The sequence below is a fragment of the Centroberyx affinis genome, unplaced genomic scaffold (genome assembly GCF_046629955.1).
Source record: "Centroberyx affinis isolate AG114_WGS23_722 - 3 ecotype Tasmania unplaced genomic scaffold, CSIRO-AGI_Caff_v1 ptg003258l_1, whole genome shotgun sequence".
Lineage (NCBI taxonomy): Eukaryota > Metazoa > Chordata > Actinopteri > Beryciformes > Berycidae > Centroberyx > Centroberyx affinis.
Genome location: NW_027281281.1, coordinates 13,761 through 77,064, shown reverse-complemented (window position 1 = coordinate 77,064; position 63,304 = coordinate 13,761). Strand labels below are relative to the sequence as shown.

Here is a 63,304-nt window from a genome sequence, read left to right as displayed (position 1 = left end):
TCTACCTTGGAGTCCGGCCCTCAGCATTTTTTATGGTCTGTTTTCCAGAGAAAGGCTTTTCTGAGGACACACACTCTTTAACGTGAATCAAGCAGACACACAAAACAAGCAGAAATCGTCTAGCAGTTGTTGAAGTTATCAATGTTCCCTCCCTCCATCGACCCCAAGGCCTTCTGGATCCTCTTGGATACACTTGAAGACTTTCGGGCCGTGTTGTGTTCACAGCGGGAAAGTTAGGGTTATTGTTCATTAACAGTTCGGCACTTCAATAAGTGGCTACAGGCAGACGGGGAGAAAAGTAAAACAAGTATTGACAAGATTTGAGGCGGCAGATATCTCAGGTCTCCAGACTGCTGTTATCGATCCGCTGCAGATGTTTTGCTGCCATGGAGGTAAAGCTGGAGTGATGATGGGGGAGAAGAGGACAGGGAAGAGGAGAAACAGGAGCGGGGGTAGTCGGGGAGAAAGAGCTACATTTGTAAGTGATGTGTCGAGACATCTTATTATAAGAATCAACAAGGTTTTAATATGTTAATAATAAATATGGTACTGTATGTAATAATATAAAGAATGTGTTATTAATCACACTGCCTAGTTTAAAAAAGGTTAAATGAAATAGCATTCCATACATTTTTCAGTATAGGTGGCATGACCATAAGATTGACAGACATGGGCACAGAAAGGGGGAGGGGAGGTGAGAGTGTGTAACCATAATTTTGCAGTATCCACCAAAAGATTTTATGAATGAGCACAAACCATCCATCCACAAAAAGTCAACTTTTCAGAAATTTCGAAAAAAAAAAAATCAGATTGATTATTTATTGTGGAAATAGTTTCAAGTAGGGATGGGACGATATGCTTATCTCGCGATACGGTCCGATACGCGATATGGGGGTTCACGATTCAATACAACCATAATACAAGGTAAAAAATACAAGTTCAATAATAACAAAGTCTGCAGAATTATTATTTATTTCTGAGCCACAAATCTTTCTAGTGATGGAATTGGGAACTTGAGAAATTGTGATGGGCAAGCCATCTAATTTGTGATTACTACAGCAGAATAAAATGGAGCCAATATCATGATTCATTTTTCTGCACCACAATAAGCATTGTCACATTTTTGTACTGCGATATATTGAATTTCGATATATCGTCCCATCCCTAGTGTCAAGGCTTTTCAGTGGTTTTCATGCACCCTTTGGTCTTGAAACTTGCTCTACTGATAAAAGACAATGTAAACCTCCAGTTCAACAATATCAATATATCACCAAAATTAGAGTTTTTTCTGCAACAGCATTGATAGGGTGTAGATACATATACATCATGGGTCTGTTAAGCTACTGTGAAGGCAAAATGGTTTTGTTTTTACAGAATGTGCCGATTTGGCAGCTTCATCTTTTATGTTCATAAAATAGCTGCAGCTTGCTGTCACATTTGTGTACACACACACACACACACACACACACACACACACACACACACACACACAGTAGGAGAGAGGAGATCTTTAATTTATGGTGGTATTCTGTTGTCACATCACCACTCATTTGTGGAAATACACACACACACACACACACACACACACACACACACACAGAGGCATGCACACAGTACGTGACTGGAGTAGACTTGACAGCTGTCATGTAAAATGAGTTCATGGATGCCCAGCTTCATAGTAAAGGGTGACACACACACACACACACACACACACACACACACACACACACACACACACACACACACACACATATACACATATACATATATATACACACACACACAGGCATCTTGAATAATCCAAACATACTTTAGAGCTCCGTCTTATGTGAACAAGTTGGGATGACAGCCTGGTCTATCTTTAGGAAAAGGTCTCTCTGGCATGTCAGTCCCAAACGTAGTCCTTTATTGCTATAATAATGATAAATTATGACAAAAGTCCTGAAAGTAATGCTCCGGTTTATGTCCGCTACAAACAAAAGAAAATACCCTACCAGCTTGTTTTTCCCCCACACAGCCCCAGTTCTCTGGCTGTTTCTTTATTCAGAGGGCTACTTTCATGTAATAGCGGGGCTGAGGGACTTTTCTTAAGCAGTGTGATGATGGAAGTCTAAATGAATCGGCACTCGCAGCTTTGATATGAGAAAAATTGCTTCCCCAGAGTCGCCTTGTTGGGTTTTTAAAAGTATAAAGGGATTGTCTAGACTGTAGCTAGGTGTCAATTCAAAAGGCATTTCACTTGGAAATGAAGTCAGTCAAGTCAAAGACCACACCATAATGTTTGATAATGAATTATTTTATATGCTTTCCATATATTTTTTTTTATCTAGGGACCGTTTTTGCTGAGCATGCATGCTTTTTCAACAGCTCCCTGCTTCCCGTTCATATATTTACATACATTCATACCCGGGAGCTGTCCAGTACAATCACAGTTTTCGAAAACAGGCTGCTGAGCACATTCAGGGGAACACTTTGGAGGTGAAGTGCCTTGCTGGCGAGCACATTGATGGTCTAAGTTGAATACTACAGTAGTGCTGTATTCACAAAGGCCGTGAACACAATTCAGCCATGTATCTTAGGTAAAATAAGGTAAAGGTGTAAGGATCCTGTTTTGGTCAATGGGTAGAGCATGGCCCCAACACTGCCAGTGCTATGGGTTTCCCACTGGGGCCCCCCATACTAGAAATGTATGCACTGCTTTTATCCAAGTGCCTCCAAGTACAAATACTTGTAAAACCTTGTAGCTCCGATTCTGGTGAGTTTTCACTTCAATTGAAGGATTACATCTATCCTCTATGGGTTGAGAAAATTCTCCCACCTCTTGGGTTTATGAAACCCTTTCAAAACCCCATTGGATAATGTCAACAATGCATTGTCATCGAGGTAAAAGCAAGGCTGTTTTTCTGAGTCCCTGAAGAGTTTTTCACCGACAGCAATACTCTTTTGTGCCTAAATGCACTGATTAAGAAGGCTAATCTGAAGTACACCTCCGCCTCTTTCTCTCTGTGTCTCTATGCTTTCTCCCTCCAACAGAAAGGCGACTCCAAGCCCCTGGCGAAGCCCTCCCACTGTACCGTCTACGTAGCCAAGAGCTACCCTCCATGGCAGCACAGCGCCTTGTCCCTGCTCGGCAAGCACTACAAGGTGAGAAACATGCACACTCAGTGTTTCCTCTGTAATTTTATGCAGCTGTGGTGCTTGGTTGGCGGGATAATTCATTCATAGCTTTGCTCCGTATCTGTCGCTGTTTGGGTCTAAGGTAAAGTTCCAAATTGAGGTTGTAGTGCTAAAAATGTTGTTTAATCATAATAAAATCATTGCTTACACTTATTTTAGTTTCAGATGATAGAATGCATTTCAAATTCACATTTTCTCTAGCAGTGGTGCACCACTGCTGTAGTAGAACACAGAGGAAACACCAACAGTGCAAGTACACACACACATTCTTAATGGGGATCCATTATATAGCATAATGGTGTACTGAAATAATTACTAATTTCCATTCCATTCCATCCATTCAGCTTGTATCTGAAATGATCAGGAATATTTGTTTACAGGAGTAGGGATGGGACGAAATTCAGTATATTGTCACAAAAGAGAGCTCTCCATCAAAATGATATTATTTGCACTTTATAGTGACATTTTTTAATTGTTTACGTTCTAGCAAGTCAATGCCATTGCTAGAAACATTTGTGGCTCAACATGTCTGACTTTGTTGTCATTATTACATCGTATCGTGGTTGTGTCGAATCATGAACCCCATATTGTGTGTGGAATCATATCGTGAGATTAGCATATTGTCCCGTCCCTATACAGGAGTTTTATTTCAAATCCCATGGTTTTCCAATATGTGCATGTCTCTCTGTTCCTGTCTTGCTCCATGTCTGCCAGTCCTCATCTGTTTTCGTTGTGTCTGTCCAGAGCAACAACGGGGTTCTTCCTGACAACAAGATGATAGCGAGCGAGCTGGGAGCCCTGCCTGAGCTGAAGAAATACATGAAGAGAGTCATGCCCTTTGTAGCCATGATCAAGGTAAGGCTGGAGGAGGAAGGGGTGACTGTGTAGTTGTTGTGTCTGTCTGTCTGTCTATCTGTGTGAAAGCATAATATGGACAGAGCCTATCCTCCCTTCTCAACACATGGTTGCTCATTACAACTTCTGTGGACAATGGCTCCATTTATGTTCCTCATTTCAGTGAAATGTTTGAGATTTGATTATAAAGATTGGATTTTATGACACATTTTATGATGGCAATGTACACACATTTTGGCCTGAAAGTGCCTACTATGCACCTCCCCCCTCCCCAGCTGGCTGTATTTCAATAAATCTGTGCCCGCTTTACTTATTCCCACTCTTCAAATTGTTCATATGCACATTTTGGCTGGTTTGCATCCAGACTGTGTAGAGTCATCATCACATTGCGAGCCCAATCACTTCCAAATCTAGTTTTCTCGATCCAATAGGAGCATGAGCAATATCAAGTTTTTGTGTGTTCAGACTAGGCCTGTTTTTTTCTGATTTTTTTTCTGATATAGATATATATCATGATATGGATCACATTATGCACGTTAAATATACAAATTAATGTTCATTCCATTGAACCGTATGGTAATCTAAGGTGTAATGTCAAACAAAACTGAAATTTTCCAATAAAATTCCTCACATACCTTGAGGAGTTTTTAACTAAAAATTGCTCGTAGTCATCAATTTAGGCAGCAGAATTGTGTGTATCATGATATCCCAAAATCACCATATCATGACGATATGATTCTGATAATATTATCGCCCAGCCCTAGTCCAAGCCTGTCACTGAATTTGTTCTGGTGTGATGGGATGATAAATATGACATTGAAACAAAAGTGTCACCATAGTCATTGTGTCTTTTACCCCAGTAGGTTACACAGTTATGGTCCAGTTGCTAATAAATAATCGGAAGTACAACACTTATTAAAATTTGAGTCACTCTATCTCCCAGTACCTCAGGGCCTTGTTCAGGTGTTGTTGTTTCACTGCAATGATCAAACAGAATGAAACTAATAAATAGTCATGAATAATGATGAGCTGTGTGTTAGCCCATGGTTTGTCTCTCAAGCTGGTCTTTCAGCTTTCAAGTTTTGTTTTCCCTCCCAGCTCTTCTTGTTTGAAGGTTTGCTTTGGCATGGACCGTGGCATCTTGTGTTCACAAAACTAGTTTTTAGTTATTATTTCTTTTATTTTATTTTTTTAATAATTGTTGAGTCTCTCCTGATTAAAGCATAACAGCGTAACATTGAATTTGCAGTTGCCGTTGGCCCATAAACTAAAAAACTGATTCCCTCTGTGGGTGGTTGAAGTATTCTCATTCTTTCTGTTCTTCTAACTGCTGGCTTTGTGTAAAATGAAACCATAAATATTGATGATATCAACTTGGTTCCTGTTTTGTGTTCTTCAGGAAAGATTAGGTTATTTTTTCATTCACTCACTCACTCATTCACTCTTTTTCACTCACTCATGCTTGTATCTCTGTGGTTCTGCTCTGCGTTCCACAGGAGAGCCTGGAGAAGAACGGGCCCAGGGTTTTGGATCTGGAGCTGGAGTTTGACGAGCGGACGGTTCTGATGGAGAACCTGGTCTACCTCACCAACTCTCTGGAGGTATGTTACGTTATATGATCCCACTGCACTCTGAGCCAAAAAGTGTCTGTCCCAACCCAAACCAAGCCTGAGGAGTCTACATTTTTGTAAGCCCGACCTGACAAAAGGCCAAAATTTATAATAATAATAATAATAATAATAATAATAATAATAATAATAATAATAGATTCCTAACAACAGTATTTTCTACCATGTTTAGCTTTGTGTATTTGCACAGTGATAAAACACAGAAGCAAAGTGATTTAAAAACAGTGATAAAATACAATGATCAACAATAAAAAAAAAAAATAGATGGAAGAGTAAAATTTACCAATTTGTTCAACCCCAAGGAGCTTAGGAAAAACTCACCTCTAGCAGTATTTTATAACCCAAGCTCCACTCAAATCTGAGCAGTTAAGTGACAAGTTCACCTAATTGGGTTCCATTTATTTTTTGCATAAAAGTCAAGCTGTGGCATACTAGAGTTTGTCGGTTTACTCCAAAGGTCTCCTTGGGTTTTAAAGCCGTCTGGTTTCCACTGCCTTCTGTAAAAATGAGAACGAGATATTTGATTGTCAGTTGGCTCAACCCTGAACTCAGTTGTCAGTCAGTGAAGCCTTTAATACTAGTTGTGTGTACAAACCTCAGTGCACAGCAGTACAGTTTTCTGAATCCAATTCCCACATTTCCTCTATAGTATAGATCATAGTTCATGGGCCAGTAAATTTAAGATGGCAGCGGCACAAAATACAGAATGACACACAGAAACACTAGCAGACTAAAAATGGGTGATGTAGTTTGCAAACCATGAACAAAACTAAACCAATGTAAAAAATCTCCTATTCCCTCTCTTTTGCAGTATGGTGTGCCACTCCTTGAATAAAAGTAAACCATATTTTGACTAGACTGAAATCCTGCCACTCTATTCCCTCTCACACTTAAATGACATCCCAGGTTGGGGATGTGGGATAGATTAGCGTAAAGCCAGCTGTCAGGTCTCTGATCGCTCCAGGTGTCTAGTAAACGCCATCACCGTTTGCCAGTGTGAATACCAAACACACCTGTATACACGCTCCCTGTTGGACAGGACTGATCAGCTTGCTCCCTGTCTCTCTCGTATCCCCCTCCACAGCTGGACCAGATAGACATCTTGTTTGCGTCTGAGGCGGATGACAAAGTGAAGGAGGACTGTTGCCCAGGGAAACCTTTCAGCGTTTTCAGATCAGAGGTAGATGCTGTTCTATCAGCTGTTGCTTGTTCACAAAGGAGGCTATACGTGTGTGTGTGTGTATATGTGTCTGTCTGTGTGCGCATGCATGTGTGGGCGGACAGGTGTAAGCTCCTGCCGTTTTTTAATAGCTACTTTGTCTGCCACCCAGTTATCAGTTTTCAAGAGTTAAATTTGTAAGCTCTTTGTGTAATTGCGGTATGTGCATGCATGCTTGTGTCTCTGTGGGTGTTTGAGTGTGTGCTCTCTCTGCAGCTGTGTGTGTCCCTGATTAACCAAATGGGCTATTATCCACCGAAATTGTCATTTTTATCGTGTGTGTGTGTGTGTGTGTGCTGTGCCTCTCTCTCCCCAGCCTGGTGTGTGTGTGTCCTTTGTCAACCCCCAGCCGTCCAACGGTCTGTTTTCCACAAAGATTGACATCCGACAGGGGGACAGCAGAGACGCCATCGTCCGCAGGCTGGCCAAGGTCAACAGACTCATCAAAGGTCAGTAGGCAACATACATTCATAAACTATAGGTTGAACATAAAATGGGCCTGTTTCTGGTAGATCCCCACTCTCCATATACCAAGAGTGATGTGTTCCAATGAGGGGGAAAAATTTGCTTAACTGGGGGTGAAACTTTTAAGAACTGTTGGCTCAAAGTATATACAGTATGGGTATGCTCACATTATTCTGCTTTTTTGTAGAAAAAGAGCTACCTCAGGCAGATCATTTGGCTAAAACACATATCATGTAATTGTAATGTCCTGTGGTCGAATCCGGCCTGGGACCTTTATCACATGTCACCCCTCCCATCTCTCTCCCATCTTTCCTGTCCGTCTTAACTGTAAATTGTCCAGTAAAGCAGAAATGCCATGAAAATAATATTAGAAAAAAAGGTACAAGCACTGGGGGGAAAAAGCAGCTCTTTTTTGACTCTTTATGACCAGAGTAACAATGATTACAAAGTCTTTTTTTATCGCTACTACTTTCATTCTGGTTGTTGTTGTTGTAAACTGTCAGCTGCCTGCGTACCGTGAAACACAGCCTCTTCTTCACTGTGATCGCCATCATAAGCGCTCCTCTAAAAAGTTGAAGTGTTCTCAACTTGAGAAAGCGTTGTGCTCTGCCTAAAAAGACTCCAGGTGCAGCGCCTCTCCAGAGTGGTTGCTTTGCAGCCGCCTCAGAAAGGCGCTGGCAGTTTGCAAAAAGTACAGCATGTGAACCAATTTGCTCACTAGCCTGCCCTCCTCTTCACTCTCTCCCTCCATCCCTGATTCTCTCCCACCTTCCTGCCCCTCCTGCCCCCCTCCCTACTTCCTTTTGTCACTCTCTCTCCCTCTTTACACTCATTATCTCCATTGCCACCCTCCTCTCCCCTCCCTCTGTCTCTTTTTTCCCTCCCACCATTCCTTCTTCCCTCTTCTTACCTTTTCTCTTCCACCTCCAACTCCTCTCTCTCTCTCCCTCCCTCCCTCCCTCCCTCCCTTGTTCCTCCCAGACCTGTCCAGAGTGAAGTTGATGCGGTATGAGGACCCTGTGCTGGGGCCTCGCCGGGTGCCCGTCCTGGGACGCGAGGAGCAGGACAAACTGCCCATCTCCAACAAGTCTGTGTTCAACATTCATCTGGAGGAGAAGAGGGTCACCCTGGCCGACAATGGCCTCACTGTGGATATAGGGGACACTCTGGTTTATCTGGTTCATTAGAGTAACATACATGCAAGCACACGCACACACACACACACACACACACACGTACACACACATACACACACATAGAGGTGGGGGCATGTTCAGCAGTGTTGGGAAAGGGTCAAACACATCATGAAATGTTACAATAACATGGGTCATTTTGACTCAGTGCCATACAGCAAGGACCTAAAAACAATTCTTGCCTTCATAACTTCAAAACAAATTCATGCTGATAGGGAAGTGTGTACATATGTGTTTTGTATGTTTCTATACTCACACAGTCTGCAACTCTACATGGTGTTGGACCAGACAGATATATAAGGCTTCATAAGACACATTTCTCTATATTTCACACCTTTTCACTGCTGAATGTGGCCCCAGGGAATATCTGGAACAAATGGGACCTGAAAAGGTTAGGCTTCCATCTTCCTTTTTTGAAAGCCACTTGCAGCTCTGCATTCAGGTCTGGCAACAAATTGAATTTGGTATGCACAAAACGGGGGAAGGTTCAGGATCTTTAGAAGCCGATTAGAAGCCGATTTTGAGAATAATGGGTCCGTAGTATATCTTTTTGACTTAAACTAGGATTGCTAACAAATCCTAGCAGGGGGCTTGTGTCAAATACACAAAAACTCTGGCGTGAAAACTTTCTAAATATCCAAATAGGGATCATCATATAATTGGTGATCAGTATGACAGACTCCTATAATTTCCCAAACCTTCCCTTTAAGTTTTGACTTTTCATTTTCTATCATGTAATATTAGGGGATAACACCAGAATCTGTAGTCTGTTCTGTCTTCTCATCTTCTATCCAAATAAAGTGTAAGTTAAGCATTTGTCTGTCTGTCATATTAAATGAACACAAAATTGACTAAACTTCAGTAATTGTCTGTGTGAAGATCTCGAAGACGAGGGATAAAATAAAGCTCTTCTGAAACACATTTGAACATTTGCCACCGTGTCATCCTGTTGTGTTTTTGGCAAACTGCTTGTTTTGTGTCATTACATGGTGAGATTGCTTGTGCATTCTCCTGAACGCCTGTTGCTTCATATAGATGGTACCGTGTCTACCCTGTTGTTTTATACATCCAAGTCGAGGCATATCTTTCCCAAATGTTTTGTCAGAGAGCTTGTCAGACAGCTTTTCTATTTTCTAGCAGTGGATGGTGGTTGTCTAACTTGTGCTTTTCCAATGAAATAATAAAACCTATGAAATATTCAGTCACTCGGTGTTGTCTCTCTTTCCTCGCCCTGCTGTATTTCATTTCTTCTAGGGATGTAAATAAGCCAAGCGTTCCCCCGCAAGAATAAGACGCGTCTCACAGCCTGTCAAAGTTTCAGCAAAGTCTTTGGATCTCGGCCCCTATTGTGTGGATAATCTTGCAGTGTGAGCACTCTTCTGACAAAGGAGTTGTGTACAAAGTGTAGCCGTAAGGTAGCAAATGGCTCTCTACAGTGTTGCTCATGGGTACCGCTTCTCAAAACTTTTTAATACAGATGCCTAAATGCAATATTTATCAGCTGGTTCGGAGTGGGGATACGGAGAGGAGGAACAATCAGAATACCCAATATATTGCCATCAAGACGGAATGAATAAATAAAATGTTGGCAAAAGCAAACTACTCATTATCCTTCAGGTCCACAGTTGCTCTTAACCTCAAGGACTTGGAGCTGCTGCTGAATGGGCTGAGAGCTCAAACCAAATATTTGAAAACAGACTTGTGTGCTTGCACCACGACAGATCTCAACTTGGAAGTGATATTTGAGGCTGCTCGTGTCTCAAAAGTAAAATCAGGCACGTTTCAGATATATCGCCCTACAAAGGCAAACGGCAGTAAATACTTTTGTTTTAAAAGTCAAGATTTGCATTTCATACCGTATGCACCAAATTTTTACCCGTGAATGCTATTTGATGATACACAATCTATCTCTGTACCAACAACTCCTGAGTCGAAGCAGTAAATACATTTTTCTCAGTTTCCCTAGTGGCTTTGTAGGGGCAGCATACTATGTTAACTACGTCATTCTCTCCACCCAAGGTTAATATCAGTGATGTAGTGGTAAAAGGTATGTAAACTATGAGCATCATAGGTCAAACAATCACCGGTAATCAAACATAACTCACCTGTTTTCAGAAAAGCAAAAATGTATGCTTTTTCTGCCTAAAAAGACCCTATCCTCCTATAACTTCCATTAGTTTGAGACTATTTCCTATGATGTATACTATGAATTTATGTCATAAATATTATTTGTCAACGTAAGATGGTGGGTAAACTGAGTTTAGGTGGGCTTACCCTTTACTACATCCCTGGTCGAGATTAAATGCAAAATATATTCACATACTAAATATTCATCCCAGTTCTGAGTCAAGCGTCAAGAGTCTGTTGTAGTTCTCCTCCCACTGTATCACCGTATCATTGAGCCAGTTCTGTATGGTGCCATCTGCTTTTTCAACATGCTGACAGTTGCTAATCATAAAAATCATTCAGCCACCAAATTAATCGGTCTTCCCACTCCCAACTTATCCGACCGTACCACCAAAACTCTGACCCGTAAAGCACACATAATCGCACAGGACCAAAAACCACTTCACCAGCACTTTACCCTCCTTCCCTCTGGTCGTAGATACAGAGTACCCATGTGCAGGAGGGCCCGCTTCAGCAAGAGCTTTGTCCCTTCTGCCACACATTCAATTTTTGTTCGTGTTTGTACAATGTCAGTATGTTTTTGTCTCTGTACCACTGTACAATGTCAATGTGTTTTGGGTTTCTGTTACTGATTGTGTTTTTGTTTTTTTCTGTTACTTTGCATCATGTCTTTGAACTGTTTTCGTGTGTGCACTAACTGCAAAAACAATGTCCTTTCTGAGGACAATAAACTAACTAACTAACTAGTTAAGTCTTCATGTGTGTGAACTCTTTGAGCCTCCAGAGCCACAAAAGTTTCACTACGTGTTCTTCCACCACGTAAAGTTCGCCTCACTTCCCCGTCTCTATCTTTGTACCTCTCTCTCTCTTTCTCTTTCTCTCTCTTGCTCTCACTCTCGTTCTCGCTATCTATCACAGTCCGGACTTAAAAGGTCAAAGTCAGAGCACAGGAAATGCATGGATAAAGACTGTCACCTCAGAGTGTGAAGTACAGCTGTTTCTTTGGTTAGATGAGATGCAACATTCAGTTCCTGGTTTATACCAAGCTCTTCACTGTAGAGGCCTGTGTTTCTGCCTTTAGGGTGAGTTTAGCATTTATTTTCTTTTTAAACAAATGTATTCAACAGAAACAATGCACAGTATATGAGTAATTTGTCTCTGAATGCGATGGGTCAAAGAAACTAGTAGACTTGATTTCTTGTCTTTTGTGTATGAGAAAACCATTTTACAAATGGATTTCATTTACCCGCAGCTACTTGATTTGTGATATTGTTGTACAAGCTGTGGAGTACATGTCTATAAAAGTCTACAAACACTCCTATAAATAAATTATGAATTACAGAGCTGTGTAAGGATGACCCACTGAACCATATCCTCTCTGGCTGTGTGTGTGTGTGTGTGTGTTCAAGTTTGTGTCTGTGCTCTCTCTCTCTCTCTCTCTCCCTCTTTCCCTCTCTCTCTCCCTCTCTCTCTCTCTCTCTCCCTCTCTCTCTCTATCTCTTATCATCTGTGCCTTGGCCAAGAGCCTTGCTAAACCAAGCTTAAACCTCTGGGATAGATTTACTCTCTTTAATAAAAGCTTTACCCTGTTCTATGCAGTGTGTGTGTGTGTGTGTGTGTGTGTGTGTGTGTCCTGATTGTATTAAACAGCACGCCGCTGTCAGACATCTGTGTCCGTGTGTGTCTGTGCACGCTGATGTGCATCATGTGCATCCGCCCTCTGCATTTGCATGCGTATTAGAGAGGGGTGGGGGTGGGTGTGTGGGTTGGGTGGGGGGGGGGGGGGGGGGGTATAGTAGAGTCTCAGACAGTGGAGAACTACAACACTTATCTCCACCATGCAGCTTCTGACCGAACCATCCGACTGCTGGTTTATCTGCTCCGACACACAGCCTCTCACTGGGGAAGTCTCACCCCACCTCCGCCTCCTCCTCCCTCCTCCTCATTCCTACTGACTCCCTCTCTCTCTCACCCCCCCCCCCCCCCCACCCACCCACCCACACACACACACCCACACACACACACACACACACACACACAAACCCCTGACAGGGAGAGGAAGACGAGCAACACAGCTTCCAGTCATGGAGCAGACGACAGTCACAGACCAGTAAGTGTCTCTTTGTCCCTTCCAGCACACTGTGTTGTCACCGCTGTATGGAATTACAATGGAGCTATACAGAGTACGGCTCACTTCTCTTATTTCACGTCTGTATGCTCCTGTCTTGTTGGAGAGAAAAAAATACTAATTCTTAATTTCCTCCTCATCTCTGACTTCTTTTCCCCCAGCACCTCTCTGTGATAAATGATCATTCTAGACACACAGGGACATTTCTTACATCTATTGTTGCTGCAGCTCTAACCCTGACACTCCTTAATAGTGGAATAAGCTTATTCTAATGTTGCTTGCATTGCAAGTTTTACTGGGTGCCCATAAATGCCTAAAACAGATGAATGCAAATTTAAATGCTGTATCATATATTTTACTAATGGTGAAATTATAAAGTCTAATTGTGGTATTGTGTGTAGCTGTTTAAACTTCATGGCGGAGGCCAGCTGAATACAACAAAAGGAATTGCTCTAGGAAAATGAAATTAGCTGAATGAATTAAATGAATTAAACCGATTGAAATGAAAATGAATTGAGCAGTTCAATATAACGCTTACAGGAAGAGAAGACATCTCTTTTTTAAACTGTAATTTCAGACTCATTTTGGCAACCATTTCTTTTAACACTCTGCCTGCAGCTGAGTATCAGTAGCATGTCAGCGGCCGACAAACCGCGGAGAGTCCATCGACAAACTATCTAAATAAAGTGCTGCTCTCGTTTCATCAAAATCTAATTTCAGGCCAGGGCCAGCAGTCACCAAAGCCTCAGCATCAGTGTTTGAAGAGGAGGAAGAGGGGGGCTTCGCCACAGGAAGTGATGATAAGCGGAGGTCACAGAACATCCCCGCCGTGCCGGAGCCGGTTCTCACGCAGCCCGGCCTCGGTGTCACCACGACAACCATCACCACCATCACTCAGACCGGAGGAGACTGGAGCACCGGCCTGTTTGACATCTGTGGAGACAAGACCACATGTAACATGAACACACACGCACACACACACGCACACACACACACACACATAGCCAGAAACTGTATTCCCATAACCGCAGGACCGCTTAACAAAGCACTCCACCACTCAAGGCTCCCTAACAATCCTTCTTCTTTGTACAACATTTGCAATTACCAGCTTGATGATTCTACAAAACAAATTTCCTACACAGACCAATAAATCATCATCATGCATTATTTATTCACTCTCACACAAAACACTGACTGAAAACAAAACTCAGAAGGGGTTTGACAGAATGTTTAATATCTTGGAGAATACATCGGTCTGACCCAAACAACCACACACACACACACACACACACACACACCACTGTCTCATTCCTGTGCTTGCAGGTATTCTAGGTGCCTTGGTGCCGTGCTGTTTAGACCTGAGTATAGCCCACCAGTATGGAGAGTGTCTCTTCCTGCCTCTCCTGCCTGGATCCACCTTCGCCATGCGAGTCGGAATCAGGGAGAGGTACAAGATACGGGTGAGTGTGAGTGTGTGTGTTTATTCATGTATAAGAGGATATTTGGGAATGGGAAGTGAAGGTGCGTGCTTTATAATAATGATAATGTGATACTTTGTTTTTTTTGTGATTGATTCTTTTATTGAGATGTTGAAGGAACACACATATATATATATTTTTTTTTTCGGCACACACTTTTATGTAAAGCTCGATCTGTTTTTAATTGTAATTGTTGAGTTGTACCTGTCTACCTCATATATTACCTTTTATGCCTATTTTCTATTATTGCTGCTTTTGTGTTTTATTGTATGTAAAGCACTTTGTAAACATTGTTTTTAGAAAAGTGCTATAGAAATAAAGTTATTATTATTATTGTTATTATATGACATCATACAGATGGACATACACAACACCAAAATAATTAGGAACATGAAGTGAACACAACGAGACCAAAATAACTACAGAATTGGAACGTAAAGCCACAAACAAGACATGACATATGGACATATGGGAAAAGAGAAGAGAAAAGAAAAAAAAAACACTCTATATACACTCTGACACAATACAATTTATTTTTCAACAGAGAAATATTCCTCACTAAAGAGCATTCGACAGTGATGTCCATAATACTTTGTAGATCCACATGGGGAGTTGGTAGGGTTTCATTGTCTTGCTCAAGAGCCCTTGAGCAGGGTGGATGCTAGGGATGGGACAATATACCATATATATAAATTCAATATATCGCAATACAAAAATGTGACAAAAAAAAAGTGAATTGTGATATTAGCTCCATTTTACTCTGCTGTAGTAATCACAAATGAGACTGCTTGCCCATCACAATTTCTCAAGCTCTCCATCTAAATTATATTATTTGCACTTTGTAATGACATTTTTAAATTGTTGTTTACATTCTAGCAAGCCAGCGGCATCGCTAGAAAGACTTGTGGCTCAGAAATAAACATAATTCTGCGCAGTCAGACTTTGCTTTCGTTGAACTTTTACTTATTACATCGTATCGTGGCTGTATCGAATCATGAACCTTATATTGCATATCGAATCGTATTGTGAGATAAGCATATCGTCCCATCCCTATAGTGGATGCTTGAAGACATGAGATGTTGACCCCTGGGACGTCCAGCTGAAGGACGGACTCTCCAACCACTAGGCCACCCTCCTGCCCCCCCGCCGGAGTCAACAGCACATCCCTAATATAACTTTAACCTGAATATCAGCTAGAATCAAGATCACTCTGTCAGTGCACTCACTGAAAGCGAAAGCTCTCTCTTGCTTTCCTTTGTATGCAGCAATCAGCACTTCTTCATTGAGTTTTTAGTTAAGACTCATGAATACACAATGTGAGACACGTTTAGTGTGTGTGCCACAGGGCTCCGAATCAACAGACAGTGCTGCTGGAAACTCCCACTGCTGCTCACAGATGTCAACACAGGTGTTAAGCCTGCTCCGAGCCCAGGGGGAATTGTTCTGTACATGTATGCCTTCCTATTTGTTACTACATGCATTCACATATCCACTTTTCACTTGTGGGTGTGTGAGTGTTTGTGTTTTTGTGAGTTTTTATGTCTGTGTGTATGTGTGAGTTTGTGCCTCTTCGTGTGCTTTGTGTTTCTGTGCGTGTTCCTGCTGCATATATGTGTGTTATTGTGTGTGTGTCTATTCACAGGGAAGTGTGTGTGAGGACTGGACCACAGTGTACTGCTGTTACCCCCTGGCTGTATGTCAGATGATCAGAGAGATAAAGCGGAGGATGAAGACTCAGACGTATCAGGTGTCCACCGCTCTGGAGTGCTCCTGAGGAAACTCTGGAGAGGGAAACGAAGCCTGTCCTCTACAATTCAACGAAGACTGCAGAGGACCGGCTGAGATTACTAGTATGAATAGCATGAAGAATCAATACTATAAGGCTTGAACTACTTTGAAATGCTCCTGGGGAGGTCTTGCATAATAAATCAAGCCTTCTCTATACAATACAAAGAAGAGACTGGAAAGGACGAACTTTGATTAATGGCATGAATAGCATGAAGAATCAGAGCGATGAGATTTGAACCAGAGTGGAGTGCTTAGAGCCACCTTGAGTTCCCAGATACTAACTGAAGCCCACTTTTAGATTACTGATCAGAGAGGATCTGATGAATAAGGGAGCGTAACAATATTCTGCTTTTTTTTTTTTTTTTTTTACATAAAATGCACAACCACATTTTGTACTGATAAAAAAATGGGTCAGACACACTTTGCCCCCATAACATCTGGCTGCAGTAGCTGCCACTAACAGCACACAGTACTTATAAATACACTTACCAGAAACTCCCACAACACAGCCAACTTACCCATACTGAGTACATTTACATGAACACTAGTAATTAGATCTCAATCCAATTAAGGCAATACTCTATTGTCATATATAAATGCCTTTATCTGATTATCTTAATTGGAGTAAGGTGATAATCAGAGTAACTGGTTAGCACACACACCTTTAATTAGGCTACTTGAGACTTGACTTGAGTTCTGCTGACTTGGGACTTGACTTTGACTCGCACTTTGATGACTTGAAAAAAGACAAAAGACTTGACAAAAGATCCTGTGTGTAAATGGCTTAGATTGAAAGTTATGAGATTTGTTACAACTGAATTTAAATTTTGTTTTCTGAATTTGTATGAAATGATTGAGCTTACTGAAGCTGAAACTGATTATAGAAATCAAACTCATGATGCTCTTACAAAGTTTTTAATCCTATTAAAACCACATTGCATTGAAAAGTCCTAGATATTTAGTTTTCTTTAACGTATTAAATTGATACTGGACTCTATGTTCTGACTTGACTAATGACATGGACCTTGGTAATCTATAGTTATACTTGGTCACCAGCTCACCAGATGCAGTAACTGTTAAATCCACCTCAGTCCTGAAGGGAAGATAAGGTGGGAAATATGAAGCTTTTGAGACAATTTCATATGTAGATCTACAAATAAGGCTAATTCCAAATCTCACTTTCAATTTCACAAACTGTCATTGTATAGTATTCTAAACTGAATCCAAGTGGATTTTAAGCCTCAAATTTAGTTTCCTTTAAGAGAGAGAAAGTGCTGGCTCAGTGTTATCTAACCAGTCATTTGGGTTTTTAAAGTCATGTAAGCATCAATGGTTTCGAGTATTGCTTTCTTTATCTTGGGGCGTAGGATAAAACAAGTGTGCGAGTCTATTCAGTATGCAGAACCACCTGTCTGATAACCCAGCATATAGGCCACAATGTACTGCAGATTACAGGTCTCCTGCACAACAGTTCAAGTACACTCTGACGATAATAAACCCTATTTGCATATTTCTATTATTCTTTTATCCTTCTATTCCTTGGCTTACCCTAAGGCGTTCAATCATATTATTAATCCAATACTGAGTGCTCTGGCTCCCTGAACCCGAAATGCCAACCGGCGAGAACTGTACGGATATGAAAATGTTATTTATACACAAAGCAGATGGGTCCTCAAAGGGCAAATATGTAATTTGTTAACTCTCACGGATATGTGGGCCCCCACCTGGCAGCTGCTTCAATACCTAATAGGGAAAGAGGGAAAATGGGTTTGATATCAAAAAGGGGAGGTATGAATAACAGACAAAATCAAATCGTATTTTACATTCACCACGCATTGCAATGAAGTAACTCTATACACTGAATGAAAACAAAACTTTTTTTTTCCAATAACTGCAATTCTTAGTAAAGCACATTCCTCTCTAATTGTATGTTTTTTTATTGTACTGTTTGAACCTCTGTCCATGTCTTTGCACCGACAATTTCACTCAATTACAAAATGATAAAGTCCTCGATAACCGCACTACTCACTGCACCTTATTCCGACGGCAGCCATTTTGAAATTAGGTCACACTCGGGGTGGGAAACTCTACCAAGAAGAGCAAGTGCAGCCCAGCTCTGTCCTACTGGGATGCACACCATACAAATATCAGGAATCAAACAGACATTTATCATTTCACCGATTCCCCACTGAAAAACATATTAGAAACAAAAGATCTGGAGGCTCTGGAGGGATAGTTTCACATTTAAGGTAGCCTTAAGGTAGCCCACTAACTAGTTACTGGAATCTAGCCTAGAGGTAGCTAGCTAGTAGGTAACTAGGAGTACGCTAGCTAATAACTTCCCTGCTAAATTCAAGTAGTCATTGTAGTTGTTGTTCCAGAAATTGCTAGATATACATTTTATACCTGTTAGGTCTATCTGAAGTTCTCACCTACATGTTGAAGTAAGGCTAGTTTAACAGCCTCAATCTTCCAGGTAGAGTTTCCCACCTTGAGTATAACGTCAAAATGTCTGCCATGACAATAAGGTCAGCTAATGTCAGCTCAGTTATGTCCTCATACGGTCTCCTCTAAGTTGTCCTGGCTGGATAAAGCCTCCTGCAGCTCAGCGGTCTCCACCTGCTGGGGACTGTGAACAGAACCAGCCTCAGGCAGAGATGCCTTCAGGCGCTGGTGGTAACATTTTTCCCTCACCATGCCCTCACTTCAAACATTCATAGGATCGATAAACAAAGACCATCAACTGATCCCAGATAAGCTGCAGTGGGAAAATTTTACTGCTTCAACATCAGAAAGGCTCTGAATTTGGTTGTGTTACAGATTTTAAATTGGAAATCTATTTGCTTATCAAATCAAATATCAAATTCCAAACCTATAGCATACTTAGACTTTATATCTGATAGATTTACACAGATAGACTTTTTAACGGTACTTACTTTACTTACTTATTAACTTACTTTTGTACTCACTTACATAGGTGGGGAGTTAATTGCTATTCTAATCAGGGTCCTTCCAAAGCCAGTAGCCCTCATTACTAGCCACACTTCACTATTGGGCAGCCACTCCCTCAGGCCCACTTCAAAGTCAAAACAACAACTTGCAGGTGATGACCAGTGATAAAAAAAAGTGTAAAATCTCCAAATAAAAACCAAAGCACTCCATTTGCAGGTACAAAGATTAAAGTCTCGCTCCATATTAATATTTTTTACACGTTCTTTTCACTGGTCATCTCCTGCAAATGGTTGTTTTGCTTCGTGAGAAGCCCGTTCCCCAATGAGCGCCTGTTTACCTGCTCACTGACCACATCCAAGCCTCTATCTCATGTTTTTTTCCCCACTTCAAAGTCAGTTTCCCCTCGCCTAACCTGAATTATAGGATCAACAATGTGTAATGCATGACTCATGGTCAGGATCAAGGGGTTCTGAAACACAATATTCATAGTATTTGTTATCACATATGGCTGAATGATGCTGCATGGCAAGATATGCAAAATATCAAATGAATACCTTGACCTCTATGTACACCTGCCCATATGCTTACACTTATGCTCACCCCAAACATGTTTATATTACTGTACACCATCTAGCTACCCAAGACACACAGCCTGGCCTTACGTCATCTCTAGCAGATACACCTTCAAGTCTGAACCATTAGGGGGCAGTGTTGCCCCAGAACTGCACCACCTGTTTTCTATTGCTGTAGCTGCTCTGTGGGGTTAAATTAGTCTTACAGTTTTTTTCAATTGGTTACAAACTTTTCTCAATACTGAGTCCACTTTTTCAAAACACTTCACACTGTTGTCTGTACCAACACGCAGCTTGGCACAACAGTTAATTTCACACCCAAAATGCACCAAAACTACCAAAACACTGCATACTTGTGTCAAAATCAAATAATTCTACCAAAACACCAGCACTAGTTTTCTCCAACAGCAACACTTTGTCACTCATAACACAATTACCTAAAAAACACTAACAACAGGTAGCATTACAGTAGATGCGTCATTTTATGGCAATCTTTGATGAAGTAAATCATTTTGTGCTCTCTAGTTTTTTGTTGTGTATATATTGTTGTTATTGTTACAGTAATTGTATAAGAAATGTGTACATTGTCTTATTTTACAGTAAACAAAGTTCCCATTACAAAATACAGTAATATTACAGTGGTACCTCTTTATAGAATGTACTACAGTATACTACAGGAACAAGTCATAGGAATGCAACAGGAAAACAGGAAAAGCTTCAATGTGCTTTTTTTTTGCCATAAAGTAATTCAAAAATAAACTAGAGTAAATGAAAATTGCTGTAAGGAAAACAAAAGTCAATACTTTAATAGTTTGCTCAAAAAATAAAACAAAAAAACAAAACATACAAATCATGTTACAGTAGTCCACCCGGTTTCCTGCGTTTGGCCACATGTTTTTCATCCACATCACACCTGCTGTATAGGTGGTAATGAGATGGGACTGAGATGGGAATCACCTGTGGTTGGTCTCATTTACATAATTTCAATCAATAATTTTTCACTATTTGTCTCTATAACCATCTTTTTTTTTTAGGATTTTGAATGTATTTCAGTGGAATGGGATGGCAAATTGCTGTCTACTTGAATAAGTATGTTAGGTTTTGAATTTGTAAATTTAAGTTTTGAAAATAGTATGTAAGCATTTGCAAAATGGGCTGTAGATACACATGGTTTTGCTGGTGGTTGACTTTGAGTGAGACAAGAATTCAAGAATTTTGAAAGCTGTGGTCATTGAATGTCTTTTGTGTTAAACCAATGCATGTTGTGTTAAAGCAAGGCAGGAGTCAGTCACAGTTTGGTCCGCATAGACTTCTGTTGAGTCTAGCATTGAGACATGCTTGTAACCAATTGTAAAAAAAAATGTAAGTGCTGATCTGGGGTCAGAGTCGGACCCTCCACAGCAGTAGTGGAGATCGAGATTCAGAGGAACAGAGTAGCTCATTCTAAAAAGTCAGCGATCGGACTGAGACCGAGTAGTCTCTGCCGGTGTTCCTTGTTGCTGTTTCAGCATGAAGATCTCCCAAGATGCATCAGGTGTACAGGCTGTTGTCGACAAGAGTCCCCCCCCAGGGAGGTGCGCGTGTGTGTGGGTGGGAATTTGTGTGTGTGAGAGAGAGTGTGTGTATATTTGTCTGTGTGGCGGGGATGGTGAAGTTGGCTCGAAAACAGCAGTGCTGCAATACACAGCAGCGCTTTTTGCATAGAGTTCAGTTATCACAGAATACAGAGAATATACAGAGAGTCACAGAATAGGAAGAACATTGATAGGGAGACTATGCATGCCACAAAAGAAGCCCATCCCATATGTCACCTCGCATAAAAATCACATACACCTCGAAAGATTCTTTGCATGAATGTCTGCATTGTGCTCATTGTGAACCATTACCTTGACAGAGAAATCACACTAACCTGATAAAAAAAAATAAAAATACAACGCTGAAAATATGGATCGCATTCTCCCAAGTCCCACGCACACCGTGACTGAATAACAAGCAGCTGAAGCTGTGCTGAGTGTTTGTGCTTTCCCAAAGTACGCCTTGACATTTCCCAAGCCCCAAAATGTTTTTTTTATGCATTTCACTCTTCCCTCCCTACCTCAATCGCTCCATTCACCAGACTCCTCTGTTCCCTCCATCTCCTCTTTTCCCCCCTTCCTTCATTCTTGTCCCCCCTTCATCCCTCTATTTCCTCATCCACCTCCTCTCCTGCCTCTTTTCCTCTGTTCTTGTCATCCCTCCTTCCCTCTGTTTCCTCGTTCACCTCCTCTCCTCCCTCTTTTCCTCCGCTTTTGTCATCCCTCCTTCCCTCTGTTTCCTCGTTCACCTCCTCTCCTCCCTCTTTTCCTCTGCTTTTGTCATCCCTCCTTCCCTCTATTTCCTCGTTCGCCTCCTCTTTTCCTTCCTTCCTTCATTCTCGTCTTCGATCCATCCCTCTGTTTCCTCATTCACCTCATCCCCTCCCTCTTTTTTCATTCTTGTCTTCCCTCCATCTCTCTATTTCCTCATTCACCTCCTCTCCTCCCTCTTTCTTTCATTCTTGTCTTCCCTCCCTCTATTTCTTCATTCACCTCCTCTCTTCCCTCTTTTCCTCCATTCTTGTCTTCCCTCCTTCCCTCCATTTCCTCATTCACCTCCTCCCTCTTTTTTTTGTGTCCTCCCTCCATCTCTTTATTTCCTCATTCACCTCCTCTCCTCCCTCCTTCCTCCATTCTTGTCTTCCCTCCTTCCCTCCATTTCCTCATTCACCTCCTCTCCTCCCTCTTTTTTTCGTGTCCTCCCTCCATCTCTCTATTTCCTCATTCACCTCCTCTCCTCCCTCCTTTCTTGTCCTTCCTCCTTCCCTCTTTCCTCATTCACCTCCTCTCCTCCCTCCTTCCTCCATTCTTGTCCTTCCTCCTTCCCTCTTTCCTCATTCACCTCCTCTTTCCCCTCCTTACTTCATTTTTGTCTTCTCTCCATTCCTCTATTTCATCATTCACCTCCTCTTTCCCCTCCTTCCTCCATTCTCATCTTCCCTCCATCCCTCTATTTCTGCATTCAGCTCCTCTCCTCCCTAATTTCCTTCCTTTTCCTCTGGCTCTTTCTGCTCCTCCCACTCCTGCTGAGCTAAACTCGAACGAACGAGGCGATGAGGTGTGTGTGTGTGTGTGTGTGTGTGTGTGTGTGTGTGTGTGTGAGAGAGAGAGAGAGAGAGAGAGAGTCTTGTGTGTTTGCATGGTGTGTGTATGTGTGTGTGTGTGAGGTGCAGGGAGACCTGCTAAGCTGGAGCAGTCGTCCCCCTGGTGATAGTTCTATCCAGGACAACAACCACCACCTGGGGTTTACGTAACACACACACACACACACACACACACACATACACACTCTCTCTCTCTCTCTCTCTCTCTCTCTCTCTCTCTCTCTCTCTCTCTCTCTCTCTCTCTCTCTCTCACACACACACACACACACACACGTTGTGGAGGGAGGGGTCATTCAGCTGCTGGTTAGCCTGCAGCTAGAAGTCTTGGCAGTTTATATAGCATTGTGTGTGTGCTGTGTTCTGTTGAGTTGTGTGCATGTGTGTGTGTGTGTGTGTGTGTGTGTTTGTGTGCGTGTGTGTCCTTATATTCGAGTGATGATGGAGGCTTAGAATTTGTTGGCACTGCTCTGCTTCTCAGACTAAGCAGGCAGCTTTATAGATTTTTGCCAAAGAGAGACAGGAGGGGGATTTCATTGTAGGAATGATTTCACTTCAAAAACCACTGTATAAAAAGGGATTACAATAGAGGGTTTTTGTTGTTTTGGACTGACATGTTTTGTAGTATTTGTTCCTCATCACAGCAGGACCGCGTTCTTCTATGTTTATTTATGTATTTATCCCAAAACTCGTTGCAAGGATCCTTTCCTGTGTTTTAAACTGTGTTGCCTCTGAGGTCTGCCTCTTCGACTGTGGCGGACCCCAGAACTAGAAAACATGGCAGACATAAAAAAAAAAATCTAGTTTCATTGTTCACACTCATTAACGTAAAGAAATATAGACTCAGTGTTTATAATTTGGTCCTAGATCACACTGAATAATATAGTAACATTTTAGAATAATAAATGTTTTGTAAGTGTTAACAAACTATGACTTAGTGATGAATTAAATAACAATAATACATTACTTATCATATCAATATTTGACAAACCTCATTAGTAATGACATTTGTTAAGATTGATATCTGATTCGTAAGTGAATTAGAATTAGAGTTAGTATAGTTAGTATAATTTGTACATCATTACTAAATGTTATTACATGTATAATGCACAAAATAACGGCAACACCAAATGAAAGGGGATTTAACTTTGAAGTAACTAAATCACAATTACAAAGGCAGTTATGCAGACGTGTCATGTCAAGATGAATTCCAATCAGCAGTGTGTGTCAGCTTTAAAAGAGGTGTGACAATCACCAATTTTGTGAGTTTTGAAAGCAACACAAGGCAACTAACAGAGGTCCAAAGAGGACAAATAGTCAGTGCCTGAATTGAAGGTGCATCAGTCACAAAAACAGTTAAATTAGCCCTATATAATGTGGCAAACGTATGCCAAACATGGATAAACTGCATCGGCAAAGAGGAACAGTGGTTGCATGTTGAACCTCCCCAACAGGAATAAACAGATAATTACACAGGATAGTTTCTTAAAACCACAAAACTACGTTCTCAGAAACGGCCGCAGAACTGAATCAACACCTCTGTGTTACAGTTTCAACAGAAACTGAATGTTGTGAACTTCACAAAGCCGGTATTCATATCCGGGCTGCCACTCAGAAACCACATGTATCCAAGGGCAAAGCTCAGTAATATGGTCTGATGAGTCGTCTTTTCACCCTGTTTTCTAGACGGGTTTACATTTGGAGAAAGCCAAAGGACATCTTCAACACACAGGGTCTGTTTCCAACTGTTAAAAACGGTGGTGGATCTGACTGCTCTGCATGGTTGTATAACAGCTAAAGAACATGAGACCATTTTATAGAACCAGATGCACCCAATTTTCCCCCCATTCACACTGATAAACAATTCAAGACTTGTTTCATGAGCACCGGGATAAAGTCTTCTGTGGCCTCCCCACTCACCAGATCTAAACATCATTGAAACTTAAAAGGTTTTGGAGTGCAGAGTGCAAAGTAGATTTCCACCTCCTTCATCCCTCAAAGACCTGGAGGCTTTGCTTCTTGAAGAATGGTCCAATCTCCCACTACACACAGTCCAGGACTGATATGACAGCATTACAAGGGGGACTGAAGCTAAACTCAAAGACTGACCCCACGCCTTACCGTTATTCTGTCCATACCCTTCTTTAGAAACCCATTAAGTTATCATTATTTTAATAAACGTTGTAAACATTATTTGGTGACCATTAAATGCTTAAAAGCTTCATGAATTATTTCTGAATATTAAAATGTTACACTGGACTGTATTCATCTTTTCCTCATGTATTATAAATGACTTGTTACATTTGTTAAACATCTGCTAATCAGCTGTAAATGTTTTTGCAGCCCCTAATCCAAAATTGAAACTGCTCATCATGTGCAACCATGTAAAAGTTTTTAAGCCATTTGTAATCTTTAACCTTTTAACCTTTCCTACATATTTATGAATGTGCGGTAAATGTATTCAGTTTGTATTCATTGCTACCCATTATTAATACAACTATTTTCCAGCCTTTAGTCTAAAGTTGCAACAAATAACAGCCTAAATACCATTTATAAAGGTTAGTAAGTCATTTGTTGCCATCAGGATGAGGGAAAGATTAAAATGGCATTCACATGGTGGCAATATTTGATTTTTGTCATTCTTGGGGTGGGAAACCCTACCTAGAAGACAGTGAAGCAGATGGAAACAGAGGCAGACTGAAACGGTCTTTGGACAAAAATAAAACCTAATATACACAGAGATTATGTATTGTTGCGTAACATGCAGTAGAACAGCGCAGTATAGCAGAAATTGTCAGTGCTGACGTGACCCAGCGGTGTCCCAGGGGCTCGGCCCTCATTACCCACTCTGTTTACCGCTGGCTGTCAGGACAGAGAGACGGGATGGGAGACGACATGCAGCTCTGACAGAATGATGCTTCGCTTTAAGCTCTGGGGCTCGAATCCTGTAACAACTCGGTATGCTCAGTGGGAAACAGCAGAGGACTGGTTGCTCTGGGCAGCTCCCAGTGTGAAGGTGTGTGGCTGTGCGAGTGTGAAGCAGGACCAGTGCTGAAAAAGGGCAAGTGTGCTCAGCTGATTTTCCCTGGATCAATAATGGTTTAAAAAAACAACAACTCTGCTCAACATGTAGGCCAGGACACAAACTATAGAAAGTGACATATTGCCTGTCAGGCCAGCAACAGGCAAGTCAGCTTACTGTCCTTGGCAATGACCTTCTAAAGATTCTGCAGGGTATTATAGGATTTTATAGGAATACAATTTTTGTCAAAATCAGGAACTTCTGTATACACTCCTGAATTTTGAGTCGGTGGTTGATATGCATGCTAACACTGCTGACTTCATTCGCAGATCCATAGCCCCCATAGGGATGCTGCTTCTGTTCAAGTTGGAGGATTTAGTACTGGGTCTCTCCTCATCAGTCATCATGTATCATCATGTTCGCCCAGGCTTATAGTCTCAAAGAGGGCCAGGCAAAAAGGTTAAATAGCTTTGATAATCAGGTCCATCAGTTGTTGAGGGAATCTAACTGTTGTACTCCGTCTCCCTGTCAATCTCCCTGTCTGCCTCTTTATGCTATGTATGCTGTTTATGTACGTTTGTTTTCTAGTGAACAGTGCATAGTCATTCGCATAGGAAGCGAATAACACTGTCCATAAATCACATCACGATGTGGTCTTACACACATATTTCTCTTTGTGAGAGTGGATGTCCCCTTTTCTCACAGTGAAAGCTATTGCGTAGGATGCGAAGAAGAACTCCCACCATGCAGTTTTCCCATCCATCATCTCATGGGAAAGAGAAAATCCTACTGGCCGTCAGTCCTGTCAGATATATTTTCCTGTATGTCATGTATATGTCTTCCCATATGTCTGCAGAATAAGCTTTCATCACTGTGTTATGTGTGCATGCATGTGCAGATGTGTGAGTGTGTGTGAGTGTATGTGTGTGTGTGTGTGTGTGTGTGTGTGTGTGTGAGTGTGTGTGTGTGTGTGTGTGTGTGAGTGAGTGTGTGTGTGGTGCCGCCTCATAGCTAAAATGACATGAAGGGTTGTTATGGGCTGACATGTGTTGCATAATGCTTTTATCTCTACGATACACAAGCTTCGCCAGTTCTACCATTGATGTTCTTTCATGTGTTGGTGTTCTAAATGTGTGTGTGTGTGTGTGTGTGTGTGTGTGTGTGTGTGTGTGTGTGCGCGCGTGCCTGTGTGTGTGTGTGTGTGTGATTACTACATGTCAAAAGGCTGCGGTGCCTCAGTGAGTGTGCAAAGATGTGTAGGTGTGCACTGCAAAGGCTGTGGCAATGATGCAGAGAGAAAGAGAGAGAGAGAGTATGATGCAAAGTATGTGGTGTTCATTCTCTCTTCTATACATTTTCTCCACACTTCTTCCCTCCTTCCCTCCCTCCTTCCTCCCATTCTGGACTTGTGTACCAGCTTCAGATGTGGCCCACAGAGGCTTATCATTTTAACTACAAACATATCAGCCACACAACACTGATTAATGGACTTCAAAAGCCTCTGAATCTGGCATGTCCACAACTGCTGGCACCGTATATCAGTTTAATAAAGAAAAGAGGTCTAAGGCGCTCTCTAGAATAACCTACAATAGAAGTCTTTATTACATTGCTAGCACAAATGAGCATATTCAATACATTAATGGCTTGTTTTGGTGATGCATAGTTTTTCATCTGCAAATAAGTGGCACGCAACACAGGCAATTCATTGTCATGCTGTCACACTCATTGTAACTCCCTCTGGAGAAGACCACCAGCTAAATGACTAATATGTGCATGTAAACATAACTGTCTCATAAAGGCCTATTCATGGACAAAATGCGTAGGGGAGTTTCATATTTGAATACAGGGCTATTTGCAGGCTGAATCCGGCCCTTCAGGCATTTCAAATAGACCCTTTGTTGTGTCTATTTGTCCCGCCCTGTTGGTGCTAACAGCCAATGGGAGTAAGATGGGAGTTTGATTACAGTTTGTGCATCTCCATGAAAAACGAGTATAAGGCATGAGGAATGAGGCATTCCAAGACAACAACACTGAAACTGTTATTGGTTTAATGTACTTTTACTTAATTGCTTTTGTTTGATTATTACGCACTCAGAATATATATCTATATTCATAATAACAGGCATAATAGCCTATCAAGGATGTATCATCACATTTAAATACATTCATTATTCGCTAAAATAGTACCATGGAAATAATTCAAGCTGTTTATTGTTGCCTTTTTAAATGCATGCTAAAGAGTTTGGATCAATAATTGGAAATCTAAAATGTATGGTTGTCAATTTAAATTTCATAATCTAACCCCCATCCTAAAATAACTGAATAGCCCTGTATTAAATTATCCACTGGACCTTTTTAGTTCTTTCTGGGAGAGTCTTGGATTTGTTTCAGTTAAGGTCAGTTAAGACTAATCGCTGACTTAATTTTGGACAAGAAAAGCATCTTTGGTTAAGGTTAAAGGATGATGTCAGTGTTTTTACAGTTAGTGCCAATTGTCTAGGTTGCCCCTCTCCTTTACATTATTCCTGATGGTTTCTGCACACAATCAGCATAGTTGAAGATATCAGGGCTTGTTTTCCTTTCTTCAGAAGAAACCATTTGCTGCCATTTACTTCCACAAAGCCAGGTAATCCATTACAGTTAACGTAAACCCTTAATTTGGTTTTGTCAAAGCCTGTTTTATCATTATTTCATTGTGCCTAAGGTGAGTGTTTTTATATCGGCGCACCAATTACGTTACGCTCTGCTTCCTGTCAATCACCTGACATCCACAGGAAGAAATGAAAGTCTCCACCAGGAAATAATCCCTCAAAAACATGTTGCCTTGCAACTTTATTGTCACATCTAAGTCTTCTGGGCGTCTTTGTTAGCCGGGACAGCAGCTACTTAAGATAGACTGACACCATAAAGCTTGTATTTTAAAAACAACAAAAAATGAGAAAATGTTAAAAAGTTTAATTACATACAGCATTTGCAGAATGATTGGGGGAAATGTAAACTAGACATAGACGGAAGTGAATGGGCTACAACTCTAAATGACACTGGTATTCTCCTTTAAGGAAAAGATTTGGATCATCGTTGCTGTAGATGTTAGAAAACACTGCTGTTGTCAGCAGGGGGTTGATGTTGAAAACACACCTGGTGGGGTTTCTGTCTCTTACCTTTAGTGCTAACAGGCATTGCTCCTGACTGTTGAACCACACCAGCCCACCACTCCCCGATGTGCTTCATATCAAACTTCCTAATGGATTTTCCCATTCGGATTTTCATACAAGGCTTATGAAACCAATATGCACTGCTTCTTCAAGGATTTCCTAAGAATTACCGGGAGATCAGGTTGCAGGCTTCCTTTTCTTTTTCAGAATAAGGTCGCTGTTTGTTGTTTTGAATTTCCTCTGGCACTGCTATGACTGGAACATTAGTCAACATCCCATGTCCAAAACATCTAAAAATGTATTACCAACAAATGAAGTGACTGCGCATATTTACACACACACACACACATACACACACACACACACACACACACACACACACATACACACACACACACACACACATACAAAAGCACAAAAACAGAGGAAATATGGATTGTGCCAAATGCATTTCAATAGAATAAACAATGGAATAAAACATCAAAACAACAAGTAGCTCTGTGGAGCTCATTAAGAGTATTCTCAGACACACACACACACACACACACACACACACATACACACACACAAAAGCACACACACATTCTCTAGATACTCTAGATATAACAATTGCTATATTGAGTCAATGACAGATGGACCGCAGCTGCATTGAGACCCTTTTAACAAAGAACTAAAAAAAGTTAGTCCCTCTCCTGTGACAAGAGTGTGTGTGGGTGTGTGTGTGTGTTGGTGTGTGTGTGTATGTGTGCATGTGTGTGTTTGTGTGTGTGCGCATATGAAAAGTTGCTGCAAAACATGCCTGACTCTGTTGTCTCTCCAAACCTGTATCTTCCTGAACAAATTCTACACAAATTATTTTTGTCTTCATTTTGCACTTTCTATCTAGAGCTACTCTTTATGCAAATACCTTAAGTAATGTGTGTGTGTGTGTGTGTGTTAATTTGCTGTATCTTTAAATGTCCTTTAACAATGTTGAACCTCTGTATAATATTTGAACCTTATGTAAATTCTAATACAGTACGATAAAGTGGATTCAAATACAACATTTAAACTCAACACTGTGTTTGGAAATGTGTGATTGAATTACAGAACATTCTCTTTGCCGATGCACTTGCTCAGGCTAAAACATTCAAGTGCTTAAGAGTGTGTGTGGTTATGTTTTCCTCTCCCCACCTACATTTACTCGTAAGCTGATTAATCCTTGAAAAGGATAAAGTGTGTGTGTGTGTGTGTATGTGTGTGTGTGTGTGTGTGTGTGTGTGTTACAGAGAGAGAGGAGAGCGAGCGAGAGAGAGACGTGTGTGGGGAAACATGTCCTCAATCAATGACTTGAAGTTATCTGCTAGGCTGCAGACCTGAACGAAAGAGAGAGAGCAGCAGCTGAACGACCCTTTCCTCCTTAATGTCTCTGTGGGTGTGTGTGTGTATGTGTGTGTAGAAGGGAGAGCGAGAGAAAGAGGGGGAGAGAGAGAGAGAGAGAGAGAGAGAGAGAGAGGGAGAGAGAGAGAGGAGAGAGAGAGAGAGAGGGAGAGAGGGAGAGAGAGATGAAAGCTGGTTTCCATCATTCAGTATGATAGCAGGATACTAGGCTCCACCAGTAAATGGATTACCTTATCACAGACCTGGAGATGAAGTTTGTGTGTGTGTGTGTGTGTGTGTGTGTGGTGTCTGGGTGCTTGTCACACTTGTCGCTTGGTGATGTGACCGGGGAATTTTCTTCGCTGGTTGGTGGGTTACTATAAGCTTCTCTCGTTCACCTGTCCATCTCTCTCTCTCTCTCTCTTTCTCTCTCTCTCTCTCTCTCCTCCCCCCCCACCCCTCTCTCTAAAAATGTCTAAGTGTTCTTTAAGATGCCACATTCATTTAACATCAGAAACTTTATGTCAATACTAAAGTAATCTGCCTATATTACCTCTCTATCAATGTTTCATCTCTGCAGAGTAAAGCAGAGTGAATCATTAATATCTATTTACTGCCAGTCAATACATAAACAGGAAGCAACCTCAAAGTCTACCAGCATGGACTGTGCATTAACATATGTGTACACATTTATATACAAATGTGTGGGATGATGGGATTACAGTAACACAGCAAAAGCCTTATGAGTGATAGTGATGCGAGTGAGGAAAATCATGACGGGTGAATATTTTAACACATACGTAATTCAAAAATGTTACTCAGTTTGTTATTATTTTCCAAACTAACTCTACCAACGCTGCACACTGTAGTGAAAGATTCAGTAAATGACGAATTCTCATCAGTGTCTCCTCCAGATTCAGAGGCTGGTGGATCCAGAAGAAGTTATTAAATTGTTATTGAATAAAATTCAGATATTTCAGACACAAGACACATTTATGATTTCTCTCGCTCATATTAACGGTATAACGATGAGAATGAGTCAATAATTTGAGTCCTTCTCAAATTGCTGTTCCCAGGTGGTCACTTCACTCCTACAAAGAGCATCAGCTGTTTTTCCAGGTAATAATAATATAATAATATAAATACGCTTTACTTATGAAGCACTTCTGTCTTCCAAAGTGACTTACAAAAGAAATGAAAAAAAAAATGCTTCTTCCATGGGAATTCTATTTTAAAGCAAGGCGAGTGATGTTGGTGGCAGTTTTAATCCAGCTCCACTCTATGTTAGTTTGTCATGGCCTAATTGCAGACCCTCGGCTAAATAGTATTTCCAAATACAATTGATGTTACTGTGTGTGTTTTATCCCACTGAGATGCTGCATGGTTGTGTTCAGGACAACATGAGTGCCAGAAAGTTTAGACAATCAAACTCAAACTCAATTTAGTCTTTCCGCGCTGGAGAACTTTCCTGACACAACATCTGAATTGTCTTGATGTGATAAACTCAAACATCTGGTACTCTGAGCAGGTTAAAACAAATGCTTAAGATTATGTGGGGCTGCTATACAGCCCTGATCTCCCTGTGTGAGACGACATCTAATCAAAACATATTCTCCAGAGTGTGAACAAGTATGGAAGCCTATAAATAAACCGAAACCAAGCTGCCTGCCTTGCTTCAAACACAACCCAGCCTGGGATCGCGCAAGCGTGTCCAATCTAGACCGCCTAGGCGATGCAAACATCTTTTGAGGATGACATGTCACTCAAATGAACAGGAATACAATGAAGAGCAATGAGGCATGCAGGAAACTGACTGGCTGAGGTGTCATTCAACACACAGAGGATACACACACGCACACACACACACGCACACACAAATAAAACATAAATGCACAGACATAAAAATGTATACACTTACACCCACGTATGTGCACACTTACATAAGTTCTGCACATGCACAGACACAGAAATGGGCAAAAAACAAAGATCTGGACATTTATGCTCACATAAATGAATAATAACTTTATTTGGTGAAGCATTTTCTAAAACAAAAACATGCTCCCTACATGTGTGCACACCTACCGACACACAAGATCATGCATAGAAAAATGCATAGACAACAAACATGTACACTATAACACCCACACGAACAAGTGAGAAAAACTTGGTGAGAAATGACGGCGATTAAGTGAGAGAGATCATTCAGTTTTGGCAAAGTTGCTTCTAGAAGAACAGATAAACTGAAAGAAACAGAGAAAAGAGAGACAGACAGACATAGAGGAGAGAGAATATTTAGACAGACAAGCAAAGACGACAAAGGAGCAAACACTTCTCGAGAGAAAGAGAGAGAGAGAGAGAGAGAGAGAGCGACTTGGAGAGATTGTTGCAGCGGTGTGAAAGATGGAGTGAGGTACACAGCGGCAACAGGGATTCAATTACAGAGCGTTGTTCGGACTCCCACTCCCTGGGACACGGGCAAACGTCAGTCCGTCACCGCACCCCATGCTCCGAGTCGGGTGTATGTGCATATATGTATGGATGCAGTATGTGTGTGTGTGTGTGTGTTTCTGTGCGTGCCATGTAATCTCACCGGGGAGAAAAGGAAGCATGGTAACTTTGTCGATGCACGAGCTGAGTCTGCCCCCAGGCAAGCCCCACAGAAAACTGAGAAATACTGACAGGCTCCATCTCTCAGCGAACACCTACATCAGTCATCCTTTCATTTCCACAGCTGAGAGGGAGACGAGGAGAGAGAGAGAGAGAGAGAGAGAGAGAGAGAGAGTAAAAGATAGGAAAGGGCGGGCGAAAGAGGGAGAGACAAAGAATCGACAGGGAGAAAGAGAGAGTGAGAAATACAGAAACAGAGAGAGAGAGAGACAGATAAACAAATATATATGTATAGAGAGAGACGATTGCGATATGGGAAGGGAAAGGAGAACGAAGCAGCCAATATGCTCTACATCCCCTCCTCTGAGTTTCATTGACATTCTGAAGGAGGAACAAAAAATGATAAAAAATTTTAAAAAAAGTTGACATTTCAAAGTTGACATCTGGTAGCAATGTGTAAAATTGAACGAGGGGGTGAGGATGAGAAAAAAAAAGCGCGCGAGAGAGAGAAAGAAACACAGCGAGGCAAAGACAGGTGGAGAGAGACTCAGAGTGAATCAGATGTAGAGAACAAATGACAGCAAAGTACAGCAGATGGAGACAGGAATGGAAACAGCAGGATATTAGTGTATTTACAGCTTTGATAGTTTGATAGTTTGTTGATCTCAGTGCTTCTGCCTACAGTGACAATAGATGTGAGGTTGTGTCGGGGTTTGGGTGACATGTGACCAAAGTTTTGAATCCTTTGGTACTTGGTTCGCACCTCAAGACGCTCTAACTACAACTTTCTACAATATGAGATCTCTATCCTGCATAAGAGGAATTCCATGCCCAGCGTTGAAGAAAGCTACTTTTATATGTGTTTTTTTGCTTTGTTACTTACCTTCAAAGTAACTAGTTATGATACAAAGTTACTCTTTATTAAAAGTAATTTGTTAGTGTACTTTTGTATTACCCACTTCAAAAAAAATATGTTGATCATTGTTTTAAAATGCAATGCAAGACTATTGCTTTATTTTTTAAAACTGTAAGTCAGTCTCATTTGTACCAAGCAGACAGATTGGGTTTTTCAATGAGCAGCATGTTGTCTGCACAAGATGCCGCAGGATTTTCACCTTAATTCTACTTTTGCGCTATAAAAAATGAAACAGTACAAAAAAGCACCATTCTAATTTCAACACGGAACTAATAACGGATTACAAGACTTGAAAAACGATCACGTTAGATTACTAGTTACCACAAAAAAGTAATCCGAGTACTCTAACGTGTTACAAAGTACCGTGTTACCTTCAATGCTGTTCTTGTCGAATGCAGTTCAGTGAACAGAGCATTGCACTAATATTACTAGTGTGAGGTTCATTCTCCACAGGGGCTACCCATGCTAAAAATGTACACACTAGTGCAAGGGATTAAACGTAAATGCCTCCACCAAATGCCTACGTTATTATAAAAAAAAAACATCTTCTCCCCTGAGATGAGAGAGATAAGAGCAGAATGTGGGTGAGGAAAGAGGAATGGAGGTGTAGAAAGGTCAAGGAAGGAGGTGATGAAGAAGTGGGGGGGGAGAGGTGATAAGAGGAGAGCAGAGAGGAAAAGAGAAAAGACGAGAGGATAGAAAAATCTCTTCCTTCCACTGCTTCCCCTGTGATACACACCAGCATGGGCCAGCATTACAAAGTTATTAATTTTCACCATTCTACAGTCTGTTGACGGAGGAGACGGCCAAATATGTGAAAGCAGACAGCGCTAACATCATGGCAGGCTAACAAAAATACAAAATAGATGCTTACATTTCACCAATGATGTCAAATATATCATTTGGATGGGAATCCACAAGCTGCTTGGATGTTTTTCCCACTTAACCTTGTCGCTCTGTTTATATTGAGAGCAAGGTTATCCGAATGAGTAATAACACACAGACACCTGTGAGAGAAAATAATTTCAAAAATATCATCTAGTTGCTTTTCAAAACAAGTGTCCTTAAGCATCCTTGTCCCTTGATGTGTGCTTTTCCTCCCTGAAAACAGTTTTTCTAAAATATGTCGGTATCTGCACTCCATTTTTCTTTTTCTTTTTTCTTTTCGACGGCAAAGTCCATTATTGTGCCTCCATTTGGCTTTATTGAACTATATGCTATACTGTATATTGTATTACACTGAGTTATTTAACTGAAACCCAAATCTTCCACCACAGGAATTATTGTCCCTGTGAGGTACTTTCTGTTTGTAATGAGACAGTAGGATAGAGTGGAATGAAAAGCAGCCGATATGCCGGGGAAAAACTTTTGGTGACATGGCAAGGTGAGGGTGCTATTCATTTCAGCAGCCAAGGTCAGGAATATGACAAATTTTGGTGTAGGAACCTGTTTTCTGGATAATGGCATAATCCATCACCTTCTTCCTCTCTCTCTCTCTCTCTCTCTCTCTCTCTCTCTCTCTCTCTCTGATATACAGGACTGTATCTTGGGAATAGTTTGGATGAAATAAGTATCTAGACACCACCAGTGTGCAAAGCATTTTTTATAACGCAGTGAGCCTGTTTCATCACAGTGTTTAAGATAATTATACTAGTAGAAATACTTCTACCTGATAAATAATTTCATTATGTTCAATTTTTAAAGTAGGAATGACATCCCTGCCTTCCTTCTATTTCAGATTCATGTTGTTCATGTTGCTTTCTTGCCAATTCCATCATTTTGCTTCATGTCAAAGCATCAATCCTTACATCCCTCCCTCCTTCCCACCAGCTTTTTCTCTCTTCCTTCTTCTCTCCCTCCATCCATCGTTTCCCTCTCTCTCTCTTTCCCTTCATCTAAGATATATAACCGCCAGCTCCCTACTGTGGACTGCATGATGACATGACTGTTGACAGGTGATACAGTGACAAATGTATGTATGGGACTGCTGTAAACAGGATTTGTCTTGAATATCTTAATCTCACTGTTTCGTGAAGCAGTGGATGGAGCATGCGTACAAGCACCGGTAAGTGGAAATCAGATGTTTTTCTGTGTCCTTTGAAACAAATATGTTGTGAACAATTCAGCGGTTTTCATAAATATGTAATGCAAATGATTGCATGTATGTCAGATATAGACGACTCCCCATTCAAAGAGATAGGAGTCATGTCTTGTTAGTCTAGTCACAAACTTGGGAGGAGATGGGAGTGTCTTCACATTCCAACGGACAAGAAGTTTTGGTTTCAAAACATAAAGTACGGGCCAGAAAGTTTTGAAAGCCAGAAATCTCAAGTGTCAGCAACCCTTTCATCCCCTGCACATACATTATATTATGGTAATTTTTTGCTATGGGGCATTCAAAACCTTACTCACTTCCCCTTTAAGACTTCTTAAGGGCCCGTGGACACCCTGATCTTTCTTCCTCGGTCCTTCCCTCCATCTCTTCCCTCTAACCATCCCTACCCTCCATCTGCCTCTCCATTCCTCCCTTTATCTCTCCCTCACTCCACCCACCTCCTTCCCTCCCTCCCTTCCCTCCCTCTGCTTTCTGTCACTATGCTCTTGTATCATCTGTGCACGGTAATCACGCCGACAGGCATGTGTAATTGAAGCTACTTATATGTTGGAGAGGAGAGGGGTTGGTGCATTACTCAGCCAGGCAGAACCAGCTTTGGAAGGGAAGACTCCGGCCACTGCAGAAATCTGATGTGTAAGTCAGAGGAGGGCGGTGTGGTTGTGTGTTAGAGGAAACAGATAGGAGTGGGTAAGGGAAGGGAGCGGAGGAGAGGAGAGGGGAGAGGAGGAGAGGAGGAGAGGAGAGGAGAGGAGAGGGAGAGAGCCGGGGGATGTGACGGTGTGACAGGCAAATCAGGTTGAGAGGGAGGAGAAGGGTGAAGGAATCGGGGACTGAAGGAAAGAGGAGAGGCGAGATGGGGGTTGGGATGAGAGAGGAAACAGAGGAGAGGAGGAGAGGAGTTAGGAGAAGAGAGGAGACAACATGAGTCTGTTTAGCTCAATCCTGTCAAAATCTATCAGTGGACTGGAAAGATGATTAATGGTAGCGCTAGTATACTACAGTGTGTCCTATATATTTAAATGGAGACTTAACAAGTGTATCCGAAAGAGTGGGTGTCAATTCCAACTTACTTCCTTTCTAACATAGGCTCCAAAAAAGCAGGTCACCTCTTACTTGTGTACTTATTCAGTCTTTAAATAGCAGGTTGATGCCTACTTACTTACTGACTGATTGATGTAGGCTACATGAACCAGATTGACCTACAGTACTTCTGTACTTATGCCTTAAATCTTAAAGATCTTTAATTTGGAATTCTTACTAGCAGTAGTATCTCCCTGCTGAAAATGACTTTAGTCCTGAACATTGGTGAAGTTTCTAGGAATTTCTAGGAAGTGCAGTAGCACAACTTCATGGCCTACTTTACCTTGCAAACCAATGATTTCCTTGAAAGGTTTGTTTGAAAATGTAAGAGCTGTTTGTGAGGTCCCTGCAGGTGGGAGTAGAAAGATACAGTCTCATAGTTTTTCAGCCTGTTCTCATATCAAGTCCTTTGTTATAGTCATGTACTGTAATTTAGTATAATATTCTACGAATCGAGTGAAACAAAAGGCCTAGCTCATGTGATTGAAACAGGCAGTTTGAGGTAGTTTGACATGATTATACAGCAGTGGAAAGTAAGGGTCTGTAGGCTGGGGTGGTGGATGGGTGGATACACTTGACTTTGTTGACCTGGGTTCACTTTCAACTTTCTTTTCTAGAACTTTTCTGCTGTGAGTCAGGCTGTCATTTTCAGCAAAACTTTTTCTTGCTTAATGACCAAATCTAACCTTAACCTTAAGTTGTTTTACTTGCCAAACCTTTTTTATTTATAAGTTTTATTTGATTTTGGCACATGCACAGTGATAGGTTATGTGGCTAGTGCAGTGCGAATCAAGGGTGCATAACCTTCTGTAAGATCATACGACCGTTGTTGTGAGATCACATTGAGCTTTCTGCATGTGCTAATGTTGCTAAGAGACTGTAGGATTTCATTACATCTGAAATGTCTGAGGTAATTCAGTGCAGCTGCATTTATTGCACATTTCTCTGCAATTCAAATTGCTACTGGAAGTGTTTTGCTAGCTAGTAGAAGATTCATTTCCAGTCTCCTGGTTTGATGAAGAGGTAAGTTGTGTCATTTTACAACATTAGATTGTTTGATTTAGCTTTTACTTATTGTTTGTTGGACTTTCTCATTCTAAGTGGGCTTAATCCTTTGTTGAGGGTGTAAAATCACTCTAGTAAGCCTTGCTAAGTGTGTTAGGAGTAATGTTAGTTATTAAGTTGTAGAAGTGAACTATTATTTGTGATTTGATTTGATTTTTCATTGTTATATGTCTTTTTTGCCAAGACACTCACAGCTGGCAAGCATGTAAGTGGCACTAAGCTAGTTTTCACTTTTTTATGTACCAGTTTCTTCTAGGTGTGCCAAAAGTTCACTTCACTTCACGCTTCGCTTCACTTTAGTTGTAGTTACATTGTTATGGGGCTCTCACAGTGTTTATAGTCAGATGCTCATCTGTGTGTGTGCGTGTGGCGATATATCTTGTTTCAGGCTTATCTTACGGGATTCAGGAGGAGACGGACATGCTATGTATGCAGAATGAGCAAGCATATACAACAGAGCCAACAAAGAGATGGTAGCTGCTTTCTGTGTTTTCTAGAAAAACATTAGCTATAAGAACAGAAAGACAGACAGACAGACACACACACACACACACACACACACACACAATCAGACAGAGACTTAGAAAAGAAAAAAAATAGCAAAGTGCTTGCCTCACTGCTTTGTCACTCTTACAACCAGTCAAGCATCGTGGGCTCAGTGAGGCTTACCAGCTCCAGCAGTGTTCTCTCTTTCTCTTTATCTCTCTCTCTCTCTCTCACACACACACACACACACACACACACATACTGACTCTCTCCCTGTGTCGCTTGTTCTCTGTTGGTTCTGTCAAGAATTGCGACACTTGTCTCGGATATACAGCTTTAATTATTAACATATACATAGGAGGCACAAAACAATCTATCTGAAACACATGGCTAAAGAACGCATGAAAAGAAGTTAACTAACCCAACCGCACCATTTATTAGCAGATCCTCTCCTCTGTACACATAATCATTCTCTTTCCACACATTTATTGTTTTTGCACATTGTACTCATTGTTGTGTGCTGGTCTATTTGATTATTGTGTGTATTTCAATATTTATATGCATCGTTGGACTGCCCTGAATTGAACTACCCCAAAGGGGAAAATATAATTGTATTGTTTGCATCGTATCATATCATGTTGCATATACGTAAATCGTTCTCAACATTAACAATTCTTCAGTTGTGGATGATGAAGGTGAAGTAAGGTCTCCTGAGGAGGTTGAAACTGACATAGAAAACCTGCGGCAATAAGATTCAGCAGACTCCACTATAATACTGTAAATATGAGGTCATGCTTGTTATTTTGTCGTTTGCCGGGCATAATCCCATTGTACATGCTCATGCTATTATAAATATACAGTGATATCCCTCTAAAGGTCATCAGCGGATTTGTTTGGATTCTATAATAACAATAGGATGTAAACACAGCTGGGTATTCAGACTGTATTTTCTTCTCAATTGCCTTTGACTGGCTGATTCCATTTCCTATCTGGCTGTGGACTCGCTTTAGATGTAACCACTTTAGATGCAAAACTACTCACCCTTGCATGCAGATGCACACAAGCAATTTAAGACTAATACCCCCCCAAAAGAAGGGGATGTAAAAATATGCAGACTGTATATCTCATATTCTTTTGAAAAAGATAAATTCTTAACTCCCCACCCACGCTCTCTCTCTTTTATTCGTCTCTCATGCTTTCTGGAAAATGAAAAATTGAAACAGAATTATATACAGTGGTCTTGTGGCAGCGAACAAACAGAGAGAAAAGTGGTCTCTGAACAGGGGGGCCTGTTGAAAGAGTGCTATGAGTTCTCCCTAGGATGAATAATGGAAATCTGTGGCAGGTTGAAGCAGTGCGTTAGACAGAATACACTGAGCACTGAGCCCCAGCCGCAGGCTGTCATCCAAACCATTATTAGACCAATTATAGTGCAGGATGGAAAAGGAGGAAAGAGAGATTGGGAGAGACAGGGAGAATGAAAAAACAAACAAAGCCTGACACACTTTGGGGAATTCATTTGTAAAAACAGTATAACGGCAAAGTAATTTTTCCAGAACTTTACTCGTTATGCATGACAATAGAGGGAGGGGGGGTTGCGAAAATGTAGAAAAGTTCATTATTAAGTTATTACATTCATGACATTTGATTTACCATTCAGTGTGTAAGCCTTCAGCTTGCATCGATCTCTGCTATAGATGTGAAACACTCTCTTTGAAACACAGTGACTCAAGTGTCTCAGTTCAAAGAATAACCTTCTATTGAGTTTTCCAATCAGGCTAAATCAAGTGCTCCTGGAGTAATTGAGTGTGAACAGACAGAATGCGAGCCCTTTGCAAGCCAGCTGTTCGGTATACATCACAGCACTTGAACACATGGCTGCCATCTCTGAATGCTGTGGGCTTCCTCACCAGCTGCCATGATGGGGCTTTTCCATCATGTTCAAAGTTGATGATTCAGAGCTACTTTATTCATCAACTATGGAAACACACTTATTGATTCTTAGAGATTCTTGGAGACTTGCACACATGTGACTTGTGATTAGCTAACGTTCATCGTGAAGGAAATTAAAAGCTGAGGCAGGTTGACAGGTTTATTCAATCTGCAGGTTGGGAGCCAAGGAACTCAAAATCTAGATAATTTGGTCAAGGCCACTTGGTCAATGTTATCTATGAGATTTAGGCATTTGCACATTCCAGGCTCACAGTTATGTGAGAAACACACAATGTTACTTTTAGGGTTTAATCTTATAATGATGAAGCAGATTCAGTATTCTTGAGTTTTAGGCACTTAAGGTGTAAATATGGGTCAAAGGTTACATATTAAGTGAGCATATGGGAATGTTGCTTAGTATAGGTACTTTTCCATTTCTTCCTCAACAGTGTCATTACATCAGTGTATGTATGAAACCAATGATGAGTCCTGTTTTTTTGTCGATGGATTTGACTGCTGGACATTCATTCTAATCCCTGCCTTAGCTTTATGTGGCTGCCATTTTATTTGTGTTTATGTTGCCTCTTTACCCGCTGACTCCAGTGTAAACTCCCTCTTCTCCAGTGACATCTGCCATGGCCGTGTCTCTCTTTGCAACCCAGCCAGTTCCTCTTGACATAAAGGGGCTCCTCTACGGCAAAGCGAGCCACGAGATGGAGACCCAGGCTACAAAATCTAAAAATGATGAGCACAGATTTCCGAGCTTCCTCCCTCTCTCTCTCTCTGCAGCTATTCTGAGTTGGTTTCTCATAAGAGGGGTCGTTTTTCAGCCAAGCAATCTCGCTGGCCGTGCTGTTAAATCCCAGAAGGCACGGCTAGTCATGCTTTATGGCTTGTTATGCCAACTCTTGTGGTAACCAGGGAGCTAGTTAGCGATCTTTCTTGTATTCTTCAGTTCTGTGTCCATATACCTCTTTGAAGAAAACTTGTCCAACAGTACAGATGTGTGGGCAACTGGCTTTTTTCCAGTGGATACCAAAGAACGCCCTCTCGGGTATTATTGCTATAATAATGAATGAATTACAGTTAATAATTGAAACATGGTGGGTGAAAGGGTCTATACTTTGTCTTGGAATGTGGTTGTTTTGACACCGAGATAATAATAATAATAATAATAATAATAATAGTGATTATGATAATAATAACAATAATAATGATAATAATAATAATAATAATATTATCAAGGCTGTAATACACAGGGTAACTTTCAAAGAATGGCCTCAGCATTGATGCTTTTATCACATATCTTGTTGCAAGGAAGCATTTGAATAGGTTTTGACTCTAACTTTGCTGCCTGTTTACATTTCAACTATTAAAGGAGTTTAAGGTGCTACATCAATTCAAGGATACTTCATTGCCCATCTACATTGCCCCAGAATTGTCTGGTGTATCACAAGCCAAGAACCCGGCATACAGAAATAACCTGCTGTTTTAACACCCAAGTTCAAGAATGATGAATTATGTATTTGTCTGTGGCATCCTTTATAATGCTAATGAGACAGGTTTGTCAAATACATCCTGACTTGACAACTGCACAGCGGTTTGGAACAGAATGATGAAAATAATCTCTGAAAATGCTGGAAAATTAGACGTGATTTGCAGATATCTATCATCACATTTATTCTTTTGGAAACGGAGCAATTCAGGGTCTTTTTTTTTCCTGTCAGTTTCTTTTCAGATATAAAGTTCTAGCGTGTAACTCAGCAGTGGCTTCCTGTTTGTCAGCATCATGCAAGGACCGCCATGTTAACTGACAAAACTAAGGATTCACACTTTAGATAACTGACTTTTAAAGCTTTCCTTCAGTTACTTCGCAAACAATTTGGAGATTTTCAATCAACCATTTGCAACGAAATCATACATTTACAAGGCAGAGTAGGAGTAACCGCTGATTCCTGCCAGTTCCTTTCCCTGATTCCCCCCGCTGCTGTCCTGAACCTCATTCTGGCTGGGATTGCAGTTGGTGGAGACAGTCATACATCATTTTTTGAGAGCGGCACTTTTTTTTTTTTTTCGGAGATGAAATTAGAGTGGGGTGACAAGGTCGCAGGAAGAGGCCTTTAAGCATCCTGGCAGCAAGTTTCTGCATGGGCTGGAGCTTTCATGGGAGCCAAACAGCACCGCCGCCGCCGCCGCCGCCATTCAGCTAATTAAAACGAGATAGAAACTTAGTCCCAGTGAAATATTAAATATTAACTTGACTGTGACTTGCAACATTTATCATTTGATAGACACTGTAATTAAGATAATGAAGTTTAAATGCATTAGTAGTTCTATTTAAAACATCGCTGCAGTGGAACAGATTTTTTTAATGACAGTCTAATCTAATACAATGTTGAAAGTTTCTGCACTGTCATCATTTAAGTTACTTTGTAAACTCTGAGAATTTATACGAGTAGTAATACCATTTATATGTCCTGTTCTATCATTACGCTGGATGCTTTTTGTGGTGAGGTGACATGGTGCTTGATCTAGTCTTGGACAGGTAACGATGGGTTTTAATGACATTGGTATTTATGTTTTGGCCATTTAGCTGATGCTCTTATACAATGAGAGAGTAGGGGTTCAGTATCTTGCAGGACAGATGGCTGTGATGGGAATCAAACCTCTGATATTATGCAACACAGTCTCATGAAATTTTGTGAAATGAGCGCAAACTCTGAAACGCAGATTATGTGTAGTGGCCATGAAAATTCGATTATGGGACAATAGCATGAATTGGACACGCCATTTTCACCTGTTTGTCACATGAAAAGGTTAGCGAGTATGAGTTGGGAATTGAACCTGAGTCACTATGTTGATGGCATGTGTGCCCATCCGCCCATCCACTGCTTCAACCTCCAGCCCTTACTTTCCGCTGCTTCATTTCAATGTCAATCTTCAGCCTGTCTCTAGTCATTTCTCCTCCATGTGCCCTTTCATGGTGAGAAAACATATTTCTCTCATTTCACAAAATTTCAGGAGACTATGGGAATGCCACTCTGACTACTAGGCTGCCCTGCCGCCATAATGCCATCCAAAATGTCATTTTTTCCAGTGTTAATGAGTATTTATACAATGGGTGGTTCCAAAGTTAGCCATGCTGGATTGGCTACCATACTAAGTAACCAGGGAGCTACTGTAGGGAGCTACTTTCTCCTGTTTATATACTCTCTACATCATAGAAAGCATTCCAGACACATAAGTAAACATATACAGTATATAAAAGCCATAATACCTGCAAATGCATTCTTTGCTGTGGTGACTTCCGTGATGCCGATAATTTTCATCTGTGTCTTATACCATTTGCATAACTGTTGCCCTCTTGGGTATTATTGCAGAATAGAGTGTGCAGGCTCTTTTCTTTTCATTTTAAATCTGTGCAGTACCACTTGTTTAGGATTGGGATGTGTGTTTTTCTATTACATTAATTCCAAGTCCTATCCTTGAAGAAAAGTCCCAAAAAAGTACTGATGTTAGTTCTGCTGTGCCATTGTTCAACTCCATTCCTCAACTTATATTAACATCTATGAACATTTTTTAAACTTTCAGCCTTTGTGAAGAACTCAGGACTTATAATATTCCATGCAACTATAGATCATAGCTGAAACACACTGCGTAGCCAGAGTAATGATACTTGTGGGAATGGGCTTGTAAATTAGAGGAGCGACAGTCGGCTTACAGTAATATATTGTCTGAGGTGCAGATATAACTCTTGTGTCTGTAACCTTCAGAGAGAATGAGACATTAACATCTTCAGCCGTGATTTAAGGCAAATATGATCTTTCACATTCGACCGTAACTCTTCCCTTATCTCTCCTTGGTTCCCCTCATCATCCCATCCATCTCTAATCCAGTGGTGGAACATTTACTCAAGTACTGTACTTAAGTGCAATTTTGAGGTACTTGTACTTTACTTGAGTATTTCCATTTTATGCTACTTTGTACTTATACTCCACTACATTTTAGAGGGAAATATTGTACTTTTTACTCCATTACATTTATTTCACAGCTATAGTTACTTTTCAGATCAATATTTTATATTTAAAACATTTGATCATCTTTATAAAATAACTATAAAATAGTATTGTTATAGATTAGACTACCCAAAAGTATAGCTAAATTGTTAAGATTAGCTTCACGTTGACAACTTTAAAATGCTGCTTACATGTACATGTATGTCAATAAATCAGTATTAATATTCCAATAATTTATGAAAAATATAACTCTCTAAATGGGGACAGTTTGCATAATGAGAACGTTTACTTTGATACTCTAAGTACATTTTGCTGCCAATACTTATGTAGTTTTACTTAAGTAAGATTTTGAATGCAGGACTTTTACTTGTAATGGAGTATCTTTACATTGTTGTATTGCTACTTTTACTTAAGTAAAAGATCTCAGTACTTCTTCCACCACTGCTCTAATCCCACACTTTCACCCCCTTCCTCCCTCCATATATATCTCCATCTCCTCCTCTCTTCCTCTCGTCTCCTCTTCCTCCTCCTCCCCACCCATCCGTTGCCTGGGGGCAGAGCAAAAGAGTCAAAAAGTACAATTTGAGTTTGGCGCAGAAGGAGGGAGGGAGAGAGAGAGAGAGAGAGAGAGAGAGAGAGAGAGAGGGAGGAAGAGAGGGAGAATGTAGAATAGTACTGGTTTTCTTGACTTATTTTGGGGTAAACAGCAGGTCACCAACAACTCCTCGCTGAAGTCTGCTGACTCGAGGGGACAGTTCATCATGACAAACCTGTTGTGTGATACTCTGAGTAATTCCACCCACGCCGCTGTCAGGGAGCGAATTGTATGTCTCCAAAAATTTGTCTTCGATGTGCCTTCAGGATAATGACTATTATGGAGAAATTGAATCCAGTGTTTCTGGCTGTTTGACTGATCTCCATTTCGTTGTTGTCTGAAAATAGGTGCTGCTGATATGGGAGTCAATCAATATGATTCCCCTTGGGAGGCGTCAGAAATAGTACAGGCAAAATAATGAGTAGGTGAGAAAGCTGAGATGGAGCCTTTAAAGAGTGAGAATTTCACCTTCTTTTTTTTTGGGCTCTTCACGCTTTACTTACACAGGGGAAAAAATGAGAGGGAGGGAGAGAGAGAGAGAGAGAGAGAGAAAGAGAGAGAGAGAGAGAAAATACAATAAATTACAGAAACAGATATGAGGGGCAAAGATGCAACTGCCCCCCGGGCCCATGGTGCTGGGTGGGCCCTCTCCACACACACACACACACACACACACACACACACAGAATTCACCCACATACACATACCTCCTTGGGGGATTCATGGACCGTTGGGGGCAAATAATCAAACGTCACACACACACACACACACACACACACACAAAATGACTACTATAATCAAAACCCATTTATGCTAGGGTGAGGTTGGGTGGGGTGGGGTAGGGTAGGATGGGGTAGGGGTGGGGTGGGGTGGGGGTGGTTGAGATGTAAACAACTGAGGGCAAGTTTCAGAAGTGATGTGCAAGAAAACCTGGAGTTGATTGAGATGAGTATCCTGCACACGTCACGTTCGTACTTGGCTCATGAATACAGCATAAGCTAGAGGTTTGATTTATACATCCTCAACAGTTAGCAGGTAGATTGTGCAATTGGCCATCTGGGGAATAGCGTTCCATTTGGTTTTAATTTGGTGTGCAGCTCAATGAGGCTTGCTTGAGTTCGAATGCATTATCAGCATTGCACTGAAACCAAAACTATTATTTCTCTGTTTCGATCCACACCGTCAGAGCAACTGCTGGCTGAAAACGGATTAAGTGAAGCCGTATAGCCAGCAGAGAGCACGTACCTGCGAGATGAAGCTCATATTGCATATTGTAATCGCATTAACGGAGGGGATAATGGGGATAATAGAATATACAGGAATTGTTAATGTGGAGACACACGGAAACAGATTCACAGTGGCAATCATTTAAACCGAAAGCAGCAGGAATCCTGACACATTAAACGATTCCTTCACTGCGATGCACCCAAAACAATTTCTCGCTTGAGTGACCCTCCTTGCTTGTTCTGCAATCTGATTAAGCCGGCTCTCGGGTCGGAAGGAGACAAAAGAGGGTCTCTGCCTTCTTGCAGGGCTTGCTCTCTCCCTCTCCCTCTCTCTCTCCAAACCGCGCACTCACTCTCAGTTTAATAACAGTCGTCTGTAAGGATAATTGTAAGATTGATCTCGACATGCATGGGGGTTAATGGCAGCCATTTGTTAGATTAGTGTTTTCTACTATAAAATGGCCTCATGCAGATGCAAAAAAGTTGCTAACGGCGTCAGCAATTTCAAAATACGGATAATAACACTTTCCAAAAGAGTGTCAACAAAATAATTCAAATGTGTAGGTATTAATGGGTTGGAAACAAAAAGCTCACACACACACAGAAGCACACACCCACACCCTAAAACGACTGTGCTAGGCTTACTTGCGTTCATTGGGCTAATAAATAATGTCGACCTAAGCCCATTAGCAGCAGAAGTAGTGTAAACAATGAGAGAGCAATAAATTCTGACTTTCCGAGTCATATTTACCACTTTGTTGGCTCGTTCATGTGCGCTCTACTGTAATTCTAGTATGTCCGACATGACTTGAAGGCAGGATAAGACAAGGGGGATCTTTCATAGATATTACCCCAATAAAGAGGTTAAAGAGGCTGAAGAATGAAACACAAGTACCAACCGATCTGTTAGATCAGTGACTGTAATGTGATGACTGAAATCGCAGTACAGTAATGCCTTACTTTATTCAGTTACAGGAAAAAGTAATGTGATTACAGGAATGCATTACTTTGTAACCTGTTACCCCAACATTGTTACCCACACACAGACACACACACACACACACACACACACACACACACACACACACACACACGTCCAACACATACACTGACAGTTTAGCACTGGAGGCCTCGTGACCCGACTTGACCTGACTCAACAGCAGATGATGCACATTTAGACTTGTGACTGGACTTATGTCTTGAAATGGACCTGATGATGAAGGTTAAAAGGATGCTGACAGAATTATTCATAGCCTTCATCAGAGCTCAGTGGTCGAAAAAGTACTCAAATCCTTTACTTAAGTAACAGTAGCAATACCTGAATGGAAAAATACTTAATTAAAAGTAAGTTCTGCATTAAAAAAAATTACATAAGTAAAAATATAGAAGTATTAGCAGGAAATTTTACTTAAAGGAATATTCCACTTAGTTTTAACATGGGGGTTATTCGGCACTTGACCACCATGAAAACCAGAACATAAACTACTCTCCAAGATCAGATGCAGCTTGACGAGTTTATAGCGTTCAGATTTTTACTTCCCATTCATTTGAATGAAGCCAGGAAAATAGCCTGAATAGCATGTTTGTGAACAGATTCAACAACAGATCCTGCTACTGTGATTTTCAATTGACGTTTGCTCATTTTGCCAAATAGCATTTTTATTGATAGACGAGAACATAGCAGAGATACCATTTAGGAGAGATAGTTACTGTTTGGGAGACTGGATCTAGTTTTATTTTTAAATACTAATTTTAGTGTAAAGCAAGGATAGAAATGCAAATTGATGGAGGACCCAAGATTGCTTTATTGTCTTAAAAGTGGGATCTGTTGGGAAGTAAAAATCCGAACGCTACAAACTCATCCAGCCGCATCTGATCTTGGTGAGTAGTTTATTCTGGTTTTCATGGTGGTCAAGTGCCAAATAACCCCCATGTTAAAACTAACTGGATATTGCTGGATATTGCAAGTAAAAGTACTCATTCTGAAGAACGGTCCCTTTCAGAGTGTAAAATTATTGATGCATTAACCTGTATTAAGTATTTTAATGTTGTAGGCTAATTCTAACTACTCCATATGCTGTACGGGAGTTTAAACAATGCAACATATTTTATGAGCTTATTGTATGTTTTACGTGTAAAACCTTATTCTGCAAAGTTACTAGTAACTACAGCCATCAAATAAATACAGTGGAGTAAAAAGTACAATATTTCCCTCTGAAATGTAGTGAAGTAAAAGTATAATGTCTCACAAGATGGAAATTAACTTAGTTACTTTCCACCTCAGAGCTAAACTGTCCACTAATTTGGTTATTTTGGAAATGACAAACAGCAAAATTGGAAATGTGATTACTTCTTTCATATGAAGTTGATAACATAAAAAGTATAACAGTACAAAAAGATGATATTTATTATTTAACCCATCTATTTTATACCAAAGTTAAACAACAATTTTTTTTTATCAAAAGCCTATGATTATGATTCCTTGGATAGACTATATAGGGAATACAGATAACACATCTAACCCAGTTTCTGGCAACTGTTGGCCTATTTTTTTTTTTAAACCTTCATTTATCAAGAGAAAGTTTGCTGAGCGTGTACGCTCGTTTTCAACGATGTCCTGCTTCACATACATACAGTTACACACATTCACACCACCAGGGAGCTGCCTGCAAGACTACAGTATTTCACAGTGCATGTTCATAAATTAAATAATTTATATTTTTTTGTTATTCATATACAAATGTAAATAAGCAAATAAACCTATTTTTTTGCAGGGCATTTACGAAAAAATATAAATGCAGATGTTATAAAATTATTTAATAACTCTTCCTATAAGTCAGCCTAAATATTGAGTAATTATGAGGTAAATACATACAATAAATTACCATGTAACTGGAGCTGTAGCTAAATAAGAAAATACTTATCACAGCTGCTTATCACACCAGTGGTATTACTCATCAGTTCAAGTAATTTCATTGTAGTTGTCACAGGTTTAACATTGTACTTTCTTGGATTTAATTATTCTATAAATTAACTTTTCTTATATCGTAATTGCTGACGGAACTGACGGAACAAGTGTTTTAGAAAAAATATTTTACAAAATTTTACAAAACATTTTAAGTATTTTACATGTTACTTGGTATTCTTGTCATGTATTTACCCAGTACTAATGGTAACTGTAAAAGGACGGGTTGCCAATCCTTTCTTTGAGCAGTCTGCACCTGCATCAGACCTGTCAAAATTTACATAAAGTGCTTTTTGAAAACACCTTCCCCAAAAATGCTCCATTGTTAAAACCTGGCAACCCAAGGGGGTAGATGCAAAAAGATATTGTGAGTTAGAGATAAGTTTTACTGTGGTTCAACTAAGTTCAAAGTCTGAATTCAAATAACTTTCCCGCATATCCTCAGCATTATCTGAAGGACTTGCATTTGTGATTTAAGTCTGTCTGATCTTTCTGTCTGATCTGTTGCTGAATCCTCTTGGATTCTAGACAAGGTCCCCGAGCAAAATCTCTCAGCTGTGTGTTTTCAACACATCCGGAGAAAACTTCTCAGTGATAAATTCTCAGATGTGTGAAAACTTCTCTCTCATTTTTGTGTTTTCCACACCTGAGATCTGATTAGACTCAGACTAGACTAGACTAGAGTCTTGGAATCAGACTCAAACTCTAAAGACTCAGCAAAACACTGAAGACTCAGGACTCAACTTGAACCTTGAGGTTTAGTCAAATTCACTACTAACACACACACACACACACACACACACACACACACGCACACACACACTTACACCCAGACTTGCACAAATGCAAACCACAGACACTTCCAGTACACAAACACACATCAAGCACATCAAGCACATACATGCACACACACACACACACTGAATATGATAAAAAAACCAACAACTGACAAGGCATTGTTTATTTCATACAGTTACAAGCTTTGTAATTGTAGATATATTTGACTAAGGTAAAGGTTACTATTTTCAGTATGACAGCAACAAACATGAAATGTCATGTTTAGTTTTCAACACTGGCACACTAGGCTCCATTCCAGTGACAGGCACTCTTACAACTATCTAACAACTCCTACACACACACACACACCTTCACTCTCTCCCTCTTACACACACACACACACACACACACTCAAAGATGCACGCAGGCTTGAACTACCTTCTATTCTGGTGAGCATGATTATTTGATGACGAAGCTTCCAGTTTCCCAAGCACCCTTTTGTACACACGATCTAGCCGTGAATAATTTAAAACTAGCTGCCAGCAAGGGGGTGCCTTGGAACAGCAGGTACACGCAAACTCAGGAGGCAGGACACACAGAAGCAGCGTTATCTCATCTACTTATCCACCCACTTCTTATGCAGCTCTTCAGTCGGACTCTTACACCCTGTACCTCCATCTAGCCACATATTAGTCCATTCTTTCATCCATCTACCACCCATCACTCCAGGCTCCACCGTGCCCAGCTCTGGTGTCATTTTGCCCCAGGTAGAGAGCCTCTTGGACAGACCGACGCTCCCTCAGCCTCCCCGCCTCAATCAGCCACCATGGAGGAGCTCCAGAGAAAACTGAATCAGCGCTATGAAGGCACCAAGCCCAGAAAGGTGAGTAATATACTGGCAAGGTTACAAGGTTTTTTTTTTTTTTTTTTTCAACTTTCAAGTCCTCTTAGAAATGTACATTACTGAACGAAAGACTGTACTGGAAGAAAGAGAAACGCAGCTGACATGGAATTTTAGCTTCCTAGCTTTCATCTAGAAGGTGTGTTGTATGCTATACTGTTTATTTGTACAAGAACAATATATTGTTGTCATCATTTGTAAAACTATTGTCCAGTATATTGACTATAGTACAGTATTCTGTATTTAATATGTTGTCACAGATACTTTTTTGATGCAATTTCTTTACAATCAGTGGTAAATTAGCTTTGCAGTAGAGTGCATCAGTTGAAGTTGAAACTAGCTTTGGTGTGGCTGAAGCTAGTTTTCTGCTGCCATGCCTATTTGTGATTTTATCAAGGTGCAAACTGAGAAGGGATGAAATGAGATGACAACCTGCTTGTTGGCATGCTGCAAATATTGGCATGCATCCCCCTTGTCACTTTTTTGGGAAAATACCTCTCGAAAACAACAATTTCCAACTCAAAAATCCTCTTTTCAAAGCTATGCAAATTGGTCACTACACTATGCATTTTTAAAAACAAGTAATACCTACACCATGTAATCAAAAACAACTCATCTCTTCAACTCAAACCAAACCACAGGTGAGGTTCAAGCTGGCGTCGTCCTACAGCGGCCGGGTCCTGAAGCACGTGTATGAGGACGGTCAGGAGCTGGACAGTCCAGAGGAGAAATATCCTCACAGCTTCATCCACCGCAAGATCCCACCCAGCCACCTGGAGATGGAGCAGCTGTGTGGGTTCGAGGAAACTCAGGGAGAACAACAGGGTGGGTACTTAGCATTGTGTAACATATACTGTCTTACTTTATATGCATGAGTGTGTTGGGATTTGGACGTCTGTGTGTGTGTGTGTGTGTGTGTGTGTGCGCACGTGTGCTGGTAACCAGGGAACCAACAGGATGTGTATTACAATCGTGTAAAGTACAGTATATATTGATTAGTGTGCATGGGCTTGTGTGCATGTTTGCTTATGCATATTTGCGCTTTCAAACATGAACATGGTGAACAGTTGTGACTGATTGAGACATTTGTGTGTATTAGTGTTTGTGTGTGTGTGTGTGTGCGTGCACTTGTATGTGTATGTCCCTTCAAACGTTTCAAACTGCAGTCGATAGTGTAACTGCCCCAGCAAACATTGTGATATAGAACATGTGTAGTCAGAACAGCCTTGCAGGCACTATAGGCCATTAATCAGCCTGTAAGGAGCCTGGAAAACATGAACACCAGCAATGGAGGCAGCACGCTTTAATTTGACAAATATAACACACAGAAACAATCTGCGACCTCTCTTTACAGTCTGCAAGCTTTGTTTGAGGGTCCAATTTAAATTAATTGAATTAAATTAAGATGGCAAGCTAACAGCAAACTCGCTTGTTAGCTGGTTGGGCTTTAGTTTGGCATCAAAGCAAGCTAGCCAAGCCAATAATTGCTAACAAATAAATAAGGCATTCCCAAAGATCCTGAAAATGCCATGACATGGAGAATTATTTGCCTGTTGTTTAAAGCTAGATGTTGTTTAATGCTACACTGGCTAACACAGTTACTTTGCTAGGGAAGAGGCTGGTGACTTGTGATTGGCTGAACGATGAGGGGCGGGACAAGCCTTCCAGGCTGCAGCCTCAGAGTCGACCACGGGGGCAAAAAAGATAGAAGCCCTCCTGCATGTCGCTGTCCGTGAAATGCTTGCTGGGTGCAGATAACAGGTCCAAGTACAAGACTGTACAAGTGCACATCTTACCTTGATACACACCTTGACACCTTGTTTTGTTGTATACCTAGGTGTGTACCCTCCTACCGGGCTCATTGCCCAGAGGATAAACGTGTACAGAGGGATGGGAGGCTACAGACCCGCTGCAGGCCAGACTGAGGCAGCAGAGGGAGACGCCAAAGTAAGCAGTGGGACTGATTGTTCTTGATTTTGTGCTTTATTTTGATATTAATCACGATGAGAGAACATTAGATTTCATATTAGCAATGTCAAATTTTAACTGTCTGAGGTACTATAGTCAGTGTCTGGGCGGCCAGAGAGAGGTTTTGTATCCGTCAAAAAACTAATTGTGCCAATGTATTCTCTATGGGGCTGATATATTGACGAATGACGGAGGGCTGTCCATCTTTTCTATGCAACTCTGTGAATATTTTTTTATATGTCAAAATTTGAAACCTGCTGTTTTTGACTGTATAGTTACATGTTAACTGTTCACTAGCCTATAGGTGGAGCTCGCCTTTTCTCTTGAATTTTAAAAACGAAAAGCTAATTTCATTCACAGCTTCCCGGAGTTGTACATTCTACCAGTCTACCAAACTAAAAAGACAGAACCAGTACTAGTATGGCTTGGCATTGTATTAGTCTTCCAGGGTGGATGTTCAAATTGTTAATCCTGATATTGATATTTTAGTTGGCTAGCAAGCGTACCTATGTGAGACTATACAGTATATATATGAAAATATATATGAGAATGCCAATAAAAGTTTAAATTAACTGGACCTAAAACGATCAAACCCAAAGACTCAAATGTTGGTGTTGTGTGTCAGTTGCAATGTCTGTCTTGTACACCACAATGGCAACATATACTGTAATTTGACCGTACACAACAACATGCTGAGAGAGAGTGAAAGAGATACAAACCCAGAGAGAGAACACTTATACAGTTCATTTCTTAAACATGATCTGTCCATTTCGGAAAAACAGAAGTTTGTCATTCAATATCTCTAAGAGAAAGAGGGTCAGCTAAGGTACATGCTGTTCAGAAACTTACCATAAAATGTTTTCATTTTGTGCCATCAACATTTTGTCAAAGCAAGTGTTACTTTTACTTGTATTGAATGGTAAACATCTCATTCTGGAACATGATCACATCTCTCTGGGCTTACGTATATGATGAGAAATCTAATGAGAAAGTATCACAGCTCCCCATAACGTGTTGATGACATATCTATGATAAACCCCACAGAGCAGTGCGAGTCTGTGTCTGCTGAATAGCAAACAGAAACACCAAAATAAAACCATGAACAATTAATGACAAATGCAAAGTAATTTAATGATTAATTCATGCATTTTCAGAACAGAACAAGCGATAAGGACTAAAAATACACAATGAAATGAATCCTTCGATAATTGAAGCATCAACTGCCGCTCAGTGAAAATGGTACAACAATTAAATGGAACAACAGCAGCGAAATTGTTCATCTGACAAGAAAAGACACTTTTACTGAGCTACTGTGGCAGTGGCTTCATTAGTGCCGCAGACGGAGAGGTCAGCTACATTGCCTGCTGGCTTAGTGTCAGTTTCACTCTTTTATCCTCTAAACAAAGGCATGCGTGGCACCGCTGACCGGAGCCAATATTTATCACATTTATCAGAGGAGGACCGCAATCTGGAATTAGTTTATCCTTTTAAGGCGTTATTGAAATGATTGCACACTGGTTCTAGAGTAGCAGCCTTACTCTAGGAGGCTTAAAGACTCCATGAAATGAGAAACTTCACGTGTTTATTTTATTTATTTGTTTATTTATATAGCCCTTTATCACATTATTCCTTAATTTGATGTATTTCCTGTTGAAGCAGGGCGTTGGGGCGGGACATAACACAGTGTGGGATCATTCAGAAGTCTAAACCAATGGAATAACAGTCAGGCCGAGAAAGGCAGTTTTATTTGATGGGAGGGATGTGGAGGGGTGGGATTGTTCAAACATCTGTGATGGTTTTATTGGTTGTAATTTATATTTACGTTTACTAGTGTAGCATGAGGTCACCATTACAGATACCCTGTTTTCCAGGAAGTAAAAGATATGGGAGTTCATTTCATGGGGACTTTAATGACTTAGATTGTGACTTCAAGAGCCTCCTCCCTACCGAACTGAACGCTCATATGACTTAAGTGCTTTTCTCTGTCTGTCTTTTGTATTTGAAGGGATTAACTGCATTAATCTGGAAACAAAACATTTTAATATTTAATATGTTTGTAATGTTGTAAAAAATACAACAGATCATTCCATCAAAAATGTTCCAAAGCAAAAACAGAGAGTACAGGATGAAAAAGTTTTGAAAGCCAGAAATCTCAAACCCCACAGATACTCCTATTATTGTCATTTTGTACGATGGGACAGTCAAAAGTCTTACTTACTGCACCTTTTACAGCTAAAGGTAAAAAGTATGCTACTGAAATTCTGCTATTGGCTGATCTTCATCACCTGGTACCAAAGATCAGCCAATAGCAGATGGCAATTGACTGAAATTACCTTCCGATTTGGGTTTGGTGTTTAGTTACTCTTTAAGATAGCTATTCATTTCAGCTAATACTTTAATGCCAGCAATCATTTTGTATGGATAGGTGTCACATTTTGTCCACTGAGCCCTAGGCGTCATTTCAATGTTGCGTCTATGCTTTAGCTCTCATTTAGCCCAGGATCTTTTGGGCTTTGCCAAATAGCAAGCAATAAATGCATTATTACATATTTTAACAATACATACAGCTGTAAACATCAGACATATGCACCAGAGAAGTACAAGATAATGCTTTATTTCTGTCATATACTGCAGAAGATGTAGTCTAAGACATATACATTTACTAAACTTTCACTTTTAAACCCTATGTAGCCTCATTTTAGCTTAGAGTTATGTAACCATTTAGACATGTAATCAATGTAAAATTGCTCAGTGGGTATTTGGTGGATATCTCATTGGAACAAACTCATGTGATGCCATGTCTGTTAATGTTGCCACTCCTGCCTCACCACCAAAGACCTGGCCTTGACTTGCGCTGTTATCCCTCTCCCTCTCCCTCTCCCTCCCTCTCCCTCTCTCTCTCTCCCTCTCCCTCTCCCTCTCCCTCTCCCTCTCCCTCTCCCTCTCTCTCTCTCTCTCTCAGTCTTCAGTGTTGGACTTTGGCAAGATCATCATCTACACCAGCAATCTGCGTATCATCAGAGCGCCGCCGAGGAAGCCCGAAGCGCAGCGACACCACACAGCACCCCCCGTGGGCTTGGAGGGCTACCCACAGCCCAGGGAGAGGGAGAGGGAGAGGGAGAGGGGGAGCAGGAGGAGGGCTAAAGCTCTCTGTACCCAGGAGAGGGAGGGGGAGGCGGAGCGGGAGGTGGAGGAGGAGAAACAGATCAGTGACACAGAGGACAAGGTAATGGTCCCTGGCCAAATCACCTCAACTGCATTATTCTCAGTCGGGTTTTCATTCCCCCGTTTCTGTTTCACCCTATTCTCAATCTCGCTGTGTCCTTTTCCACCTCTACCTCTCTCTCTCTCTCTCTCTCTCTCTCTCTCTCTCTCTCTCTGTCCTCAACCTTCCTCTCTTGACCAATCTCTTGCCTCTTGAATCATTGTGTGTGTGTGTGTGTGTGTGTGTGTTATAGCCATATTGCTGTAACTCAAACTGTTCATGGAGGGGTGTTTATCGTTATTCCCCCACCTCCTCTGTGTTTCCCTGTGACTCCCACATCATTCGTACCCGCTCTCTCTCCCTCTCTCCCCCTTCCCTTTCTCTCTTTCTCTTTCTCTCTCTCTCTCTGCCCCTCCACCCCACCCCATCCCATTGTCCTAGTGTTATCTGTCAACTGTGAACAGATACTGATGAGTCCACAGTTTTATTCTGTCCTTGCGGCATTTGGCTGCCACTTACCAGCCTGCAAGGAGACCCGGCTCGCCGTTATTCGCTCCCTCTCACCTCCTCGGCTGATTACTGTTCTATTCCCCTCGCTGCTTTTCTATCTTTCCCTCACCTCTCTCGTGATTTTCTCATTTTCTCTGCCTCTAGAAAAAAAACACAAAAAGTTTCATTCTCAGCTTCTTTTTCATTATTTGGTTCTCTCCTTCTTCTGTATTACTTTCCTCTCTTTTGTTTACATTTCTTGGCTTTGCCTTTGCTGCACAAACTCTGTGCCAGTTAGGTTCGCTATTTTTCTTTCTTTCTTTCTTTCTTTCTTTCTTTCTTTCTTTCTTATGTGCTTAGACTTTGCACAACATTTTCTTTTCTTGACTTACTTTGTTCTTGTCTAACGTATCTGGACCTATCTTTTCTTTTTGTGAAGCACTTTGAATCTACGGTTTTGAGGTTTTGAAAGGTGCTATATCAGGAAAGATTTACTTACTTACTTATTTACTTACTCTACTTACTATCTGCAGTCATTACAACAGCTGTTCACCATCATAATATATTAAATAGATACATCACTATCAGGGTTGGGTAGGTTACTTTAAAAATGTATGACATTACTTACTGGTTGCCTCATCTAATCAGCAGTGAAATCCAAGGCATTCCCCAAATAAAAGTACAGATATGAAAAGGGAAAATGACAAAGTTCAGGAAATTTATTTCAGGTTTGCCCACACACACACACAAAAATGTTCTTCTGTGCCACATTTTCTAAAACAAAGAACATACTGTATTTAAAGTCTTCCGAATTTCTCGCTTTTACTTAAGAATTATTCCCAGAAGCAATCCTCTGATCAGAAAGGAAATCTACTTATTTAGATATGGGTGACATAAAACTGTCCCCCAACTGTCAACTTTGCCAAATTCCCTCAATCTCTCAATCTCCATCCCCCTCCTCCCTCTTCTTTCTCACCCATCCCAACCTCTTCCTCCCCTTTTACCCTTTCCCTCACCTCATCATTCCTCTCTTTCTCCTACTGCCCCCCCCCCCCCCTCTCATCCATTGTGTTTCTTGTGTCTCCAGGAGGAAGCCAGTTGCCAGCATTGTGGTGGTTCGGGCTGCGCTCCCTGCTCTCTGTGTCACGGCAGCAAGCTGTCCATGCTGGCGAACCGCTTCAATGAGTCCATCAGTGATCTGCGCTGCCAAGCCTGCTACCCCCATGGTCTGGAGAAGTGCCAGTCCTGCTCCAGCAAATAGCACCGTTTGGCTGACACCCATGTCTGGCATGGAGAGAGAGAGAGAGGAAGCGAGTGAGTGAGTGAATGAGAGTGTGTATCTGTGTGCGTGCGTGTGTGTGTCAGATGTCCTATCGGTTCGTCAGAATTGTCTCAGCGGCGATATTGCCCTAATCCAAAATGTTCTTGGTGGGGCGTTTCGAAGCACTACTAGGAAGCATAAGCCATCATTGGAAAGGGGAATTGTAACTGTGCAGTGGGCGAGAAATCATAAAATACAATTACTGTGTGCAGTGAACATGGCTTACGATAAGACAAACACATAATCACTCTTTTGTTGTCGAGTATTATTTTGCATCTGCGCCCCGTTCCACGATAACACCGGCTTCCGCGACAGAGTTATCATTTTAATTAAAATGATGCAAACATTTTGCATTTTATTTCATCCGCTGGGAACGCTGCCCTGTCCCTATCTTCCCTCTCTGCTCACCAGAGAGAACGAAACCTTTTATCTCCCAACATTATGCGTGAGGGTAATTGATGCTTTCATTTATTCAAAGTTTGATAATCTGTAATCACAGGAAGCTTAATAATTTCAGCAAAATGGAGAGAGAGAGAGAGAGAGAGAGAGAGAGAGAGAGAGAGAGAGAGAGGAAGAAAGAGAAATAAACAGTTAGAGATGGACAGAGAGAAAGGGAAATACAGAGAGAAACAGTTTAATAATTGGTAACATGGGGACATAGGTCAACTCAGGAGATTATAATTAAGAGGTTTTTTCAGAGAAAGATAGGAGATGAGATGGAGATGGAGAGAGAGATACAGAGACAAATGCGGAGAAATCGAGGACGACATTTAAATAAATGGTAACAGCGGGGCATTAGGTCACTCTCGGAGATTAAGATGAAAGGTTTTTATTAACAGTCTAATTCTCAGGTGATTGCCATTCTAAGTTGTTGTTTCTAAGCCTTATCCACACAGTTTTGCTATATGAATAAAACAGACACCTGCTTAATTTTCAGTGCCTCTTTTTTTATTCAGCGACTGCTATTTCAGATGCTCAGTGTGGCATTCTCCTTCTGCCATTTAATAACGACCGAACAATTCATGCGATTAATGTTTTTGACTGTTTGATGATGTGTTTCTCATATATGAGATCTTCACAAAGCTTCAGTATAGTCGACCTCACAAATATCTGTAGCAAAAAACTGTGGAAGAAAGAAACTAGTTCAGCTCTGTCCTGCATTTGTAGCTTTAATTTAGTCAACATGGTTGGCTGAACAGTTTCACTGACTCTACTCAGGTTTTGCAGATGTTCTTGAAGTTGTATTCAACAGTCAGTGCTTTGCGTGAGTGAAAGTATAACTCCTGCCTTTTCATTTTTATTTATTTTTTCATCATGGCATATTCAGATGGCTGAACCGCTTTAGCAACTACGAATGCTATGAATGGTAACCATAGAGACACTTACAACACGTTACATAACTCTTTGGCTAAAATCAACAACAGCACTCTGCTTAATGCCAACAGAGGATGATTTTACAAAGAATGAAACAAGATCCCCTATAGTAAAATGTTTTCATGGTTCTGCCTTCATGCGGGTTACATTTTCTGCTAAATTCTGAGTTATCACCTTCATCCTATCCTTCATCTATTTCTTTTCTGGCGGCATCAGTGTCTTCCAGGATTACAAGATATCACAAGTTGTCCCCCTAAGGTTTAAACAGCCTGATACCAATATTAACCATACAGTATATGTTTTGTTTTTGTTTCGTTCTTTGCCTTTGCCTTTCGTCTGTAGGCGTGTGTAGGTGGAGTTGCCAATTTCCCTTTTTTCAAGATAATAAAGTCCTTCGGATTTGCAGTCTGAACAAAGCCTTATAATAATAATATAATATATTATATATTTATTTTTATATATATATATATATATATATATATATATATAAATATAATAAGCCTTTTTAATAATGCCAGTCAGAATCAGAACTTTATTTGCCAAGTACAATGTACAAGGAATTTCTCTTGGTGCAGGTGTGGCAACATAAAATCTAATAAGAATAGGACATGTAAAAAATTATTTTTTTAAATTTTATTTTATTTACAGTGCAATACAGATAAAAATGAAAGATATGTGCAATGGGGTATGTACAGATATGTGCAATGAGTGTTAAGTACATTTACATTTACATTACATTATGTCATTTATCAGACAAATAGAGGGAAATAATCACCGCAGCACAAGGATCAATTCATGGCTTTTTTTTTGCCTGGAGCTTTCATATGCACACACACACACACACACACACACACCTACACACACACACACACACACACACACACACACACACACCTACACACACACACACACACACACACACACACACGCACACGCTCTTGCCACATGTCTTAATACTTATGATGTGCTTCTTCTTTCTGCTTCCCTCTCTTTGTTTGTGTTAAGTACAGTTACATTATACGATATGTACAGTTAAAGTGTGCAACTGGACAGAGGGGGGGATCTGCTCTATACCCAGATATGAACTCCACTGAGCATTTATGGGATATTCTGCAGTAGTAGCTGAAACAGCATTCTTCACCAGCATCCTAATGCTGGAAGGCCCAGATGATCAATCAAAATCAATGTTAGCAGCGGTAAGCACTGACCAGCTCCCCGAGGAGACGGGCGGCCAAAAAGTCATGCCAGAACAAGCATCCCAGACCATTACTGGCCTCTGTCCCTGGAAGTCTTTGCGCTGGCGTTTCCATTATTTTGTCTTATTATTTTAGACAGCCTCACACTCAGTTAAAGAGCAGACTACGGGGCTTATCAGCACCCATGGCCCAAAAGCCCCATCAGCAATCAAATCCCTGCTATTTCTGCGGGATGAGGAGGTGAACCTGGCTCTCCACTCTCTCTCTTTTTCGTTCTACTTATCCACTGCAACCTTTATTTATCTCCCTCTCTCTTTCTCTCTCTCTCTCTCTGCCTATGTACCTCTCTACCACCCATACTGAGCTTTCAATTGTGCCTTTTTCGACTTTCGACTGTCTCTCAGTGTTTCACGTGGGAACCGAAGAGACAGAGAATCAGGTCACGGGAATCTAGCGCTGTTCTCGGTTTCCCTCGTCCCGGAGGGCCCGAGGTGATCAGCGAGCAGATAAACACACGCCCAGTTACGCTAAATAGGTTTGTGCTTCTCAGGAAAAGCAACATTCAGACAAATAGAGGGAAATAATCACCGCAGCACGAGGATCAATTCATGGCTTTTTTTATTGTCCAAATAAAAAAAATTGCCTGGAGTTGCCTGGTGCTCTCATAGGCACACGCACGCACACACACACGCACACACACACACACACACACGCTCTTGCCGCATGTCTTAATACTTGTGATGTGCTTCTTCTTTCTGTTTCCCTCTCTTTGTTTGTGTCTGTATTTGTGTCCTTTTGTTTGTTTGAAAAGCTTTATCGATACATTTGACTCAACAAGTAGACCGACTTTTCAACGCAACAACGTCTTGATTCTTCTGAAGCTGCAGGAGCATTGAAATGCTTTGAAAATGTTTGTCTGTTTGCGTTGTAATAATCACATAAATTCATCCACACTCCACAGTGATTATACCCCACTATTATAAACACACAACTTTTATCCCTCCTACAATTTTAGCAATTCTCTGGAACAACACAGCAAAGACGTAACTGACTTTTACTGACTAGTTCATTGTTTTGATTTACATCAGTGGAAATGAGCCATTTGGAGAAAAAAACATTCATTAGACTGTATTCAAATGATTGATATCAAAGCAGCATTGTCTCCCTTTGCTTCTAGTCTTTTCAGGCCACAGTTTTTGTTTTGTTTCACACTGGACAGACACTCACACACACTCACACACACACACACACACACACACACACACATAAAGCCACTACATCTGCTGTTCTTGTGATAAATTGGCGAACATTACATAAAATGGTCATTTATTTGAGATTTCCATTATTAAATACTGCCGTTTTTAATCACAGCAGCTCGCAAACGAAGGCTTATGAATATAGAGGGAAAACGTTTTCATTGGTGACAGCATCATCATTTATGGTGCATTATAGATATATCTGTAATCTCATATAACCCATTCATAATATACGACACAGGAACCAGACTGTAGCAGACTGTGTACATTAATCACAAACTCTCACACCAGACTATTGCACAGCGTAGGAAGGTGAGCCGCATCTAATCTGGAAGCAGTCGAACTTTCTCTATTTGGTTAAAACCGATCATTCTGTCTGCCTGTCTCTATCTTTTTGCCTCGCTCTCTCTCCCTCCTTCACGTTTCTTCCATTTCTCATCTCAAGTACCCTATCATTGAAATGGATAGATCTCTCCCACCTAAAGCACCCTGCCTAAAAGAATCTGTTACAATTGCTTTTAATGGAGAGTTTCAGTATCACATGGTGTGAATGCCGTTTCAGAGACGTTTCCAACCTGCCGAGAAACAATTTCTGGGAGGAAAAAAAAGCCCCTCCAGATTTTGAACGCACAGTTGTAGGTTCACAATGTGCAACAGTGCCGGGACAATATTGGAGTCGTGCCTCGTTCCCATGCTTAGGTAGTAATAGATCTCAGATATACCACATACCTTCCCCCTCAGGGCGCAGCAGCAGGGTGGAGCAGTGATTAGAGAGAGCGTCCTTCAACCAGACGATCCGGGTTCAAGCCTCCATGGCAGCAGGCGTCCACCCTGCTGAAGTGTCCTTGAGCAAAACACTGAATCCCCTCCAGCTCCAGGGCTGCTGCACTGTAGCTGAGCCTGACCTTTGACCTGCCTGTGGAGGGGGAAGCAAAAAGAGAATTTCTTATTCACAGGATCACACTGTGTGCTCATATTGTCTGACTATAATGAATGTTAAAATAAGCAACAATAGCACTCTGTTTCATGTGCCAAGAAAAATAAAATAAGAAGAAACAGAGTGCGGGCTTAGCCAACACACCAAAAATAAACAAAATAATTCAGTTTTTTGCGTGAGGAGGAAACTATGTTTGTTCCTATAATTAATGTTATAGCCCAAAAAGCCCCCTAATAACTTCTGATCACTATGTTTAGATATGCAATTCTCAGGGAACTGGTGGCTTATGTTGCACAGTTAAATTTTCTGTGGCTAATATTAATGATTACATAGAGAAGGTACTCCAAAAAATAGACAAAGTACACTGTGCTCAAGACTTTAAAAGGTGTGTTCCACCAAAAATAGAGCAAATACATATATAAACCAAAGCTTGCACACACTAAAAGATTGCTATAAACGCGCTTAGTGTGTTTCAAAAGCGTGTTTATAGTCATTGTTTTGTGTGCACAACCTTCGGCTTGTATGCACAGAGAAAGTACTTCCACAATGGGAGGCGATGGACACGTGAGTTATTTTGTAATTT

General features: G+C 40.9%; 3 protein-coding genes across 3 annotated transcripts; all 3 read left to right on the top strand.

The window, feature by feature from the left end:
- Positions 1-3,033: 3,033 nt before the first annotated feature.
- Positions 3,034-9,735, top strand: lars1b (leucyl-tRNA synthetase 1b; the record flags this gene model as incomplete). The annotated part of the gene is made up of 6 exons (XM_071538334.1): positions 3,034-3,144; positions 3,922-4,032; positions 5,529-5,633; positions 6,745-6,840; positions 7,196-7,328; positions 8,326-9,735. Coding segments are annotated over 6 exons (762 nt in total), but the record flags the coding sequence as incomplete, so codon positions are not given.
- A 1,889-nt stretch (positions 9,736-11,624) lies between these two features.
- On the top strand, positions 11,625-17,733 carry plac8l1 (PLAC8 like 1). Its single transcript, XM_071538335.1, has 5 exons — positions 11,625-11,746; positions 12,717-12,774; positions 13,513-13,745; positions 14,116-14,252; positions 15,913-17,733. The coding sequence occupies exons 2-5, from the start codon at positions 12,749-12,751 to the stop codon at positions 16,042-16,044; spliced, it is 528 nt and encodes a 175-aa protein (XP_071394436.1). The 5' UTR covers positions 11,625-11,746; positions 12,717-12,748; the 3' UTR covers positions 16,045-17,733.
- A 33,163-nt stretch (positions 17,734-50,896) lies between these two features.
- On the top strand, positions 50,897-58,820 carry LOC139660240 (glutaredoxin domain-containing cysteine-rich protein 2). Its single transcript, XM_071538336.1, has 5 exons — positions 50,897-50,957; positions 51,617-51,800; positions 52,813-52,922; positions 55,906-56,169; positions 57,725-58,820. The coding sequence occupies exons 1-5, from the start codon at positions 50,901-50,903 to the stop codon at positions 57,896-57,898; spliced, it is 789 nt and encodes a 262-aa protein (XP_071394437.1). The 5' UTR covers positions 50,897-50,900; the 3' UTR covers positions 57,899-58,820.
- The last annotated feature ends 4,484 nt before the right edge of the window (positions 58,821-63,304 follow it).

Excerpts from the sequence above, each read along its gene's own strand:
- plac8l1 (XM_071538335.1), top strand. The coding sequence starts at position 12,749 with ATGGAGCAGACGACAGTCACAGACCA. Across the intron at positions 12,775-13,512 it reads CAGACGACAGTCACAGACCA|GCCAGGGCCAGCAGTCACCA; the intron begins GTAAGTGTCTCT and ends ATCTAATTTCAG. Across the intron at positions 13,746-14,115 it reads CTGTGGAGACAAGACCACAT|GTATTCTAGGTGCCTTGGTG; the intron begins GTAACATGAACA and ends CTGTGCTTGCAG.
- LOC139660240 (XM_071538336.1), top strand. The coding sequence starts at position 50,901 with ATGGAGGAGCTCCAGAGAAAACTGAATCAGCGCTATGAAGGCACCAAG. Across the intron at positions 51,801-52,812 it reads AACTCAGGGAGAACAACAGG|GTGTGTACCCTCCTACCGGG; the intron begins GTGGGTACTTAG and ends TTGTATACCTAG. Across the intron at positions 56,170-57,724 it reads TCAGTGACACAGAGGACAAG|GAGGAAGCCAGTTGCCAGCA; the intron begins GTAATGGTCCCT and ends TTGTGTCTCCAG.